General features: G+C 49.1%; 1 protein-coding gene and 2 pseudogenes across 1 annotated transcript; 1 reads left to right on the forward strand and 2 right to left on the reverse strand.

Moving 5' to 3' along the window:
* Window positions 1-11,970: 11,970 nt before the first annotated feature.
* Window positions 11,971-51,197, reverse strand: LOC147108636 (opsin-5-like; annotated as a pseudogene).
* A 2,418-nt stretch (window positions 51,198-53,615) lies between these two features.
* On the reverse strand, window positions 53,616-55,286 carry LOC147108637 (uncharacterized). The gene is made up of 2 exons (XM_086006048.1): window positions 55,017-55,286; window positions 53,616-54,857 (listed from the first exon to the last, which is right to left on the reverse strand). The coding sequence occupies exons 1-2, from the start codon at window positions 55,243-55,245 to the stop codon at window positions 53,869-53,871; spliced, it is 1,218 nt and encodes a 405-aa protein (XP_085862174.1). The 5' UTR covers window positions 55,246-55,286; the 3' UTR covers window positions 53,616-53,868.
* A 6,828-nt stretch (window positions 55,287-62,114) lies between these two features.
* Window positions 62,115-65,923, forward strand: LOC147108638 (uncharacterized; annotated as a pseudogene).
* Window positions 65,924-72,089: the final 6,166 nt, after the last annotated feature.

Raw genomic sequence — 72,089 nt, forward strand, 5'->3', positions numbered from 1 at the left:
AGAGAATGTGGAGGGGTCAAGAGAAGTGGTAGTGAGGTAGAGCTGGGTGTCGTCAGCGTACATGTGGAACCTGATGTGTTTTCGGATGATGTCATCACGGGGCAGCATGTAGATGAGAAATAGAAGGGGGGGGCCAAGGATAGATTGTTGGAGGACACCATGGGTAATGGTGCAGAAGCAGGAGAGGGAAGAGAAGCCATTGCAGATGATTCTCTGGCTACGACTGGATGGATAAGAATGGAACCAGATGAGTACACACCCAATCAGCTAGATGATGGAGAAGAGGTGTTGGAAGAGGATGGTGTGATCAACCATGTCAAAGGCTGCAGACAGGTCGAGAAGGATGATACGGGCTAGTTTACCACGGTCACAGTCACATAGGATATCATTTGTGAATTTGATAAGAGCCGTTTCGGTACTGTGGCAGAGGGAAAACTGATTGGAGGGAATCAAACATGGAGTTCTGGGAAAGATGGGCATGGATTTGGGAGGTGACAGCATGTTCAAGGACTTGGGAGAGGAAAGGGAGGTTGGAGACGTAGCAGAAGGGTCAAGGTTTTTTTTTATTTGAGGAGAAAGCTGATGACAGCAGATTTGAAGGGGAGACAGTACCCGAGGAGAGAGAACCATTAACAATATCAGCTAATATGGGGGCCAGGAAGGGAAGTTGGATGGTCAGTAGTTTAATGGGAATAGGGTTGTGGGAGCAGGAGGTGGGTCTCATGGACAAGATGAGCTCAAAGAGGGCATGATTCTACACTATAACAGCAGTACGATTCTACACTATAACAGCTCTACGATTCGACACTATAAGAGCAGTATGTTTCCACTTTCTAACAGCACCCCGGACAACAAGTTCACTCTGGTATCACATGGCCAAGTTTGATGTTATTGTAATCTCCCTCCTTTTCAATTAGGCCATTAAAGATGCAAAAAAATAAAGAGTTTAATAATGAGAAAATAGCATATTAAAAAGTTTTAAAAAATGAAAGCTAATGTGAAAAAGTCTGCATGGAATATAATGAAGCCAATATCCCATAGTTTTCAGTGCCCTATGGCAATATCAGATTGTTATTTCCATAGCAAGCACAGTCCAAAGTAAATCAAACAGGCTTACGGGCTTGATGATTCCTCTAACAAACAACCACAACCATTCAACAAATCAAGTCAAATGGGGATAAAAAATAAAAGAGAAGTTGAGATGCTTGTTCTTGCATTCTACAACAGTGTTTGCAGGACAATAATGTATTCTTTAGTCCATCAAACTCTTCTTAGGCAGTCCCTCGGAACCGAGGATGACTTGCTTCCACATTAAAAATGAGTTCGCAGGTGACTGATGAGTCCAATGCGGGACTTACAGTCTCTGTCACAGGTGGGGCAGACGGTGGTTGAAGGGGTGGGTGGGGTGCTTGGGTTGACGTGCGCTCCTTGCGCTACCTGCGTCCATCAAACCTTCAGTACTGACTGGCAGAAACAGATCTCTCACAATTAATTGTCCTGTTCAAAACACAAGATTAGCTGCTTTTATATTGAGCCAGGCTCCTGATTCATGGGTCATATACAGCTGATGGCAAATCCATGCCAGATGTATTAAGATCAGTTACCAGAAGAACCCAGCAAAATAAGAGGTCTTCCTATCTGGTGATCAGTGCAAACCCGGCAAGTTTATTTTGGTGTTGCTGCCTGCTGCTCATGGCCCACCTGTTAGGAGTTGGGTCACTAGCACAGTACTTAACCCAGCAGAAAGCAGCTATTGATTAACGATGAAGGGGTCATGCATTGATCTGGGAACTTGACAATCTTCAGGAAGATTGTTTTCTAGGCATTATGGAGCACCTGCGTATTGAGTTGATAGACACTCATTTGGTCTCATCAGATTGACTGAGAGCACCTGTAGCCATTTGGGTGCAGTCAACTGCACACACCATTATGGGAAAGCCTACAATGGTATCATTTTTTTGCTGCGTGGTCAACTGTTTCTCTGAACTCTAAGAGAAATAATTGAACCTGCCAGAATTCTGGTATAGTACACCCATCAATTTCTAAATGTAAGTCACCACGGTAGCCTAACCAACGCCACTGTAATCGCTTCCTGGTGCCTGAAAGACCCAGGAGCCAAAACATTAATCACTGCTGTCATATTAATCACTGCTAGCACATTAATCCCTACTGTCACTTTACTCCCTACAGCACTGGCAGCACCAGGGAGTTCTGTATTCCTCGACTGCTATTTGTTTAAGATTTCAGCTTATACACTGCGATGCTTAAGAATCATCTTTATCATAGTAATAATAATGCTAGCGATGTTGGCTTTATTGCTCTAATATTACAATACATAATAAGCACTTGAACCCTAATTAAGTTATTAAATGTTATTTCTGCTCTGCCTGCAATTTCTTTATTCCTCTGCTTACTTCCATATATTATTTCTTATTCTGTTTTAATCCTTATATTATTTATCTATATTTTTATTAATTTTACAATATTTTTGCATTTTTTGTTTTATAAACTTTGTTCAGTGACAGTACTGACATCATACAGGAAACTTTGGTTTATCTGGAGGTTATATGTCCGGAATACTCGATCTAACGGCAAAAATCAGGAGCCGTTTTCTATATGTTTTTTTAGTTCTCGTTGCTTTTTTTCTTCCCAGTCAAGCACTGCAAGGTCTGTAGCTATAGCAACAGCTTCAGCTACAGACGCTTGCAGCTGCAGCCGACTGTTTTGAAGCTGTTGCTAAGCAACAGGGTTTGTTGAGTCACACGGAGCTTCTCAGTTCCTATGTTTAAACATTAACTCTGGTATGTCCGGCACTTTTGATGTTACGGCACCAGCTCGGTCCCGTCAGTGCCGGATATCAGAAAGTTTCCTGTACATTTTAAAACTGGGGCCTACATTAATAAAATTTGGTCTCTATTTAGCTAAAATCTATTTCCAAAGACCGTTGTTTCAGCCAATTGACAGCCAGTTATGGAAGTATGACGTGGTTATGTCATTGGAGCAACCAGGTCAAATTTCTGACACCTACTCGCTCAGCAGAGACCTGGCGGGTGGGCAGTTAAAATCGCTCTGGTTCTTAACTGTCTGAAAGCCAACATGATCGCAAATTCTGCAATTTTAACCTGCTCTCCTGAGTAGGCAGCAAGGACACGCGCCCAGAGCCAACAGGGTCCTCCTTCAAGGAAAACCCAAAGATGTTTTATAAATATATTAAGAGTAAGAGGATAACCAAAGAAAGGGTAGGGCCTGTTCGAGATCATGAGGGTAATCTGTGTGTGGAGGCGGGAGACGTCGGTAGGGTCCTTAATGAATACTTTGGGCTCGATTTTAACGCAGCCGACAGGCGGGCCTTTAGGCGTGCGGGGGGTTAAAATCGCAAAACCTGGGAGTTGGGACCCCCCCGCCTGGTTCCCGCCTCCATGCTATTTTAACCTAGGTGTGTCTGATTGACCCGAATTAGTCCCATCTGCAACGGCGGGACTGGTCTTTAGGGCCCTTAAACAGCACTCATTGGCCTTTATAATCCCATTTTAACAGGCCCTTGCCTGTTTAACCCTTTTCCCACGTAAAACGCACCTGGTGGGGATCATGCCTGTGAAACCTGGCGTGAACACTATTGGCTTGCTGACTATCAGCTGCAGGTCCAACATTAAAGAGGATATTTGATCAGTCATCATTTGCAGGTGGCAGGACTTTGTTGTCTCAGGTCTGGGGCAACTTTTACCAGGCCTAACCACACCTGTGGAAGGTTGGAGCCTCACACACTTCTCCAGTGTGACCTCCTGCGAGACCCCTTTCGCCACCCTCACTCAGCGCTTCCTCAACTGAGGCACCTACCAGAAGCATGAGAGGCCTTTTTTTCCTTCCCCTCTTGGCATTAGAGGACCTCCAGCCCCATTTGCGAAATGACACACGTCACAACTGCAGAAGTTGCCACCAGAATTTTTATGAAAAACACACAACTGATGGCATTTTCACAAAATACACAGCATTTCACCTAAGTGACTACCCTTGTGACTATTTGTGCTTTATTTTCCTCTTACGCGTGCTCCTACGTAGTGGTTCCTCTGTGGCTTCAGCAGATGTGGAGGCCCCTTGCTCACTTTCCTGCTGCTCCAGTCTCAACACCTTTGGCAGGCGTCCTCTGGGATGGCGAGCCTGTGAGGGCTCGCCAGCAGTCTGCTGCTCCTGCGGCTGTGCAGCGGTTGAGACCTCTATCTCCATTGGGTGTGTACTCTGGCAGGGCTCTGACCGAGGGCTCTGCAGTGACATGGAAGTGTGAGCACTTGGAGAGGAGCCCCCACTTCCTTGAGGTCTGCCACCAACCTCCCTCTCATGGGTCAGGTCCCCCTTAGTGCCTGCAAGTGGCGTGAGAGCAGCTTGCTGCACATCAGGGGGGTCATGGGGACCCATACCTACAATGGCAGTCCTACTCAGAAGGACTTCCATGAAGGTCTGGTTTCTCTGTTCAATAGATGCCCATCGCTCAAGAAATGTCATTCTATTCTGAACACTCACCATGTTTTCCATACCCTGGCGACTAACCTCCTCCATGGCCGTAGCCCTCCTCTCCTCTACCATAGCCAGCCTTACCACGGAGGCAGCAATCATTTCCACGTAGGTAGCCATCCTTTCCGTGTTGGTGCGTTCATACGCCAATGACTCCACAAAGGCTCTGCTCATGTTCACTATGGACTCCTCCATTCGCTCCACACTCGCAGCGACCCTAGAGACAAAACCTGCCAGAGACTCCTGCATCTGTGCATGGAGTTCCATCACCTCTGATCTTACGGATGGACCCAGAGGCAGAGGGTCGACATGCAGCTGAGCTGAGCTGGCAGAGTCCTGCACCCTCCGACGAGGACTCTCCATTGCTGTCCCTGTCTCCACAATCTGCTGATGCTCACTTGTGAGCTGTGATACACCAGCTGACAACTCTACTCTATGTTCCGAAGGTCCCACCGAGGTGTGAGTGTCTGCGCTTATTTCTGCTGACGCTGCGCCCTCAGAGGTTGCAGATTCCTCTGAGGAGTCCGGCTGCTCAGGCTCTTCCTCCTGCACAGTGGGGACGGGGGCTCTCGATGGTCCTGTGGGGGAGTCAAGGAAAAAGTTAGAGATGTGATGCCAAGGTTACATGCACATTGCATTTTGCAGATGATCATAAGTCCATATGATATAGTTTCAGAATCATTATCAGCGACTCATGCAATGCCAATGAGAGAGATGGAAAACTATTCTGTCACCAGCTTGCGGGGATGCTCCTGCCTGTCCTTCCCCAACGTCCACATCTCAGTCAGCCCCGGCAATCTCCAGGATGCCTTCCTCCCAGGGGGTGAGCTGGGCTAATGAGGGCGGCCCTCCTCCTGTCCTGGCTCGCTCTCTCCTGTTGTGAGCTCTCTTTTCCTGCAATGAGGGAGAAAAGTGGAGGTTGAGTGAGAATGAAGGAGTGAGTGCAGAGATTGCATAGCATAGATACTTAGAAGGAGACAAAGATGGAGTGAGGTTGCAATACCAAGGGCCCTCCCTGTGTGTTATCAGTTGTGTTCAAAGCATCAGAGTGAGAGGGAGTGTGAGGGCTGCATGGTGGCATAGTTCTGTGAATGTGAGCATAGAGAGAGAGGGAATGGGTAAGGGTGCATGGATGTGAGTGTCTAGTGGGATGTGCAGGAAGAGATTGCTAAAGCTGAGTGCTGGTGAGGAAAGGCAATGGGGATCAGATTGAGGGTGATGGAAACATCATACAGTACTTACTTTTCCAGTGCGAAGAAGGTCATGGAATCTTTTCCTGCACTGCAACCACGTTCTTCGTGTTAGCCCCAAGCAGTTGACTTGACCTGCCACCTGTAGCCACACAGCCTTGGTCTGGCTGGGAGGCCTCTTCCTCCCTGAAGAAGGGAAGAGGACCTCCCTGTGGGCCCTAGCACCATCCAGTAATGCCTGCAGTGAAGCCTCATCAAATTTGGGCGCAGATCTGGCCCTCCCGCTGGCCGTTCCTCCTGCAGGCTCCTGTGCCATCTTAATGTTGAAGGTTGGAAGCCTGCAGAGGAAGCAAGGCTTGCTGTTGACCTTAAAAGCAGCAGCAATTATGACGTCATATTCTGTGACTTTCTGACTGGAAATACTCAATTGCCAAGGCTTCCCACATGCTGGAAATCAATTGGCCAATTGCGTTAAATTTGCATCAATCTCAGACCCATTTACAATTGTGTCGGAATCACTGAATTCGGGGAAACCGCCAATTCCCTGCGCCTGAACGAAAATCGACCTCTGTGTCTTTGACTATGACTAAATCATATCCCTTTCTTTAGTCTTCCAGGGCCTTTGCGTGCACAGCAAGTGTCGCTGGACATGAATGAGGATGATTCCTCAGAAGACCTCATTCCTTCTGAGGGTGCATCATCACAGGACCTACAGCCATACACCAGCGCAAATACTCTGCTTAGGCAGTTAGTTGGGTTTTAACCTGGTGATTCGCAACTCACAAGTGACCACGAGCAGACACTGGTGGCAGGGACAGCTGTGGAGAGATCACGACGGAAGGCACAATCCTCTCCTAGCTCTGCTCAGCTGGACACAGCTACTGAACCCCGGGGGCTATCATTGAGAGGAAGAATGCTAGACGTGCACCAGCAACTTAGCCAGGTACTGACAGACATGACACGCACACTCTCCACAATAGTCCAATTCGATTGCTACAGGTTTGGTGGAGCAGTAAATTGTGAGAATGTCTGCCATGGAGCGAGTGGCCGCCTCCATGGAGCTTCAAGCACGGCTCTTAAATGAGCCCACGCAGGCTATGACCACGGTCATGAAAGACTTTGGATGCCAACATGTCAGCCGCCTTAAACAGGATGAAAGATACCTTATCCATGGCCTTACAACATGTCACTGATCTTCACCAATCTGGTCTACAGCAGAGTGGTAGGAGTGATGTGGCACTGTCCCGTGAGATGAATGATGGCGAAAGGGGACATGAAAGTGGGAACTCCACTCAAAGCGCTCCCACTTCTCACCTGTTGCCCCCCCTCCCTCCAGCCACTAGACGACATGCTGCATTATCTCCTGATGGCCGAGTCTGCCCCTGCACAACTGCAGGTGGAAAAGTCTTTGGCAGGGCCTTCAGTGGCTATGAAACCTAGAGGACATAGGCCAAAAGCATCTCAGCAGTCAGGGCAGGAATCTAAGCAGCCTGCTTCTACCTCTGCAGAAGCCACATGGAATGCATTACCTAGCAGCGGTAGGAAGCATAAGATAAAGCTATTGTAATTCACCAAGGGTATGCACATGGGTGTTATACAAAATGCTATGTTGTTAAGTTTCCTTTTCTTATAAGGAGACATAAAATCTATAGCTTAGCACCACTTCCGCATCTTACCGATTATTACTTCCCGAATGTCAACTCGCCCTTTCACTTGTTTCGTGATGAATGTCAATACATGACAGGACCCACTGGGCAGATGTGTAATGCTGGATGTGTGATTGAAAGACTGTTTAAAAAGGGAAGCAGGTAGGGTAGTGCTGGTGGTGGGAGCAGACTGCAAAATTTCATTTGCGATGTTTTCCTGGGTGTGTCAATGCTAGCTGAACCTTTATGCTATTAGTGCATCCCTGGCAGCAATGTACGTGGTTGGTCTGGTGATGGGTGCCCCATCTTCATATTCCTCCTCCTCCTCTATGTTTTCTTCATCTGAAGATGAATGATGAGCTCCTTCATCGACCTCCACCTGCAATTCTCTCTGCCGTACAATGTATGTATCTGGACACCCTTGCTGGCGAATACTGAAGGGCGCCTCCAGGCTTATCTAGGCACCTGAAGCGCATCTTCAACATTTTGATGGTTTGCTCTATGACACACCTGGTGGTCATGTGGCTCTCGTAGTGCTCCTGCACCTCATTGGTGGGGTTTCTCACAGTTATTATGAGCCAATTTTGAAGGGGATATCCCTTGACTCCTAAGAGCCAGGCCTTACGTCTGCTTCCGGGAACGAAAAGGTCTGGGATGTTGGAGTGTCGCAGTATGAATGCATTATGACAGCTCCCAGGGAATCTGGCATACATCTGCATGAACCTCTTCTTGTGGTTGCAAACCAGTTGCGCATTGATGGAAGAATATCCCTTGCGGTTTATAAAAACTCCTGGTTGCTGTGATGGTCCTCAGATTGTGTGTACAATGGATGGCTCCCTGTACCTGTAGGAATCCAGCCATTACATAAGGTCATCACAGGGGGAAGTAACTCCCAGTCCTGGCAAATAATCCATCCATCACCTGCCTTATATATTTATATATGCAGCTGACTGCGAGATACTCGATATGTCTCCGAGGATGCCCTGGAAGGAACCAGAGGTAAAAAAAATTGAGGGCGGTGGTGACCTTCACAGCCCCTGGTAATACATGGCCGCCAGGTCCAGCAAGTGGCAGGTCTTCTTCTAGGAAGCTGCAGATGTCTGCCACCACCTGACGTGACAACCTCAGCCTGTGGAAGCAGCAACACCAACAACAACTTGTATTTATATAGCACCTTTAACGTAGTAAAACGTCCCAAGGTGCTTCACAGGAGTGTTACGAAACAAAAAAATTGACACCGAGCCATATAAGGAGCAATTAGGGCAGATGAACAAAAGCTTGGTCAAAGAGGTAGGTTTTAAGGAGTGTCTTAAAGGAGGAAAGAGAGGTAGCGAGGTGGATAGTTTTAGGCAGGGAATTCCAGAGCTTAGGACCCAGGCAACAGAAGACACAGCCACCAATGGTTGAGTGATTATAATCAGGGATGCTCAAGAGGCCAGAATTAGAGGAGCGTGTGGAGGTCAGGGGAGGGGGTGTTGGGAAGGGGGGTTGTGGGGCTGGAGGAGATTGCAGAGATAGGGAGGTGCGAGGCCATGGAGGGATTTGAAAACAAGGATGAGAATTTTAAAATCGAGGCGTTACTTAACCGGGAGCCAAAGTAGGTCAGCGAGCACTGGGGTGATGAGTGAATGGGACTTAGTGCGAGTTAGGACACGGGCAGCTGAGCTTTGGCTGACCTCAAGTTTATGTAGGGTAGAACATGGGAGGCCAGCCAGGAGTGCATTGGAATAGTCAAGTCTAGAGGTAACGAAGGCATGGATAAGGGTTTCAGCAGCGGATGAGCTGAGGCAGGGGCGGAGACGGGCAATATTACGGAGGTGGAAATAGGCGGTCTTAGTTATGGTGCGGATGTGTGGTCGGAATCTCATTTCAGGGTCAAGGTTGCGAATAGTGTGGTGCAGCCTCAGACTGATGTTAGGGAGAGGGATGGAGTCGGCAGCTAGGGAATGGAGTTTGTGGAGGGACCGAAGACAATGGCTTTGGTCTTCCCAATATTAAGTTGGAGGAAATTTCTGCTCATCCAGTAATGGATGTCGGACAAGCAGTCTGGCAATTTAGAGACAGTGGAGGGGTCGAGAGAAGTGGTGGTGAGGTAGAGCTGGGTGTCATCAGCATGCAAGTGAAAGCTGACGCTGTGTTTTCAGATGATGCCGCTGAGAGGCATCATATAGATGAGAAAGAGGAGGGGCCGAGGATAGATTCTTGGGGGTCACCAGAGATAACGATGCGGCAGTGGGAAGAGAAGCCATTGCAGGTGATTCTCTGGCTACGATTTGATAGATAAGAATTGAACCAGGCGAGTGCAGTCCCACCCAGCTGGATGACGGTGGAGAGGCGTTGGAGGAGAATGGAGTGGTCAACTGTGTCAAGGCCTGCAGACAGGTCAAGCAGGACAAGGAGGGATAGTTTACATTTGCCACAGCCACATACGATGTCATTTGTGACTTTGATGAGAGCCGTTTTGGTACTGTGGCAAGGGCGGAAACATGATTGGAGGGATTCAAACATGGAGTTTCGGGAAAGATGGGCATGGATTTGGGAGGCAGCAACACATTCAAGCACTTTGGAGAGGAAAGTAAGGTTGGAGATGGGGCGGAAGTTTGCAAGGGTGAGGGATCAAGGGTTTGTTTTTTAAGAGAGGTGATGACGGCAGATTTGAAGGAGAGGGGGATAGTACCTGAGGAGAAAGAACCGTTAACAATATCAGCTAAGATGGGAGCCAGAAAAGGAAGTTGGGTGGTCAGCAGTTTAGTGGGAATAGGGTCAAGGAAGCAGGAAGTGGATCTCATGGACAAGATGAATGCGGAGTGGACATGAGGGGAGATCAGAGAGAAACTGGAGAAAGATGTGAGTTCAGGGCTAGGGCAGGGGGGAACCTTAGAGGAAGTTCGGCCCGGTGGGCTAGGAGAAGGAGGGGAAGTGGCAGAGTCAGCTGATCGGATGGTCTCAATCTTAGAGACAAAGAAGTCTATGAGCTCCTCGCACTTGTTGGAGGTGAGGGTGGAAGAGACAGGGGAGAAGGGTTTAAGAAAATGGTTAACAGTAGAGAAACGAAGCTGGGGTTTATCTTTGCTTCCAGGGTGATCCAGGAATATTGAGCAGTATTGGCAGATGAGAGCAGGACCCGATAATACTTTCTGTGGTCCAGCCAGATCTGGCGGTGAATGGCTAAACCATATTCGTTCAAGTCTGCGTCTCTTGGACTTGAGGGAGTGAAGATGAGGGCCGGAACAGGGGGAATGGCCAGGGTGAGAGAGAGAGTAATGGTTTTAATAGGGACTAGGGCATCAAAGGTGGTGGTGAGGGTGTGGTTTAGCTGCAGAAATGTCGTGGTGAATGCAGGGCCAAAGGCTGAACAGTTGGGATTTCATAAGTGCAGTTGTGAGTTGGGAGAGAGTTTCTTCCAGGGGCAGACATAGAAGGAAGTAGGGTTGTGAGGGGGAGGAAAAGGAGATGTGGGTGGAGAGTGATACAAGGAAGTGGTCAGAGATGGCCTTATCTGAGATTGGTCTTCCGAGAGGTCAAGGAAACTGAGCATGTGTCTGTAAACCCTGTGACGTGGGTAGTGCCTCCTGAAACCTCGGTCCCTCTCCTGTGCACCTCTCTCCCGTGGACCTCTCTCCCGAGTGCCTCTCTCCCGGCCTCCCGTGCGCCTCTCTCCATTGGGCCTCTCTCCCGTGGGCCTCCCACCCGTGCGCCTCCCTCCCGAGCACCTCCCTCCCGTGGGCCTCCCTCCCGTGGGCCTCCCTTCCGTGAGCCTCCCTCCCGTGTGCCTCCCTTCCGAGCACCTCTCTCCCGTGGGCCTCCCGTGTGCCTCCCTCCCGTGCACTTCCCTCCCGAGCACCTCCCTCCCATGCGCCTCCCTCCCGTGCGCCTCCCTCCCGCCTCCCTCCCATGCGCCTCCCTCCCGTGTGCCTCCCTCCCGTGGGCCTCCCTCCCATGGGCCTCCCGAGCGCCTCCCTCCCGTGGGCCTCTCTCCCGAGCGCCTCCCTCCCGAGCGCCTGCCTCCCGTGGGCCTCCCTCCCGAGCGCCTCCCTCCCGTGTGCATCCCTCCCATGCGCCTCCCTCCCGAGCACCTCCTTCCCGTGGGCCTGCCTCCCGTGGGCCTGCCTCCCGAGCGCCTCCCTCCCGAGCGCCTCCCTCCCGCGCGCCTCCCTCCCGTGCGCCTGCATCCCATGGGCCTCCCTCCCGTGGGCCTCCCTCCCGTGGGCCTCCCTCTCGTGTGCCTCCCTCCCCTGCACCTGCCTCCCGAGCGCCTCCCTCCCGTGGGCCTCCCTCCCGTGCACCTCCCTCCCGTGCACCTCCCTCCCCTGCACCCGCCTCCCGTGCGCCTGCCTCCCGTGCGCCTGCCTCCCGTGTCTGTGTTGATCCTACCACAGCACGTTGTCACTGTCATGGATGGTGATGCTCTTCCTCTTCTGATGTGCTGTCAAACACTTCCAGTGCGCCTTGGAGCCGGGTTGCAGTCATGATCTAAAAATAACTTATTTTAACTATCCACCCGCCCCCAGCCCATTCATTCTTGGGGGCTAAAATTGCCCCCAATGTTCGTGGAATGTTTCATCATATTGTTAAATACATGGGGTGAAACTATGCTGTATGATATTAACATATAAATACAATAGCGCATTCATGAACCCTGTTTATTTCAGATGGTTAACATTTTTGAACAGAGAAATTTCATGTGATGTGTTAATACATTACTGTATAAACTTATTCCAAATATACAGAACTAAAAATTGCAAACTTTCTAACTTAACAATTTATACCATCATTTAATTTTCAAAAATACATTATACATCTTCACCTGAATGGTCTATTTTGTCACCCTAAGTGGATCTGCACAATGCTTTCAGTGTTCAAGGTGATACAAGATAGAAGGAAATGTTATATCATTATACTAAATACTAGTGAGCTTGGTGGGCAGTGTGTCTATTGCAACCTCAATACTGTCAGTTGGAGATGTCATGCTTCCAGTTAGCATCACAAGTGCAGTTCTTTTCATGGGTCCATGTGCTGTACTGTTACCACTTGAAATATCAGTACTGGCTTTGGATGTGGATCCTCCCGAACTCTGAGATTTTGGATAGTTACTGAAATTTTCAAATGTATCTGGGCATGTGTTGCAGGCATCATCCATATCCACTAATCCATTTGGAGTTTTGGTAGAATCCAATGTGATCTGATCACAAACTGATTTTAAAGTAAGGTCTGGTCCACTGCTGCAGGGTCCACGCTGCCGCCTGCACAGATTGAGCAAATGTGCCATGTCTTTGCTTAGAAACTTTCAAAAGTTTGGTTTGAACAGCAGATGGATGATAGGGTTATATAATGTGGATGATTTTGTAAACATAGCTGACAGAGCAAACGCTAGTGATGGAACCATGTCAGCGTTCCCAAATGCTGCCCACATTGCTGAAATCGCATACGGCGTCCATGCTACTAAAAATCCAATGCACACAGCAACACTCAACTGTGGAATAATGAAAAGAGAATGGTCACATTATTTTAGTTCACAGTAGTAATGATTGCAACAGAAATGAAGCATTTTTGTCTAAAATTTAGCATGCTGTCGGCTTCTTTAACTCAGTCACAGTACCCAACCAGCTTCGTTCATGGACATTTTATCCCAACTTAACTCGGCACAATCGTTACAGAATTTTGTCAATTTATAAAAAATGAACAGGCAGTCATTTAAATCTGACTGGTTCTGGTAACCTTTTCGAAGGCATTTATCAACCCGCCTTGTTCGAATCAGAGAGTCTGTCTTAAGCCTTCAAGGAGAGATAGTCAAGCCAGATAGCTTCCTTAGATGGTGAGAAAAAGCAAGAAGCTGCTACGTTACAATATTTCTTGTATCATCGTGCTCATCTACAAGAATAGTCTGAAACATGGTGAGGGTGGTTTTCGCCTTTAATGCCCGAGCATTAAGGATCACCTATGTGAAGCATAGAAAGAAAAATCTGGCAGGAAATAGAACTCACCTGATTTTTCTTCCCTTGAACTTAGTGGAAGGGAAAGCCAGGAGTTCTGTAGGGGGCGTGCAATTTTCCCTGCCAGATTTTCCTTTCTGCACTCTGCACAGATGATGCTTAACCCCCCCGGGCATTAAAGATGAAAATCTACCCCATGAAATAGCGCCAAAAATATCTTCCATGAAGAAGAGTAGGAAAACCCAAAAATTGTAACAGTGATAATATCTGAATTCATATTTTATATGGAGGGTGAATACCAGGCCAATTGTGGCTCAATAGAAGAGCTTTGAGTACATTCTGGTCACAAATGGAACATGCCCTAAAACTCTTTCAATGAATCTATAAACACAAGAATTGTGGCTTTGTTTAGCATTCATTGCATTTCTAATTTAATATTTTTAGATATGGCAGTAAATTGTTTTTGACACATTGATACTTAAATCCTCCTTTTTGAACATGCTTGCTGCAGTGATGTTGGGATGAAGATACTACACTACCAACTTAAGTCTACTAACTTTAAACAAAGTAAAAATGTTAACAGAGAGGATTCTTCTCCTTTGTCTTTACAGAGGAAGAAGAGTATAGGCAGCACTCCAAAAACAGCAGCACTCCAAAAACAGCAGCAGAGACAGCCAATTCTCAGCACCAGTTTAGTGTTGAAACAAAGGGCTGGATTTTCATTCAGCAGGCGGGAAAGAGGCGGGACTACAACATTCGGGTTTTAGTCCCGCCTCCATCGACGACGGGCCAATCCACGCGATTTTCCCTTGATTGACCTTGTTGAGCCCGCCCAGCGGGCTCAGCAGGCCAATTAAGGGCCACCCGGCAACAGGTGACATCATACAGATGAAATATCAGTGTTTCACAGCTGTTTGAAGCTGTCAAACACTGACAGTCTGTGTTCTAACCTGAGTCCTTCTACACAGACTCAGTTAGAACTCTCACCGGCACTAAAAGCTGAAGGCTGTCACTTTTGACAGATCGCGGCCATTCTGCTTTCAGTGCCGGCTGAGTGATGGACTCCCGACGCCTACAGGAAGAAAGGCTGTAGAGGTAAGTACAGGTAATTTAAACTTCTTTACACACTTCATGTTAAGTCTGTGTGTTCTAGTTATTGTTACTAAGAATCACTGCACACAGACCACAAGAGTAAATTCAACAGGTCTTTACTAGTCGGAGGTCAGGCTGAACTGCCCAATAAATCATTACACAGCACTTATATACCGGTGTGGTCACCACCGGTATTACAGTATACAGCAGCCAAGATAAAGTAGTGCATCTCTTAAAATAGTTCTCTTAAAGGTGGAACGGTTACATACGCCACAATCCTCCCTTTTTAGCTTAACAGTATATATTCCCCATTAAACATAACATAATAACATATATACACAACTTCATGTAAAAACAGTTCACAGATTCAGTCTCTGAGGAGGCCTCCTGATCTGAGACGGATAACGCCTTTCAGGGGTCTCTGGTTCTCGTTGCTGGGGTGACTCATCTAGTTGATCCCCTATGGATAGGGCATCATCATCAGGTATATTCACTTCTGAGGTAGATGCTTCAGGTTCACTAACTTCCTCCACGGTTGTCTCTGTCGTAACCATGGGCTCGACCCTTGTTCTCGATCCCACCAGTTGGTCAGCATGACGTCGCATTACATTTTCACCAACATCTACCGTGTACATCAGGGGTCCTTGTCTGGCCCGAATTGTTCCAGATTGCCATTTCTCGTTTTTATAGTCCCTGGCTAACACCGGTTGTCCTATTTCAAAACTCCGAGTGGGCTTGTTATTGATATGCTGGAACTGTTTGTTTTCGACTTCCCTCCGCACATTTGGTTTTAACAAGTCCAACCTGGACCGCAACCTCCTGTTATAGATCATCATGGCAGGACTTTGGTTTGTTGTTGCATGGGTGGCGTTTCGATATGCCAGTAGGAAATTGTCCACCTTGTGTTGCAGTGGAATCTGATCTTCGCTCATGGCCTTTATTGCCTTTTTGAACGTCTGTACAAACCTCTCGGCCAGCCCATTCGTAGCTGGATGATATGGGGCAGAGGTATAATGTTTCACCCCATTCTTCTTCAGGAATTTCTGGAATTCCTCTGACACGAACTGTGGTCTGTTGCCTGAACATATTTGCTCTGGCAATCCATTTCTTGCAAATATCGTTCTTAGCACCGCGATCGTCTTCTCCGAGGTAGTGGTAGTCATTTTAATCACTTCTGGCCATTTAGAATGTGCGTCCACCGCAATTAAAAACATGGAGTCCATGAATGGACCAGCAAAGTCAATATGTACACGTTGCCATGGGGTTGAAGGCCATTCCCATGGATGCAGCGGTGCAATTGGAGGTGCATTTTGGACTTTTTGGCACCCTGAGCAGCTTTTCGTCAGATCCTCTATCTGTTGGTCGATACCCGGCCACCACACATAAGCCCTAGCAAGGCTTTTCATCTTGACTCCCCCCAGATGACCTTCATGTAGTTCTTTTAGAACTCTCTCTCTTAACTTAGGAGGGATAATCACCCTTGTTCCATACATCAATGTTCCCTGACAGATGGACAGCTGTTCTCGTCTTGCTGAGAATGCCGGTAACAGTGGATCACCATGGGCTGGCCATCCCTTTACTGTCAATTCGTAGACCCGGGACAGTGTCGGGTCATTCCTAGTCTCCCTTTCAATATTTGCATTGGTGACAGGTAAACATTCGATGATGGTCGAGTGAAATAACTCCACCGGGTCAACCGTCGGTGCCTCCTCCTCAGTAGGTAGTGGCAGGCGCGACAGCCCATCAGCATTACCATGCTGCTTTGTACCTTTGAATTCTATCTGATATTGATGTGCCCCTAGGAAAAGGGACCATCTCTGGAGCCTCTGTGCTGTCATCACCGAAACACCCTTCTTAGGGTTAAAAATGGATACCAACGGCTGGTGGTCTGTCAGCAGTGTAAACTTCTGGCCCTGCAGGTAATGATTAAACTTCTTTACTCCCCACACAAGGCTGAGAGCCTCCCTATCTATCTGAGCATAGTTGCGCTCAGCGGAGGTCAATGATCTGGATGCAAATGCGACTGGCCTTTCCAAGCCATTTGACAACTTGTGTGAGAGTACTGCTCCAATACCATAAGGAGAAGCATCACAAGCTAAACGAATAGGTAGCGTTGGGTTGAAGTGAGCCAACACTTCCTCTGAGGTGATCAATGCCTTGCTTTTGCGAAAGGCCTTCTTACAGTCCTCGCTCCACTTCCATGGTACTTCTTTCTGCAAAAGAGCGTTCAGCGGGTGCAGCACCGTGGATAGATTTGGCAGAAACTTATGGTAATAGTTAATCAACCCTAGGAACAACCTCAACTGGGATACATTTTCCGGAGCGGGAGCCTTCACAACAGCTTCGATCTTGTCAGGTGACTTGTGCAGCCCCTCCTGGTCAATGACATGACCACAGTACGAGATCCGTTTCTGAAAGAACTCACATTTCTGGCGATTAACTCGAAGTCCATATTCCTTCAATCTGGTGAGCACCAGTTTCAAATTTGCAAGGTGTTCCTCATCGTCATCTCCTGTAATCAGGATATCGTCCAAGTAACATTGAGTGCTTGGAATTCCCTGTAATACCTGCTCCATGGCCCTCTGCCAAATTGCTGGAGCCGAAGCCACTCCAAAAACCAGTCTATTATATCGATACAAGCCTCTGTGCGTGTTGATTGTGAGATACTGGCGCGACTCTTCCTCAACTTCCATCTGTAAGTACGCTTGCGCCAGGTCTATCTTGGTGAAGTGTTTCCCGCCAGACAATGAAGCAAAGATATCCTCAATCCGCGGAAGCGGATATTGCACCGTGTGAAGCACCGGATTAACCGTGATCTTGAAGTCTCCACAGATGCGGACCTTCCCCGGTTCCCCGGCTTGTTACTCGATGAACACTTCATGACGGGAACAATGGGCGTGGCCCACTCACTCCAGTCCACCTTAGACAGTACTCCTGAACGTACTAGCCCTTCCAGCTCAGCTTCCACAGCAGGTCGTATCGCATAAGGTACCGGTCTGGCTTTGAAAAATTTTGGGTTTGCATGTTCTGCAATCTTGATTTTTGCCGTAATTCCTCTCAGTGTTCCCAGTCCCTGTTGGAACACCTCTTTAACCTCATCCAATATTCTGGACAATCGTTCAGGTTTGACATCTTTTTTTCCGGAATCTACCGTTATTGCTTTTAGGGAGTGCCAGTCCATATTTATTTTCCTGATCCACTCCCGTCCCAGAAGTGGTGGACCTCCCTCAGGTAGTACATATAAGTCCATTCCTTGGTGTTCTTTGCCCTTGTGTACCACCTTGACTTTTATCTTTCCGATGGGGTATACTCTTTGCCCCATGTATGTCTGCAATACTATCTCCGTATCCCGTAGGGGAATATGTGTGAATAACCTTTTGTAATCTTGCTTATTCATGACCGTCAATGCCAATCCGGTGTCCAATTCCATCTTCACTTGGACTCCTGCTATCTGAAGTGTGACCCAGATAGTTTGTAGGTCAGCTTCCTTACTCACATTGTGAATTCTCAGACTACCCAGTTCCTTGCTGTTGGAGTCTGAATCCAAATTCTGTTCATCCAAACTCTTCTCAGCCACCTTATGTACCTTTCTGCACTTTTCCTGCGGTGACTTTTTGTTGCTGGTCTTCTTTCCTGACCGGCATACTTTAGCTATGTGACCAAGCTTGCCACATTTTCTACATTCCTGATTTTTAAACCAGCATTGGTTCTGATCATGTGTTGTCTTTCCACAACGATAACATTTCACTGTACCCAAAGCCATTTGATCTACGCTGAGTACCGCTGCCTTCAGCTGCATTTCCGCAGTGCTTCTCGCTGCGGCTTCGTGCGATGCTGCAATAGTGACAGCCTTATCAAGTGTAAGATCATTCTCTTCAAGCAGCCGCTTTTGTGTTCCTTCTTTCGACAATCCACACACGAATTTGTCTTTCAGTGCCTCTGTCAGTCTTTCCCCAAACTGACAGTATTTCGCTAGCTTACGCAGTTCAATTAAATACTCCGCATTGCTTTCCTCTTTCAGTTGCGTTCTCACATAAAATTTAAATCGTTCCGCTAACATCAGCGGTGTAGGGTTCAAATGATTTCTCAGGACAGCAACAATATTAGCGAAAGCCTGATCCGCCGGTTTAGCTGGTGATAGAAGATGCTTCAATAGCCCGTATGTCTTCGCACCCATTGAGTTTAGTAAGGTTAGTGCTTTATCTTCATCTGATATTTTATTTGCCTTACAATAAATCTCTATGCGTTCTACATACGTGGCCCAATCTTCAACATCGGGATCGAAATCGTTGATGTTACCACGCTTAGGCATCCTCGCAATCTTCTTGAGAAACAAAAATAAATTTTTCTTTAATTTTTTTTCAAAATGGCGGTTTCCTGCGCTCGTCTTCTTCCCCCGCCTACGAAAATGGCGGCTTCCCGTGTTTGCCTTTCTCCCCCGCTGGTTGTAATGGCGATTGCCGTATTGCTGCGTTCGCCCTCCCCAGCAGTTCTCAAATCGTGCCTCCCAGCCCCTCTTTCCCCCGGCTGCGGCTGAGTTCTCCGCGGTTTTTTTAAAATAAATTTTATCCCGCGCCTCGCGGCCTCGGTAGCTGCCCGGCCTTTTTCCCCGGTCGCGGTCGAGCTCTCTCTCGACGCTGTTGCGTCTCCCAGCCCGCTTGCAGCCCGGTCTTTTACACCGGCTGCGTTTGCATTCACCGCGGCTCCCGTGCCTTACGCTGCCCCAGTCTCAGCGCCTCTGGCCCCGACTTCTGTCCGGCTCTTTTCCCCGGCCGTGGTCGAGTTCTCCGCCCTTATATCCTCCGTTTTTCCCTCCCCTACTTCACAGCCAACGTGGCCGACTTGCTGCTCGTCGCTGATCGGCTTACCCACCACCGTGATAGAAGGGATGATCACTGCCTGTTGCTGATGGAAGGCTTCGTGTCAGGATTCTTCCTTGCTCTTCAGACCCGAGTCTTTTCTCAGCAGGATGATGAGGGCGGATGCCTCTTCTCGACGCCCGTTAAACTGCCTTGGATATATCTCTGCCGCAGGGTAAGATCGTCATCGTCGCCACTGTTAAGTCTGTGTGTTCTAGTTATTGTTAATAAGAATCACTGCACACAGACCACAAGAGTAAATTCAACAGGTCTTTACTAGTCGGAGGTCAGGCTGAACTGCCCAATAAATCATTACACAGCACTTATATACCGGTGTGGTCACCACCGGTATTACAGTATACAGCAGCCAAGATAAAGTAGTGCATCTCTTAAAATAGTTCTCTTAAAGGTGGAACGGTTACATGCACCACACTTCAGACTTCAGACACACCAAACACACTTACCTTTGCGCTCATGCACCCATCACTCACCTGAACACCGACATCGCGACCCCTCCAAGACCTTCAACCCGACGGCCCGCCTGCTCTAACCTGGCGTGGTTTGGAGCCATCGGGAAACCCACACGACACCCCTCAAAATAGGGATTAGGCTAAAAACTGCCTGTTAACAGGCAGTTAATTGGCACTAATCCCTTCCCGCCTCGGGTCGGCGGATCGCAGTGCGGGGTGGGTACCCACCTCCATTGAAACTTACGTGGAGGCAGGTTTTGGGCGGGATGGTGTCGGGACCCCCGAAATCGGGATTTTTGCCCCCCGCACGCCTAAATGCCCGCCTCACGGCACACTGAAAATCTAGCCCAAAGCTTCACACTCTCATTTCCTTGTCATGGAAATGTTACAAATTTTGGATCTGCACTAGATATTCTTATGGGTTCAGCATCTTCGGTCTCTCCCATGAGTATATCCTGTGTCCCTTATAATGAAAATCTGAAGCAAAAACAAGAGCAGAATGAAGAAGACAAGGGCCTTAACATTGTGATGTCGAAGGTGTGGTGGGGCAAGACTTCCATCCACCAGTTTGCTCTAGCACTGACCCCATCCCAAATCCCTGGGACAGGTTCATTGGTATAAAGGGAGTGGGCACCCATGCCATTATGTGCCCTACAGGGAGAGGCAAGGCATTTTGGGGAGACACCTTGCCACTTCAGGAGAAGGCAGAGCATCCTGGCTGAAGATCCTGATATTTTTTTAAACTGAGCAAATCGACATTTGCTGATTCTGAATGGCAATTGATTGCTTTTTGATTCCAGAAACCAGTAATGTGGGATCCATTTCCATCTGTATGTAATGCAAGAAAGGGAACTTTGCCTGCAGTATGAACATGCACTTTCCATTGGGGTGAAAGGGGATGGAGTCGATGGGATTTCTGGTGGGTGATGGCAAATAGAAGAAGCAACCCCTGAGCTCCCATCAGAATTCTACAAAAGGACAAAAAAGAGCAGATTCTGAGCGCAACCAGGTCCTGCCCCAAATTCCTCCCCCGTACGTCAACCTAACGTTGACTTTATGTCACTAGAGGCTGGGAGGGGGGGAATTTGGTTGCTTTGCGCCTCCCGTTAGCAAAATTCAGCGGGATGTTAGCGGCGGCAGTAACTGTTAGCGCCCCGCGGCGCTGCGCCGCCGGTGATGTTGTCATCGCAGTGCACAGCGCCCCGCTTACACCCCCGCCGCTATCTTCGGTATCGCCCCCTGACTTACCACCGGATGCTATGTCTGACGGGGCCAGGGTGGTCTACCTGCCGCCGGGGCGGCGCTAATCAAAGCCAAGGTGCCGGGCAGCCATTTTTGTTACTGGCCGCCTGCCAGCACCTGGCCCCGTTGTCGTCCCCGGCCTCCTCAGCAGCCCCCCCGCCCCAGAGTGCTGGCTGCGCTCTGTGAGCCCGCCACTTCTCTTGAGTACCGGGCTCTTTTGCCGGCACGCCGATCCCTGGAGGCCCAGCTGGGCCCCAGGTCGCGCTGTGCAAGGCCCCTCCCCTTTAAGAAGGGGAGGAAGGCCTACAGTACCGTGGTGCAACGTGCCGCAGCGCATGGTGTTGTGGCACGTAGCGCCACGATATTCCCTCACAGCGCCCCAAGAGGGAGGCGGGGCACTTCCAGTAGTGCCCCACTTCCCTCTTGGGGTGCTACCAATGAATTTTGGCCACGGGGGGTGCTACTTTTAGCGCCCCAGCGAAGTTAGCGCCCCAAGGGGGCACAACTCAATTTTTCCCCGAGGGGTTTCTGTAATGTGTGTACCTTTAAGGGGGAGAACTACTTTTTACAGCTCCTGTAGTACCGGCAGTGACCACACTTGTATATAAACCCTGAGTAGTGATCTGCACAGTCAGTTGCAGTTTGAACCCTCATTCAGTAAACACCTGTTGATCGTTCCCTGCAGTCTGTTGTCTGATTATTGAAGGACACAACATTAAGATACACGGATATAACATTGGCGACGATGCAGATTCGAACCTACCTGCAACTCTGCATCACCTCCCAGGGATTCACTCCTGGAGAACAGTGGAAGGAGGTCGAGTCCAGAAGCACGGGCGTCGACCACGGGCAACCGCCCAGTCATCCAGCGGAGATTTGAGCATCGCAGGGGAGGCTGTCGAGAGCCAGGCTTGGCTTTCCAGTCACGGTGGTCCAGCGAAATGGGCTGGCAAGAGGTACTGCGCAGACCCTTCCCGGACAGCTGCGGCTAGAGCCGACCGAGCGGCACAGAAAAAGACCGAGCAGCGTCGACGGGGGAGAGAGAGAGAGGGCAGAGCGCACAGGGCGCAGCCGGTATTCAGGACTGAGCGGCGTCAACGGGGAGGGAGACGAGAGAGAGCAGAGCGCAGCCGGTGTTCAAGGGCCGAGCAGCGTCAACGGGGGAGAGAGGCGCGCAGGAAAACGCGAGGCGCTGCCATTGCCATGAGGACCGCAGAGAGCGGCATTGGCAGCAGCGCAGGAGCAGCGCATGAAACCCACAGGGCATTGCCATTTGCCACGAGGACCGCCGAGAGCGGCGTTGGCAGCAGCGTGGGAGACGCCATTTTAAGCCGCAGCGGGGAAGAAAGGAAAGCGCGGGAGACGCCATTTTAAGTCGCAGCGGGGAAGAAAGGAAAGCGCGGGAGACGCCATTTTAAGCCACACCCAAAAATGCCGAAGAGTGGCAGTATCACAGCGTTCGACAATGAAGTCGAAGATTGGACAACATATGTCGAACGCATAGAAGTATATTGCAAGGCGAATGAAGAGCCAGATGACAAGAAAGCGCTGGTATTGTTGAATTCAATGGGTGCAAAAACGTATGGCTTACTACGAAACCTAGTAACCCCAGAGAAGCCAGTAGAAAAGGATTTTGAAAACATAGTGTCAATCCTACAGGACCACTTAAACCCCACACCGCTGCTGATAGCAGAAAGATTTAAGTTTCACAAAAGGAACCAGCATAAAGATGAAGGTAATGCTGAGTATTTAACGGAACTGCGCAAGCTATCGAAACACTGCCAGTTTGGAACGGGACTAGCAGATACTTTAAGGGACAAGTTTGTGTGTGGGCTTCAAAGTGAAGGAACCCAGAAACGGCTTCTATCAGAAAAGGATCTTACGCTGGACAAGGCTTTCAGCATTGCAGTATCACACGAAGCAGCAGCAGCACGGGGCGCTGCAGAGATACAACGGAGACCACAAGAATATGGCACAAATGAAATGTCATATGGAACAGTGAAGTGCTATCGCTGCGGCAGAACAACACACGACCATAATGATTGCTGATTCAAGGACAAAGTGTGCAGACAGTGTGGAAAAGTAGGACACATAGCAAGAGTCTGCAGGTCGGGAAAGAAAACCAGCAGCAAGAAATCTCCACAGGAGAAGTACAAGAAGGTACATAAGGTGACGGAGAGTAGTTCAGACGAACAGAAGAGTGATACAGACTCCGGAAGCAAGGAGGTGGGTTGTCTGAAACTACATAATGTGATCAAAACGGAGGATCACCAAACTATCTGGGTCACGCTCAAGATAGCAGGAGTCCAAGTGAAAATAGAATTGGACACAGGATCAGCCCTAACAGTCATAAACCGAAGGGACTACAAGCGGCTATTCTCACATATACCCTTGAGAGATACAAAGATTGTCTTGAAGACGTACACGGGGCAAAAAGTCTACCCCAAAGGAAAAATAAGGGAGAACGTTATATATAACGGCAAGGAAACACCAAAAATGGACCTATATGTATTGCCAGATGGAGGACCACCACTACTAGGACGTGAATGGATCCGGAAGATACAGCTAGATTGGCATTCCATACAAGCACTGACTGTAGATGCCAAAAAGGATGACGACATCACACCTGGACGACTGTCAAAAATGCTAACTGATGCACAAGAAGTGTTCCAGCAGGGACTCGGAACACTAAAAGGCATAACGGCAACGATCAAAATAGAGGAAAATGCAAGCCCAAAGTTTTTTAAGGCCAGACCGGTACCTTATGCGATCCGCTGATCCATCAAAGCAGAGCTGGAAGGTTTGGAACGTTCAGGAGTACTGTCCAAAGTGGACTGGAGTGAGAGGGCTACACCCATCATTCCTGTAATGAAGAGGTCGTTGAGTAATACGCCTGGGGAACCAAAGAAGGTTCGCATCTGTGGGGACTTTAAGGTGACAGTGAACCCAGTCCTTCACACTGTACAATATCTGCTTCCGCGGATTGAAGATATTTTTGCCTCGCTATCTGGAGGGAAACGCTTCACTAAGATTGATCTGGCCCAGGCGTACCTGCAAATGGAGGTAGAAGAAGCTTCGAAACAGTACCTCACGATCAACACTCATAAAGGTCTCTACCAATACAACCGGCTGGTGTTTGGGGTAGCATCTGCTCCGGCTATTTGGCAAAGGGCAATGGAACAAGTCCTGCAAGGGATCCCAAGGACCCAGTGTTATTTGGACGACATCCTGGTCATGGGCGAAAATGACAGTGATCACCTCGCCAACCTGGAGCAGGTGCTCACTAGATTGAAGGAATATGGGCTCCGAGCTAATCGCCACAAATGCGAGTTTTTCCAGAGGCAGATCTCGTATTGTGGCCACGTTATTGATAAAGAGGGGTTACATAAGTCCCCTGAAAAGATTGAGGCAGTAATCAACGCTCCAGCACCGGAAAATGTGTCACAACTGAGGTCGTTCCTCGGGCTGGTGAACTACTACCATAAGTTATTGCCGAATTTGTCTACAGTACTACACCCACTGAACACCCTACTGCAAACGGGGGTACCATGGAAGTGGAATGACGAATGTAAACGAGCTTTCCAGAAGAGCAAAGCATTGATCACATCAAAAGAGGTGTTGGCTCATTTCAACCCAGCACTACCAATTCGGTTGGCGTGTGATGCATCACCCTATGGCATTGGAGCGGTGCTGTCGCACAAATTCCCGGACGGCTCGGAGAGGCCAGTAGCCTTTGCGTCTCGGTCACTAACCTCAGCCGAGCGTAACTACGCCCAGATTGACAGGGAGGCCCTCAGCCTAGTGTGGGGAGTGAAAAAGTTCAATCACTATCTGCACGGGCAGAAGTTCACCTTGCTGACTGACCACCAACCACTTGTCTCCATCTTTAATCCAAAGAAGGGCGTTCCGGTGATGTCTGCGCAACGGCTACAAAGATGGTCCCTTTTTCTAGGGGCGCACCAATATGAAATCGAGTATAAGGGCACGAAACAGCATGGAAACGCTGATGGGCTATCACGCCTGCCACTGACTACTGCGGAGGAAGCACCAGCAGTGGATCCTGTCAAAATATTTCATTCGACTATAATTGAATGCTTGCCAGTAACTAACGCTGGTATAGAGGAGACCCGAAATGACCCGACACTGTCTCGGGTATATGATTTGACGGTGAATGGATGGCCAGCACATGGCGACTCACTGTTGCCAGCATTCTCATCCAGAAGAGAACAGCTGTCAGTCTGCCAGGGGACCTTGATGTGTGGATCCCGAGTGGTAATTCCACCTAAGTTAAGGGAGAGAGTGCTCAATGAGCTTCACGAAGGTGATCTGGGAGGGGTGAAAATGAAAAGCCTTGCTAGGGCTTATGTGTGGTGGCCGGGGATCGATCAGCAAATCGAGGACCTGACAAAGAGCTGCTCAGGATGCCAGAAGGTCCAAAATGCACCACCACATGCCCCTCTACACCCATGGGAGTGGCCCTCATCTCCATGGCAACGGGTGCATATTGATTTTGCTGGTCCATTCATGGACTCAATGTTTTTAATAGCCGTGGATGCGCACTCGAAATGGCCTGAGGTGATCAAAATGTCCTCCACCACCACGGAGAAAACTATTGCAGTCCTACAGAGCATTTTTGCCAGGAATGGCTTGCCAGAGCAGATTTGCTCTGATAACGGACCACAGTTTGTGTCCGAAGAGTTTCGAAGATTTATGAAACGGAATGGGGTAAGGCATTACACATCCGCCCCGTATCATCCAGCCACAAATGGATTGGCTGAGAAGTTCGTACAAACCTTTAAAAAAGCAGTAAGGGCCATGTGCGATGACGACATTCCACTGCAGCATAAGGTGGACAATTTCCTGTTAGCCTACAGAAATGCGACACATGCAGTCACCAACCAGGCCCCGGCCATGATGTTCTTTAACCGAAGGTTGAGATCTCGTCTGGATTTGCTCAGACCAAATGTACGAAGAGATGTTGAGAGTAAGCAATTCCAGCACATCAACGAGAAGCCGACAAGGAGCTTCAATGTAGGGCAACCAGTCTTGGCCCGCGACTACCGAACAGAGAAATGGCAACCAGGGACAATATGCACACGGCAGGGGCCACTAATGTACACAGTGGATGTTGGGGAGAACATTGTGAGACGCCATGCAGACCAGATCCTAGAGTCACAGGAACGAGTCAACCCCATGTCTCGGCCATACGTACCTGGTGAGGAACCAGACGTACAGGTCGCATCTACCTCAGAAACAATAGCATTGGAAGCTGATGAATCAACTGATGACAGGGTGTTAGAATCGTCTCCGCACCAAAAGCGAGACACTCGGGAAAGGCATTATCCAGAAAGAATCAGGAAGCCTGCCCAAAGACTGAATTTATAAATTGACTATTTTCAGTTAATGTTGCATGTTAAAAGTGTTAATTGTAATTAGTTTGATATTTAATTGTTAAATGAGTGTTATGGTACTGTTAATCTAAAAGGGGAGGAATTGTAATGTATGTACCTTTAAGGGGGAGAACTACTTTTTACAGCTCCTGTATACTGTAGTACCAGCAGTGACCACACCTGTATAAACCCTGAGGAGGGATCTGTAAAGTTAGTTCTAGAGTAACCCTCATTCAGTAAACACCTGTTGATCGTTCCCTGCAGTCTGTTGTCTGATTATTGAAGGACACAACATTAAGATACACGGATATAACAGTTTCTAGCCAATTTGTTCTTTTACGACATATGAAGAAGAGTAACACACCCAAAATGTTATAACCTGTCTTTTCTCATTACAGATGCTGATTAACCTGCTATGTGTTTACTTTTATATTTGTTCCCATTTTATTATCAGAATATTCTGTTTTCTGTACAGCCATACTATATAAAAGCTGGGAATCCGTTAAAGGCCACCATGGGCCCCGATTTTAACATGTCCTTGCTGCCTGCTCAGGAAAGCAGGTTAAAATTGCAGATGTTGCAATCATGGTGGCTTTCATAAGAACATAAGAAATAGGAGCAGGAGTAGGCCAATCGGCCCCTCGAGCCTGCTCCGCCATTCAATAAGATCATGGCTGATCTGATCCTAACCGCCAATCTACTATCACAGAACCATCTCCTGCATCTAACAGAGTTAGACACACGAAATAGGAGCAGGATCAGGCTACACGGCCCCTGGGCCCGCTCCGCTACCCACAGGGCCATGTCCGATCCGAACCTAGACTCATGTCCAAATTCCTGCCCGCTCCCCGTAACCCTTAATTCCCCTTACTTCTAGGAAACTGTCTATTTCTGTTTTAAATTTATGTAATGATGTAGCTTCTACAGCTTTTTGGGGCAGCATATTCCATGGATCTACCACCCTCTGAGTGAAGTAGTTCCTCTTCATCTCAGTTTTGAAAGAGCAGCCCCTTATTCTAAGACTATGCCCCCTAGTTCTAGTTTCACCCATCATCGGGAACATCCTCCCCGCATCCACCCGATCCAACCCCTTCACAATCTTATATGTTTCAATAAGATCGCCTTTCATTCTTCTGAACTCCAATGAGTAGAGTCCCAATCTACTCAACCTCTCCTCATATGTCCATCCCCTCATCCCCGGGATTAACCGAGTGAACCTTCTTTGTACTGACTCGAGAGCAAGTATGTCTTTTCTTAAGTATGGACACCAAAACTGTACGCAGTATTCCAGGTGCGGTCTCACCAATACCTTGTACAACTGAAGCAATACCTCCCTATTTTTATATTCTATCCCCCTAGCAATGAAAGCCAACATTCCATTGGCCTTCTTAATCACTTGCTGCACCTGCATACTAACCTTTTGAGTTTCGTGCACCAGGACCCCCAGATCCCTTTGTACTTTAATACTTTCCAGTTTCTTGCCATTAAGATAATAACTTGCTCTACGATTTTTCCTGCCAAAGTGCATAACCTCACACTTTCCAGTATTGTATTCCATCTGCCAAATCTCTGCCCACTTACTTAGCCTGTCTATGTCCCCTTGCAGGTTTTTTATGTCCTCCTCACTCACTACTTTCCCTCCCATCTTAGTATCATCTGCAAACTTTGATATGTTACACTCGGTCCCCTCCTCCAAATCGTTAATATAGATTGTAAAGAGTTGGGGACCCAGCACTGACCCCTGCGGAACACCACTAGTTACTGATTGCCAGTCTGAGAATGAACCATTTATCCCAACTCTCTGCCTTCTGTTAGATAGCCAATCCTCTATCCATGCCAGAATATTACCCCCAATCCCGTGATTTTTTATCTTAAGCGATAACCTTTTGTGTGGCACCTTGTCAAATGCCTTTTGGAAGTCTAAATACACTACGTCCACTGGTTCCCCTTTATCCACCCTATATGTTACTTCCTCAAAGAACTCCAGCAAATTTGTCAAACATGACTTCCCCTTCATAAAACCATGCTGACTTTGTCCTATTAAATTATTATCCAAATGTCCGGTTACTGTCTCCTTAATAATGAACTCCAAAATTTTACCTACCACAGATGTTAGGCTAACCGGTCTATAGTTTCCAGCCTTCTGTCTACTGCCCTTTTTAAATAAGGGTGTTACATTAGCAGTTTTCCAGTCTGCCGGGACCTTTGCTGAATCCAGGGAGTTTTGGAAAATTATTATTAATGCATCCACAATCCCTACCGCCACTTCCCTCAAGACCCTAGGATGTAAGCCATCAGGTCCAGGTGATTTATCCGCCTTGAGTCCCATTATTTTACCGAGTACCACTTCCTTAGTGATTTTGATCGTGTTTAGCTCCCCCCCCCCTATAGCCCCCTGTTTGTCCAGTGTTGGGATATTCTTAGTGTCTTCTACTGTAAAGACTGATAAAAAATATTCATTCAATGTTTTTGCCATCTCCATATTTCCCACCATTAATTCCCCGGTCTCATCCTCTAAGGGACCAACATTTACTTTAGCCACCCTTTTTCTTTTTATATAACTATAAAAACTCTTACTATCTGTTTTTATATTTTTTGCTAATTTACTTTCATAATCTATCTTCCCTTTCTTAATCAATCTTTTTGTTATTTTTTGCTGTCTTTTAAAGTTTCCCCAATCCTCTATCCTCCCACTAGATTTGGCTACCTTATATGCCCTTGTTTTTAGTCGAATACTATCCTTAATTTCTTTACTTAGCCACGGATGGCTGTCTTTTCTTTTACACCCTTTTCTTCTCAGTGGAATATATTTTTTTTGGAAGTTGTAAAATAACTCCTTAAATGTACACCACTGATCATGTATCGTCTTACCCTTTAATCTATTTTCCCAATCCACTCTACTCAATTCCGCTCTCCTTTATTCAAGCTTAGCACGCTTGTTTGAGATCCAACCTTCTCACCCTCTAATTGAATATGGAATTCAACCATGTTATGGTCACTCATTCCAAGGGGATCCTTTACTAGGACATTTTTAATTAATCCTGTCTCGTTACACAGGACCAGATCTAAGGTTGCTTGCCCCCTGGTCGGTTCAGTTACATACTGCTCAAGAAACCCATCCCTAATACACTCAATGAACTCATCCTCAAGGCAGCCCTGCCCAATTTGATTTGTCCAATTAATATGATAGTTAAAATCCCCCATAATTATAGATGTTCCCTTATTACAAGCCTCAACTATTCCCTGATTGATACTCCGTCCAACAGAGTTGCAACTGTTCGGAGGCCTATAGACTACGCCCACTAGTGTTTTTTTCCCCTTATTATTCCTTATCTTCACCCAAACTGTTTCATTATCCTGATCTTTTGACCCAATATCATTTCTCTGTATTACAGTGATTCCTTCCTTTATTAACATAGCCACCCCACCTCCCCTTCCTTCCTGCCTGTCATTCCTGATCGTTAAATAACCTGGTATGTTTAATTCCCAGGCATTGTCACCCTGCAGCCATGTTTCTGTAATGGCCACAAGATCATACCCATATGTAGTTATTTGTGCCATTAATTCGTCTATTTTGTTACGAATGCTACATGCATTCAGATAGAGAACTTTCAAATATGTTTTGTGACACTTAGTTCCTGCTTTTGCCCTTTTTATTACTTTACCTTTTACTCCATACCTTCTGCCCCTTCCTGACACGCTCTGGTTTTTAATTTCCCCACTGCTACCTAAGTCTATGACCTTCTCTGTTGTCATTTTTATTATTTGCTCTCTAGGAACCTCCCCCCCACTAGTTAGTTTAAAGCCCTCTCTACAGCCCTAGTTATATGATCCGCCAGGACTCTAGTCCCAGCACTGGCCAAGTGAAGCCCATCCCAACGGAACAGCTCCCTCCTGCCCCAGTACTGGTGCCAGTGTCCCAGGAAGGTAAGGGCCAGGGCAATTTTAACTGCCCACCTACCAGGTTTCTGCTGAGCGAGTAGGATTATAATCACTCTCCCCCGCATGTGTCTTCATAGTTTCACAGCCAGTGCAGTTCATCTTAGTCTGGTTGATTGCACAGTTAAGTGCTTGAAACGCAACAAGAAGCCTGTGAGCTTGAGCTCCAGGGAGTTTGTTACACAATGTGCTTATGTCAGTTGGGTGTTTTTATCAGTTTTATCTGTTGCCTGCAAGGTTGTCAAATAGAAGATAGAGCAAAGGCAAAGAATTCTGTCTGGCAAAGAAGGAACTGACATCCTCCAACTTACCCTGTGTAAATTAAGCCTCCAGCTGGATGACATGCAGCAGCACAAGTGCGTGTTCATGACCCAGATGTCTTTCTGCCAGGTTGGGGGAGGATATGTGATGGCAAGCAATTAATAACAGGGAAAAAAAGTGAGGGCATAGAAATTAATAAATGGTGCTCCCTTTTCAGCCAACAGGAGGCATGCTTGCTGCCAACGGGATTAGCAATGCCACTTTTCTTTCTACCCTTAGATAAAGGGAGGAATTTTTTGGGGGGTCAGTGGGCGCATTTGGTGGCTGGTCGGGTGGGAAAAATGTTTTTTTTGACAGCGAGTAAGGAACCCGCTGTCAACCCGCCTCCACGCTAGTCTCCCAGATGTTAGGCCAGTCATCACTGAACAGACCCAATACCAAATGGCAGGGGAGGCAATTTAAATCATTAAGAGCTTGTTAACAGGCACTTAAAAACTATTTTAAGCTCACCTTTAGATTTTAAGGGGTCGATTTTAACTGAGCCGTGAGGCGGGCTTTGAGGCGTGCGGGGGGTTAAAATCACTAAAACTGGCGGGCGGGACCCCCTCCCCCCTGCCTGGTTCCCGACCCCAAGCCATTTTAACCCAGGCGTGTCTGATGGTCCCGAATCAGTCCCGCCTCCAACAGGCGGGACTAGTCCTTAAGGCCCTTAATCAGCAATAATTGGCCTTTATAATGCCATTTTAACAGGCCCTTCCATTTTTAACCCTTTTCCCACGTAAAACACGCCTGGTGGGGATCACGCCTGTGAAACCTGGCGTGAGCACTATTGGCTTGCTGACTATCAGCTGCAGGTCAACCATTAAAGAGGAGATTTGATCAGTCATCATTTGCAGGTGGCAGGACTTTGTTGTTTCAGGCCTGGGGCAACATTTACCAGGCTTAACCACAGGTTGGAGCCTCACACACATCTCCAGTGTGAACTCCTGGGAATCCCCTCTCGCCACCCTCACTCAGCGCTTCCTCAGCGGAGGCATATGCCAGAAGCATAGGAGCCATTTTTCTCCTTCCCTTCTTGGCATTAGAGGAGCTCGAGCACCAGGCGCAGCAGCAGCAGCACCAGGAACAGTAGCATCAGCAACAGGAGCAACAGGCTGCTGGTCACCCACCTGAGGCAGCACAGGCCAGAAGGGGCCAGCACATGGAAGCCCCGTCGGCACAGGAGATACCCCCCAAACAGGGTCTACAGACACAGGGTGAGCTACCTCAACATAACTGAGCAGTAGTGCCAAAGGCGGCTCCGACTTTCGCGACAGGTAGTGACTGACATCTGCGCAATGATACAGCAAGACCTGCTGCCCAGAGGACCAGGTGGAAACTCCTTAACAGTGGCCATCAAAGTCACCACCGCACTCAACTTTTTTGCCTCAGGCTCATTCCAGGAATCATCAGCAGACATCAGCGGCATCTCCCAGTCGGCCACACACACTTGCATCACGCAGGTAACCGATGCCCTCTTTGCCCTCGCGCACAATCACATCCATTTCACCAGGGATCGCGCAACTGTGACGGCGCGAGCGGTTGGATTAACTAATCTGGCAGACTTTCCAAGGGTGCAGGGCGTCATTGACTGCACACATGTGGCCCTTAGGGCACCCCATCGCATTCCAGGTATTTTTGTCAACTGCAAGGGCTTCCACTCCCTTAACGTTCAGCTGGTGTGTGACCACAAGAAGGAGATTTTGCATGTTTGTGCCAAGTACCCTGGCAGTTGCTATGACTCCTTCATGCTGCACCAGTCTAGTGTGCCTCTGCTATTCAGGCCGCCAGACCAACTTCACGGATGGCTACTTGGAGACAAGGGCTATCCCCTGAGGACTTGGCGAATGATGCCGTTCAAGAGGCCAGCCAATGAAGCAGAGGAGCGCAACAACTCCAGCCACATTTCCACCAGATCCATAATCGAGCAAACCATCGGCTTGCTGAAGATGTGCTTCAGATGCCTGGATAGATCAGGTGGAGCCCTACAGTACTCAGCAGCCAGGGTCTCCAAAATCATCGTGGTTTGCTGTGCACTCCACAGCATGGCACAGCATCGTGGCTTGCAGATGATGATGATGATGATGGTGGAGGTGGAGGTGGAGGAGGAGGAGATCGAGGAGGAGGAGATCGAGGAGGTGATCAAGGAGGAGGAGGTGATCGAGGAGGAGGAGATCGAGGAGGAGGAGATCGAGGAGGAGGAGGAGATCGAGGAGGAGGAGGAGGAGGTGATTGAGGAGGAGAAGGAGATCGAGGAGGAGGAGATTGAGGAGGTGATCGAGGAGGAGGAGATCGAGGAGGTGATCGAGGAGGAGGGGATCGAGGAGGAGGAGATCGAGGAGGAGGGGATCGAGGAGGAGGAGATCGAGGAGGAGGAGGAGGAGGTGATTGAGGAGGAGAAGGAGATCGAGGAGGAGGAGGAGATGATCGAGGAGGAGGAGGAGGAGGTGATCGAGGAGGAGGAAGAGGAGGAGATGATAGAGGAGGAGGAGGGGGAGGAGGAGATGATAGAGAAGGAGGAGGGGGAGGAGGAGGAGGAAGAGATGATCGAGGAGGAGGAGGAGGAGGAGGAGATGATTGAGGAGGACGAGGAGATGATTGAGGAGGACGAGGAGGAGATGATTGAGGAGGACGAGGAGGAGGAGATGATCGAGAAGGAGATGATCGAGGAGGAGGAGGGGGGAGGAGATGATCGAGGAGGAGGAGGGGGGAGGAGACGATAGAGGAGGAGGAGGGGGAAGAGGAGGAGGAAGAGATGATCGAGGAGGAGATCATCATCATCCTGCAGAGGCCCAGCGGCAGCATTACGCGAGAACATTACTGCCCAGGATGCAAGCAACGCACTCATCCTGGCCAGATTTGCTTAGCCTAGTAAATCAAACTCTTTTGCCTCACAGCTTCTTACCTCAGCATCGACAATGGCCAAACCCTGCGGATTCCTAGCTATTTGACCAGCATCCTGACAACTGCATGTAATCCTAAGCCCTCAATGTGAAAGCCCCATTCGCGAAATGACACGCACCAGAACTGCAACAGTTGCCATCAGAATTTTTATGCACAAGAACCAACTGATGGCATTTTTATAATATACACATTTCACCCAAGTGACTACCCTTGTGACTACTTGTGCTTTATTTTCCTCTTACGTGTGCTCCTATGTAATGGTTCCCCTGTGGCTTCAGCAGATGTGGTGGCCCCTTGCTCACTTTCCTGCTGCTCCTGTCTCGACACCTTTGGCAGGTATCCTCTGGGGTGGCGAGCCTGTGAGGGCTCGTCAGCAGTCTGCTGCTCCTGCGGCTGTGCAGGGGTTGAGACGTCTATCTCACTTGGGTGTGGACTCTGGCGGGGCTCTGACCGAGGGCTCTGCAGTGGCATGGAAGTGTGAGCACTTGGAGAGGAACCCCCACTTCCTTGAGGCCTGCCACCAACCTCCCTCTCATGGGTCAGGCCCCCCTCCGCGCCTGCAAGCGGCTTGAGAGCACCTTGCTGCACATCAGGGGGGCCATGGGGACCCGTTTCTGCAATGGCAGTCCTACTCAGAAGGACTTCCATGAAGGTCTGGTTTCTCTGTTCAGTAGATGCCCATCGCTCCTCAAGAGATGTCATTCTATTCTGAACACTCACCATGGTTTTTCCCCACCCGCCCCCTCCCCTTTACTTATCGCCCCGCAAGCCTCCTGCCACTCCATTCCTGTCCCCTGAATCGGTCGCTGTCATCACCCGGGGCAGATTCAGGGGGCGTGGTCCAATTTGGCAGATGGGGCGAAAACGTGGTGCTGCGCATGGTGATGACATCATCATAGTCTGCGCAGCGGAGCGGGGCACTACTGGTTACCGCCACCGCTAAACTCCCGGGCGAAAAGTCGTCCCCAGAGGTGTTAACGGGAGGCGCTAAGGTACCCAATTTCTAGCCCAACAGGTCCTGAAAGAACCTAAATGATAAATGTATCATGTCAATCTGTCTCATCCCATTATATATTTTAAAAAGACTTGCATTTATATAGGGCCTTTCTCGACATCAGGATGTCCCAAAGCGCTTTACAGCCAATGGAGTACTTTTGAAGTGTTTTCACTGTTGTAATTAACTAGTTACATGAGGCTATCCTCAATTTGCCAATAAGTAGTAATAGAAAAATACCATTATAACCAATGGGAAGTTCGAAAAATGATTTACGTATCATCTGGTTATCCTTCGTGAAAGTATGAATTTTTTTAGTTTCTGAGAATGAAGCTGTTTTGGTTCAAGTTTTGTAGTGTAAATATAGATTTCTCAATATTAGCAAACAAATCAGCACTAATGTGTATCAGTCAGGCCTAGAAATTCAGTAGCGTGCGCCAGCCATTAGCGCCTTAGGAGGAGTAGATCTCGAGCGCTAGGCGCTTAGCGCCCGGGCGCAGCGCGATCTGCGCCTCGCCCCAACTTCAGTAGACATTTAGCGCCGGCGCAAAGTCTTTGCGCGCGCCCTGCTGCGCGCGCAGATTATGACGTAATTTCCTCGTGCAACGCCCTTTGTGCGCCCCAAACCGGAACTTCAGTCGCGCCGGCCCATTGTGCGCCGGGCGGCCCTAACGACTGTGGAGTGGAACGGTACACAGCCGAAGCGGGCCGCGGGGAGCGCAAATTAAAGGGCACTTACCCTGCACTAAAAAGGGCTGCCATTTTGCAGCAATCACTCTTGTGCAACGGATTTTTTGAAAAAAACCAAGGAAGGGAGCTTACTGCTTTGGGCCAACACTAGGACAGGTATTTTTGGCTTCAGGCCAGAGCTTGGCAATTCGCCTTCACTGATATCTCATTGTTTGCCAGCATATTATGGGGGCTGCATGGGGTGCCAATGCTGAGTTTCAGGATTATGTCGGAAGGGCTCGCAGACGCTGGGTTAGAGGGGCAGCCCTGGCTAGACGCAGAGGGGGCAACAGGCGTCGGCAACGTGGGCCTTACCCACTCAGGCAATACCGCCAGCAGGTCTCGTATCTCAACATGACTGGCGCGCAATGTGTTAGGAGGCTGCGATTCAGAAGGGAGGTGGTTGCAGAGATCTGCCATCTGCTTCACAGAGATCTGCGTCCACAGCTGAGTTGCAGGACGTCTCTGTCGGTGGAAGTGAAGGTGACGGTGGCTCTGAACTTCTATGCCACCGGCTCCTTCCAATCAGCTGCTGGGGACATTGCTAACATATCCCAGTTCGCCGTCCATTGCTGCATCCACCAGGTCACCAATGCCCTTTTCAGAAGGAGACGCCAATTCATCTCCTTCCCCATGACCCCGGAGAGGCAGCAGCAGCGTGCAGTGGGATTTGCAAGAATCGCGGACTTCCCCATGGTGCAGGGCGCCATTGACTGCACGCATGTGGCTTTGCGGGCACCTCTGGACCATCCCGAGCATTACCGCAACCGGAAGGGCTACCATTCCCTCAACGTACAGCTGGTGTGTAACCACAGGCAGCGCATCCTAGCTGTCAATGCCCGCTTTCCAGGCAGCAGCCACGATGCCTTTATCCTGCGACAGACTACTGTGGCTGATATCTTCCAGGCACAGCCTCACCCAAGAGTATGGCTTATCGGGGACAAAGGCTATCCTTTGTGTACCTGGCTCATGACCCTGCTCCGCGCGCCCAGGACCCCTGCTGAAGAGGCATACAACGAGAGCCATCAAGCGACTAGGAACATCATAGAACAAACAATTGGCGTCCTCAAGCAACGGTTCCGCTGCCTGGATCGTTCCGGCGGATCTCTGCAGTATTCGCCGGAGCGAGTCTCCCAGTTCGTGGTCGTTTGCTGCATGCTGCACAACCTGGCTATCCGCAGGACTCAGGCACTGCCACCTCACGCTGGAGCACCACCTCAGGAGGAGGAGCAGGAGGAGCATGAGGAGGAGGAGGAGGAGGAGGAGTACCAGGCCAGGAGGGAGGCACAAGGTCCAAGGGCCGCCCGTCGGCGGCTTATTGAACGTCACTTCTAGGCCCCCTGTCAGGGCATGGCTTGTGCCAATGAAAGAACATGAATGCAGCCGCTCCGCAAGCCCTCAGCCGCTTAAGGCAACAAACACTTCAAAGATCAAACGTGGACAATATGAATAAATAAAATGCTTTATTGAACAAACTCAGGGCCCTTCCCACATGAAACCCAAAAACAGACAAGACCCCCCAAAAAAGTCAAACACATGACTCACTCCCACAACCTGGGGAGGAATAACAAAACATTTGAACAAAAATGGCCTTCATCCTCGGCCTTAACAGAACAACCATCCCCAGAAACAAAACAACCATCCCAATATAAACAAACATTTGTCCACACCCTCTACTTTGTGGCCCGCGAGGGCGATTCCTTGTTCAGCCTTTGGCGGCCCCTGGCCGCCCTGCTGCTCCTCCTCAAACCGTGGCCAGTGGCTGCTGCAAGGCTGGGGGAAGGCTCCTGAGGGGCACATGTCGTCACGGCAGATGCCCTTGGGGATCGGCCTAGACGAGGTCTGGGCCTCGAGGGGCCAGCTGGTGAATGCTGCAGCTATGGCTGGCCAGCATCAGTCGGACCAGCATCTCGTGGCAGCTCCACTGGGGGAGTGACAGTGGCGGCTGGAGGAACGGGGGCAAGCTGGCGTATGGCAGGCCGCCGCTGGTCAAGTGACACACTGGCACTCGCCCGGGCCCACATTGCAGCATGCGCTGCCATGTGCCGAACGACAGGCCGCTGTGCTGCTACAGCGCGGCGGGTGTCCTGGCGATGCCTGGCTGACGCAGCGAGTGTGGCAGCAGTGAGTGCCCGTGCTGCCCTGGTCTGTGACCGCATCAGACCAGCCAGTGACTGCACGGCACCACTGATCAGCTGCCCACTCGCTGCCTGTGCTGCCGCGAATTCGGCACGACTCGCGTCCTGTGCTGCCCCGAATAGCTCCAAACTCCTGGCCTGTGAGGCCCCGAACTCGGCCACACTATGAGCCAGGGACTCGATGGCCTCAGGCATCTATGCCACAACCCCCATGAGCTCGGTGTGCCGGTGCTCCGAGTCCACGGACATTTGATCGAGGAGGCGCAGCTCCTCGGAGTTGACCGTCGGCGGACTGGAGGCCGGACTCTCCCTCTGGGGAGAAGGCCGCCGAGCTGGCCGACCCTTCCCGCGTTGCTGGATGCTACTGGGCCCAGCAACTACACCCCTCTGGGAAGAAGGCTGCTGAGCAACCGCACACCCCCTGCGTTGCTGCACGCCACTGGTCCCAGGAGCGACACTCCCCTCCGACACTTCCCCCACGCTCTCCTCCAGGGAAGACGTGTCCCCTACATTGGCATCCCCTGGCGCGGGTGAGGGTTCCCCTGATGGGCCGCCTTCCTCTTCCTCTTCCTCCTCCTCCTCCTCTTCCGAGGGGCTGTCAGTGGCAGCTTCAGGGACCTCCTCCTCACCATCTGAAAGCAGGAAGGGACAAGAGTAGCTTTAGATTGAGGAGAGGGCGTCAGCGAGGGAGGCATGAGTGGTGGCATTCAGCGCATTGGTCGGACAGTGGCAAAGGATGTAGATCTGATGCGCAAGTGGGACGAGAGAGGTCCAAAAGGTGATGTCCTTACCATTGGTGCCCAGAACAGGGTCGGCATCTCCACTGGCAACGGGGCCAATCACCCGGGCTCCCATGAGGCGACCCACGCGCTCTTCCAGGTCAGTGAGCTGCTGGATCTGGGGACCGCCTCCCCCGGTCTCAGTACGGCTCTTCTGATTGTGGGCCAGCTTGGCCTGCAAGAGAAAGGACAGCCTCTAAGTACAGTGTGTAGTCCTCATCTGGTGTGCACTGCCTCCCATGGTCGAATAGCTTGGCCAGTGTGTAGCCCTCATCTGGTGTGCACTGCCTCCCATGGTCGAATAGCTTGGCCAGTGTGGAGCCCTGATCTGGTGTGCACTGCCTCCCATGGTCGAATAGCTTGGCCAGTGTGGAGCCCTGATCTGGTGTGCACTGCCTCCCATGGTCGAATAGCTTGGCCAGTGTGTCAAGTGCAGAATGTGCAATTGATGTTCATGCCAGTCCCATAGCTGCTGGATGAAGGCTGGCCATTAGGGCTTTCAGGTCCCTTTGCCCATAATGTGAGGTGCACATGCAAGGATGAGGAGGACACTGGAAAGGCTACTCACCCTGACAATCCTCGTGAGGTCATTGAACTTTTTTCTGCATTGGATAGAGTTCCTGGGGACCTCGCTGTTGGCTGTCACCCCGATGGCGACCTCCCTCCAGGCTTTCCTGTAGACGCTGGTCACAGGCTTCTTCCCACTGTCCGGGAACAGGTGTTTGCGTCTCCTCTCCAAAGCCCCAACCAGCAGCTTCAAATCATGGCCAGAGAAGCGCTGCGCTCGTTCACGGGCCTTCTGCATCTTTCCCGGCGCTATTTCTGTTCAGCAGCAGTGTTTAGGCCTAGCTGGAGGGCTGCAGTGTCCAGGGCGTGGCAGCAGACGAACTCGACCCTTCCCCCTTTAAGAGCTGGCCGGCGCCAGGGTGTCTGCTGTCAATCAAGAAATGACCGCACCTGCGCTGCGCCCGGCCTCGGCGGTTTAGCTCAGCACCGCCGGCTTTGCGCCTAAAGATAGTTGTGTAACGCCAGTTTTAGCGCTCGAGCAAACTCTTAGGGCGAAGCTACTGAATATCGGCGAAGTGGCCTCGACTTTGCGCCGGGCGCAAACTTTAGCGGCCGCCCGACTTTTCCGCCCCAAAAGTGGCTATACTGAATTTCTAGGCCTCAATGTCTTGATTTATGTCAAGCTTGTACAAAATGGAAAATGCTGGTCTTGGAGTATCTTCAGACAGCAAACAAAAATATTACACCAAGGACATCAATAGCATATCCGCTAGTTAATTTTTAAACTGTAATTTACTTTTTGATATTTCCAGACATACCTTTACAATTAAATTGTGAGCACTGCTTGAGTTTGTTTGTGGGGACACGTGCTGTTGCAGCGCTCTTCTTGATCCTTTTACAGTTAACAGGATGAGAGTGTACGACGTAGTGATTATAACACAGGGAAAGGTGTAGCAAAACACAAGGGCCTAGAAATTCAGTTGGTTGCGCCAGCCGTTAGCGCCTTCGGAGGAGTAGGTTCCGGGCGCTAGGCGGCTAGCGCCCGGGCGAAGCGTGAACTGCGCCTCGCCCCAACTTCACTAGAGATTTAGCGGCGGCGCAAAGTCTTTGCGCGCGCTCAGCTGCACGCGCAGATCATGACGTCATTTCCTCGTGCAACGCCCTTTGTGCGCCCCCAACCTGAACTTCAGTCGCGCCGCCCCATTGTGCACCTGGCGCCCCTAGCGACTGTTAAGTGGAACAGTGCTCAGCCGATGCGGGGCGCGGGGGGTGCAAATTAAAGGGCACTCATCCTGCAATATAAAAGGCTGCCATTTTGCAGCACACCTTCTTGCGAAACGGATCTTTGGAGAGAGACCAAGGTAGATAGCTTTCTGCTTTGGCCCAACACTCGGACAGGTACTTCTGGCTTCAGGCCACAGCTTTCAAAAAGTTTTTGCCTTCATTGACATCTCATTGTTTGCCAGCATATTATGGGGGCTGCAATGGGTGTAACCGCTGGCTTTCTCAATTACATCCAAAGGGCTCAGAGACGCCATGAGAGACTGGCAGCCCTGGCTAGATGGAGAGGGGGCAACAGGCGTTGGCAAAGGAGGCCTTACCCACCCAGGGTATACCGCCAGCAGTTCTCCTATCTCAACATGTCTGAGGAGCAGTGTGTTCGGAGGCTGCGATTCAGAAGGGACGTGGTCACAGAGATCTGCAGCCACAGCTGAGGTGCAGGACGTCTCTGTCGGTGGCAGTGAAGGTGACGGTGGCTCTCAACTTTTATGCCACCGGCTCCTTCCAATCCGCTACTGGCGACATTGCCAACATCTCCCAGTTCGCCGTGCATTGCTGCATCCGCCAGGTGACCAATGCCCTTTTCAAAAGGAGACGTCAGTTCATCTCCTTCTCCATGGCCCTTGACAAGCAGCAACAGCGTGCAATGGGCTTTGCAGCATTCGCGAGCTTCCCCATGGTGCAGGGCGCCATTGACTGTACGCATGTGGCTTTGCGGGCACCTCTGGAGAATGCCGAGGATTACCGCAACCGGAAGGGCTACCATTCGCTGAACGTACAGCTGGTGTGTGACCACAGGCAGCTCATCCTAGCTGTCAATGCCCGCTTTCCAGGCAGCAGCCACGATGCCTTCATCCTCCGACAGACTTCTGTGGCAGACATGTTCCAGGCCCAGCCTCACCCACGAGGATGGCTTATCGGGGACAAAGGCTATCCTTTGTGTACCTGGCTGATGACCCCGCTCCGTGCGCCCAGCAGCCCTGCTGAAGAGCGATACAACGAGAGCCATCAATCGACCAGGAACATCATTGAACAAACAATCGGCGTCCTGAAGCAACGGTTCCGCTGTCTCGATCGTTCCGGGGGAGCACTGCAGTATTCGCCGGAGCAAGTCTCCCATTTCGTCGTCGTTTGCTGCATGCTGCACAACCTGGCTATCCGCAGGACTCAGCCACTGCCACCACACATTGGAGGACCACCTGAGGAGGAGGAGGAGCAGGAGGAGGAGGAGGAGGACCAGCACAGGAGGGAGGCACAAAGTGCAAGGGCCACCCGTCGCCGGCTTATTGAACGGTTCTAGGCCCCCTCTCAGGGACTGGCTTGTGCCAATGTCAGCAGATGAATGTAGCCGCTCCACAAGCCCTCAGCCGAGCAGGCCAACCAGGACTTAACCAAAAAACCATGCACACTGCAATTTAACAACAAAAATTTATTGAAAACCTCTGCCCTTCCCACATTACATGCTCATGTGGAGAAGCCCCCTCCAAAAACACAAAACTACCAGTCTCGGCCTTACAAAAAGAAAGAAAGACACCAGTCTCGGCCTTACACAAATAAAGATAGACACGAGTGCAGCACGGTGGCATAGTGGTTAGCACTGTTGCCTCACAGCGCCAGAGACCCGGGTTCGAATCCGGCCTCGGGCGACTGTCTGTGTGGAGTTTGCACATTCTCCCCGTGTTTGCGTGGGTTTCCTCCGGGTGCTCCGGTTTCCTCCCACAGTCCAAAGATGTGCGGGTTAGGTTGATTGGCTATCATAAATTGACCCTTAGTGTTAGGGGGATTAAATACGTGGGGTTACGGGGATAGGGTGGGATATGTGTTGGTGTAGGGGTTACGGGGATCGGGTGGGATATGTGTCGGTGCAGGCTTGATGGGCCGAAATGGCCTCTATCTGCACTGTGGCGTTTCTGTGATTCTGTGAGTCTCGGCCTTACACAAAAACAGATAGACACCAGTCTCGGCCTTACACCCAAACAACTGCACAAGTGTCGGCCTTCCAACAAGCACCAGGCATTTGTGCATACTGTGGTAAACCACTGTTCTACCTGTCTGTGTCTGTATGTGTATTCCAATAGGTACAGGTCTGGACATGCCTCGGCTGACTCCTCCCACTATTCCAGGTATATAAGTGACTACCTCCCAGTCCCTTAGTATTCTGGACGGGTCGACCACTTGAGACAAGACCTTCATTCTTTAGTTAATAAAAGCCTGATTGTTACTCGCTCAACCTCAGTCTTTTGAGTAATTGATGGCGCATCACATACCTCTACTTTTTGCCCTGTGAGGGCGATGCCTTGCGCATCCTTGCCTGGCCCCTGCCCGCCCTGCTGCTCCTCCTCAATGGGAGCCCAGTGGCTGCAGCAAGGCTGGGGGAAGGCTGCTGAGGGGCAGATGGCGAGACGGCAGATGCCCTTGGGGGTCGGCCTGCACCAGCTCTGGCCTTGGAGGGGCCGGCTGCTGACTGCTCCAACTCTGGCTGGGCGGCAGCAGTCCGTCCAGCAGCTCGTGGCAGCTGCAATGGCGGAGTGGCAGTGTCGGCTGCAGGAATGGTGGCAACCTGGCAGATCACAGGTGCTCGCTGGTCGCCTGACACATTGGCACTCGCACGGGCCAGCAGTGCAGCATGCGCAGCAACCAGCTGAAGGACAGATTGCTGGGCTGCTGCTGCGCGGCGAGTGGCCTGGCGAGGCCTGGCTGATCCAGCGAGGGTGGCAGCAGTTAGTGCCCGTGTGGCCCTGGTCTGTGTCCGCAATACACCAGCCAGTGAATGGACGGCACGACTGAGCACTTGGCTAGAAGCCGACTGTACTGCCGTGAAGTCCTGCAGACTCGTGGCCTGTGCTGCCGCGATGTCCTGCAGACTCCTGGCCTGTGCTGCATTGATGTCCTGCGCACTCCTGGCCTGTGCTGCATTGAATTGTTCCAGACTCCTGGCCTGTGCTGCACTGAATTGTTGCAGACTCCTGGCCTGTGCTGACCCGAATTCCTGCACACTCCTTGCCAGTGACTCTATGGAGTCAGGCATCCTTGCCACTGCAGCCATGAGCTCAGTGTGCCTGCGCTCAGCCTGGATGGCCATTTCCTCTAGGAGGCGCACCTCCTCTGCGATGACCGTCGCAGGACTGGAGGCCGCACTCACCCTCTGGGGAGAAGTCCGCCGAGCTTCCCCACCCCTCCCGCGTTGCTGCAGGCCGCTGGGCCCCGGAGCTTCACTCTCCTCCGACCCTTCCCCCCCGGCTCCCCTCCAGGGAAGACGTGTCCCCTACATCGGCATGGGCTGGCGCGGCTGAGGGTGGCACTGATGGGCCGGCTTCCTCTTCCTCGTCTTCCGAAGGGCTGACAGTGGCAGCTTGAGGGCCCGCCTCCTCACCTGGCGATTCACCATCTGAAAGCAGGAAGGCACAAGAGTAGCTTGTACAGGTGAAGCTGAAGTGGTCAGGCCTAGGTTGAGGGCTGCAGTGTGCAGGGCGTGGCAGGCAAACAAATCGACCCTCCCCCTTTAAGAGCTGACCGGCGCCAGAGTGTCTGCCGCCAATCAAAAACTCGCCGCACCTGCGCTGCACCCGGCCTCGGTGGTATCACTTAGCACCGCCGGCTTAGCGCCTAAAGATAGTCGTGCATCGCCTGTTTTAGCGCAGCAGCAGCCTCTTGGGGCGATGTGACTGAATATCGGCGAAGGGGGCACGACTTTGCGCCGGGCGCAAACTTTAGCGGCCGCCCGACTTTACCGCCCCAAAAGTGGCTATATTGAATTTCTAGGGCAAAGAGTACAATAATGTAGGACATTGCATTGGAATCTGTATTTGTTGCTTTCCAATCTATGCAGCAAGCGGTCCCATAAGGCTCCAGTCCGTAATGACCCTGTAGTGTATGTACCCGTCTACCCTTAAGGAAATTATTGTATGTAACCGTTCACCTTTAAGGGAACTACTTTAAGTGTGGCACTACTTGTTTGGCTTCTGTATACTGTAATACCGACAGTGACCACACCAGTATATAAGTGTTGTGACAGGATAACTGGGGCAGATTCGCCCGGACCTTCGAATAGTAAAGACCTGTTTGTTGTTATTTCTGAAGTCTGTGTATTTATTAACTGCACAACCCACAGACTTTACAGTGGCGACGAGTCCGATCGTACCCTGCGGCAAGATTACCAAAGCAAGAAGAGCGTCGAAGAGAGGCAACCGCCCTCGTCGTGCTGCTGGAAGAAAACACGAGGCTGCAGCAGGAGAAAGGTGGAAGACTTTAGCAACAAAAGCTTCCGTCTGCAACAGGCACTGACTACCCTTCTACCACGGTACAGAGTGAGCCGATCAGCAGGGAACAAGGCGGCCGAAGAGACTGTGAGTAGGGGAAGGTGTAGAGAATATCCGGAGGATAAGGGCAGAGCACTCGACCTCGGTCGAGGGGGAGCTGAGCCGGTCAAAAGTCAGGTCCAACGGCGTCGGGTGACAGCCGGACCGCGATCGGCGGGAAAAATCCGGGCAGCGACCGCAGCCACGAAGCGCTGAGCCTGCGAGTAGGCGCGGGAAGAGTAACCCAGCCGCAGCCGGGGAGGGAAACACCGGTCTGCGAGAGGGCTGGGGAGGCGAACGGGAACCGTGCGGGTGAGAGCCGGGTGCGGAGAGTGAGACTGCGAGGAGCCAGTCCAGCGGCTGAGCTGTTCTCCACCAACGGGGTACTCAGAGCCGGCAAAACCGAACGTGCGGGAGTGGGAGAGAGACACAGCCGAAAACGGGGTGAGAGACTGCGCGAGAGCCAGTCCAGCGGCTGAACTGTCCTCCGTTAACGGGGTGTACCCAGCGCCGGTAGAGCCGTGCGGGCGGGCGGGAGAAGACAGAGCCGAGTAGGGGGAGCTGTGCGAGAGCCAGCCCAGCGGCTGAACCTGTCCGCTGCGGGGAAAGCGTACCCCTTCCACCAGGAAGAAACGCGGGAAGCCGCCATTAGGCGGAGGAGCCGACAGAAGCGGGAAACCGCCATTGAAGTGGGCGGGGAGAGAAAGGAAGAGCGGGAAACCGCCAAATTCGCGGGAAAAGCCGCCATCTTAGAAAAAAAAAAATACATAAGAATTTAAAGAAATATTTGTGTTGTACCCAAAGAAAGGAAGATGCCTAAGCGTGGGGACAGCAACGATTTTAACTCCGAAATAGAAGACTGGCCCACGTACGTGGAACGTATTGAGATACATTGTAAGGCTAACAAAATAGCTAAGGAGGAAAAAGCTGTAACCTTACTTAACATGATGGGTGCGAAAACATTCGGGTTGTTGAAACATCTTCTCTCTCCAGCTAAACCGGCGGATCAGACTTTCGAGGATATAGTAGCGGTGCTGAAGGATCACTTGAACCCCACACCGTTGAAGCTGGCTGAACGATTCAGATTCTATGCGAGAACGCAGAAGAAAGACGAAAGCAACGCGGAATACTTGGTCGAACTGCGGAGGCTAGCGAAACACTGCCAGTTCGGAGGGAATCTGACAGAGGCACTGCGAGACAAGTTCGTATGTGGATTGTCCAAAGAAGGGACGCAAAAGCGACTACTGGAAGAGAACAACCTCACACTTGACAGGGCTGTCCTTATAGCCGCATCATACGAAGCCGCAGCAAAAGGAACGGCGGTAATGCAGCGGAAGGCGGTGGCACTAGGGGTTGACCACATCACCTCGAGGACTACGAAATGCTATCGTTGTGGGAAGACAACACACGACCAGAAGCGTTGCTGGGGTAAAAACCAAGAATGCCGGAAATGTGGCAAGATCGGGCACATAGCTAAAGTGTGCCGGTCAGGAACGACGTACAACAATAACGAGTCCTCACAAAAATGGTACAGAAAGGTACAAGAGGCGACTAGGAAGAGTCTGAAGGAACAGAAGTCAGACTCACACTCCAAACACAAAGGACTGGACAGTCTGAGAATCCACAACGTGAGCAATGAAGCCGACCGACAAACTATTTGGATAATGTTACAGATTGAGAAGGTCCAAGTAAAAATGGAAGTAGACACCGGATCGGTGTTGACTGTCATGAATAAGCATGACTATAAAAAGTTTTTCAAGCATATTCCACTACGGAATACGGATCTAGTGCTGCAGACATACACGGGGCACAAAGTATTCCCCATCGGAAAACTAGAGGTTAAGGTGAGATACCAGGATAAAGTTCACCACCGGTTAGATCTGTATGTGTTGCCTGAGGGAGGTCCACCACTTCTGGGACGAGAGTGGATCCGAAAAATAAAGATGGACTGGCATGCACTAAACACCATGACGGTGGAGTCCGAAAAAGATGATGTCAAACCTGAACGGTTGTCCAGAATATTAGACGAAGCTAAAGAGGTATTCCAGCAAGGACTGGGAACGCTGCGAGGTATTAAAGCAAAGGTCAAGATTGCAGAACATGCAAGCCCAAAGTTTTTTAAGGCCAGATCGGTACCGTACGCAATACGACCAGCAGTAGAGGCAGAACTAGAAGAACTTGAACGATCAGGGGTTCTGTCAAAAGTAGACTGGAGTGAGTGGGCCACGCCCATTGTTCCCGTCATGAAATCCTCACCAAGTAATAAGCCAGGGGGACCGGGGAAGGTCCGTATCTGCGGAGATTTCAAGATCACAGTGAATCCGGTGCTTCACACGGTACAATACCCGCTTCCGCGGGTTGAAGATATTTTTGCTTCATTGGCTGGAGGGAAGCACTTCACGAAGATAGACTTGGCTCAGGCATATTTACAGATGGAGGTTGAGGAAGAGTCACGCCAATACCTCACCATCAACACTCACAGAGGCTTGTATCGCTATAATAGACTGGTCTTTGGAGTAGCTTCGGCGCCAGCAATTTGGCAGAGGGCCATGGAACAGGTGTTACAAGGAATTCCAAGCACGCAGTGCTACTTAGATGATATTCTAATCACGGGAAAAGATGAGGAAGAACACCTCACGAATTTGAAACTGGTACTCACCAGGTTGAAGGAGTATGGCCTTCGGGTTAATCGCAAGAAGTGTGAGCTCTTCCAAAAACGGATCTCATACTGCGGTCATGTCATTGACCGAGGGACTACATAAGTCACCGGAAAAGATAGAAGCGGTCGTGAAGGCCCCCGCTCCAGGAAACGTGTCACAGCTAAGGTCATTCTTGGGGTTGATTAATTATTATCACAAGTTTCTGCCAAATTTATCTACGGTGCTGCATCCGCTAAATGAGCTGTTGCGGAAAGAAACACCATGGAGGTGGAGTGAAGAATGCAAAAAGGCTTTTCGCAGGAGCAAGGAGTTGATTACCTCTGAAGAAGTGTTGGCTCATTTCAACCCAGCATTACCCCTTCGGCTAGCTTGTGATGCTTCCCCGTACGGAATTGGGGCAGTACTTTCGCACAGACTACCAAATGGCTCGGAAAGGCCGGTGGCATTCGCGTCCCGATCATTGACACCAGCGGAACGAAATTACGCCCAGATAGATAGGGAGGCCCTCAGTCTTGTGTGGGGCGTGAAGAAATTCAACCATTACCTGCAGTGTAAGAGGTTCACATTGCTGACGGACCACCAGCCGTTGGTGTCCATATTCAACCCAAACAAGGCCGTTTCTACCATGACGGCACAAAGGTTACAAAGATGGTCAGTTTTACTTGGGGCACACCAGTATGATATTGAATACAAACGGTCCAAACAGCATGGAAACGCTGATGGGCTATCACGCTTGCCATTGCCGATGGTAGAAGAAGCGAGGACAGTGGACCCAGTAGAGTTGTTCCACTCATCAATAGTGGAGTGTCTGCCGATAACAAACTCAATGATTGAGAATGAGACAAGGAATGACCCGACTCTTTCACGAGTCTATGATTTAACGGTGGAGGGATGGCCAGCACAGTGCGAACCAACACTGCAAGCATTCTCACAGAGGAAAGAACAACTGTCAGTGTGTCGAGGAACCCTGATGTGTGGGTCTAGAGTGGTGATTCCACCCAAACTCCAAAAGAAGGTACTCAAGGAGCTGCACGAAGGACACCTGGGTGGCGTAAAGATGAAGAATCTAGCAAGGGCGTTTGTGTGGTGGCCAGGCATCGATGGGGACATAGAGGAGATCACGAAGAATTGCCTAGGATGTCAGAGGGTTCAGAATGCGCCACCACAGGCTCCTCTGCACCCATGGGAGTGGCCCTCATCTCCCTGGCAAAGAGTACACATCGACTTTGCTGGTCCATTTATGGACTCGATGTTCCTAATAGCGGTAGATGCCCACTCCAAGTGGCCAGAAGTAATTAAGATGACCACCACCACGACGGAAAAAACCATCACGGTGTTAAGGACTACGTTTGCTCGGAATGGCCTGCCAGAACAGATCTGTTCTGACAATGGACCGCAATTTGTATCTGAGGAATTTAAGAAATTCTTAAAGAGCAATGGAGTTAAACATTACACGTCAGCCCCATACCATCCCGCCTCCAATGGATTGGCTGAAAGGTTTGTCCAGACCTTCAAGAAGGCCGTAAAGGCCATGAGTAATGAAGACATAAGTTTACAGCATAAGGTGGATAGTTTTTTGTTGGCATACCGAAATGCAACCCATGCGGTCACAAATCAAACTCCCGCGATGATGTTTTGTAATAGACGCCTACGATGTCGGCTGGATTTACTCAAACCAAACGTCAGAAGGGACGTAGAGAACCGGCAATTCCAGGGCATGAACGAAAGGGCCACTAGATCCTTCCAGACCGGTCAACGAGTTTTGGCCCGGGACTATCGTACTGAGAAATGGCAGCCTGGAACGATTGGAAAAAGGCTAGGCCCGTTGATGTACACTGTGGACATTGGAGACAATATAATAAGGCGCCATGTTGACCAGATCATAGGGTCCGCCACAAATGGGCCCCCGACTTCACCACCTTACCCGGATAAGGTTGAGACTGAGTTACCCAGAACACCTACGTCCGATCTGGTAGTTCTGGAGTCAGAGGAACCTGACACTGTGCTTCGAGCCGATTCAACTTTACCAGAAACACCTACTAGCCCGCTTGGAATGACGACACCACTGCGGCGTTACCCGGACAGAATCCGGAAACCTCCCGAAAGACTGAACCTATGAACTGTCTTAAATAAATCTGTATATATATATGTGATAATGTATGTCCACTATGGACTCAGTATGTTGAAAGCTAAAAAGGGAGGATTGTAGTGTATGTACCCGTCTACCCTTAAGGAAATTATTGTATGTAACCGTTCACCTTTAAGGGAACTACTTTAAGTGTGGCACTACTTGTTTGGCTTCTGTATACTGTAATACCGACAGTGACCGCACCAGTTTATAAGTGTTGTGACAGGATAACTGGGGCAGATTCGCCCGGACCTTCGAATAGTAAAGACCTGTTTGTTGTTATTTCTGAAGTCTGTGTATTTATTAACTGCACAACCCACAGACTTTACAGACCCCAATTTGCCAGAGGAGAAATGGCAAATATAAAAGCATATGCCCAAGCAAAGGCGATCAGGAGACATGTATGCATTGATGTAAATCTGTTGCCTGTTATAGAATAAAAAATTAGAATCAAAACAGAAGTACATGATGCACAAGAACACTATAGAGCATGGAATGGTCCATCAAAACCCATTCCTTTCACAGACCCCATACAATTTATCCAATTATGGACTGTACGCCACCTATTTAAATTCCTGACTGAATAAATTACATAAATATTCCATCATCCCCAAAAAAGCTAAATTTCAGAATATTTATCATTACCAAACATCAACCTTGGCACCATTCTTCCCCCACAACCAGCACATTGGGGCTGATTTTCAGTTTGCGTGGACATTGGGTGATGGGTACTGGTCAGGCTACATTAACATGTCTTTGACAAGGTGGCCATATGTTTGGAGCGAGGGCTGGCAGGCGATAGCTCAGAGGATTGGGGGCAGCAGGCAGGATCATACAAAATTGTTAGCTTTTCCATGTTTGGAGCAGCCTCTAGCATTCCCTTTTAAGAATTGCTGGTTAGGTCACTCTAAGCACAGTTCTACTGGGCAGAGCTTGTGCAGTAGAAACCCCCAAATTGCATCGGGGTCCTATGTACAATGATGAGGCACCTGTCTATACAAAGGACCCCAGCAAAATCCCTCTCCTCCTGCACCCACAAAGGAAAGTTTTAAACTTACTTGGAAAGGCCTCTTCGGTCTTCATGACTAGTTGTAGCTGTTCGGGAGGCCGCTGTGGACACCCCACTCTCTTCCAAGTTAAGATGGCGTCAGGGTCCACCATAACAGGACCCTAATTTGCATAAATGTATGAGGCTCCCACCTGACTTGGGTGGGCGCCTCAGATGCCTGAAAAATCAGGTATTTTTAAATCGGAATGGAGCAGGAACGGAGTGAGTATTTCACCCATTCCATTTTAACTACTCGCCTGCCCGGGCGGGGGAAGTTAAAAAATTCCCCTTGTATAACCTGAGAAGGGGAAATTGGAAATTGGAGCAGGCCATTCAGCCCCTCAAGCCTGTTCCACCAAAGAAATGTGGATGCATTTAAGGGGAAGCTAGATAAGCACATGAGGGAGAAAGGAATAGAAGGATATGCTGAAAGGGTTAGATGAAGTAGAGCGGAAGGAGGCTCGTGGGGAGTATAAACACCAGCATAGACACGTTGGGCTGAATGGCCATTTTCTGTGCTGTAAATTCTATCTAATTCTATGTAGATGAAGCAGTCTTGGATTGATGTATTATTGCAAATATTCCCTGAATTGCATTTGAAATTCGACATGTATTGTAAAATTGTTCAACTACTACAACATAAGATTTTAGAACCTACCATAAGCAGGGTAACAGACCTTCATACAGCAGACAATGCTCAACACTGTCAGATTAGTAAGGCTGCAGATACCAAACAACACACCACAGAAAGCATAATAGATGCACCACCCTTGACTAAACAACCATCTGGAAGAGAGATCACTCTGTTAGTCATCTTGTAAGAGTATGTAGACAAAAAGTTAAATTAGGTCTACTATATCCTGGATAAAGTTGGACTGGACTTACTTAAATGCTTCACACTGCTGAGATATATATGCAATTTTTTTAATCTGATAAGGTTGTCCAATTTCCTTCTCGCATCTGTTTTTCTAATCTCAAAATGGAGATGCTTTGGGCTGCTTTCACAATATGTCATAAAATTTGAACTTAACCTGACGACTGATCCTTAAGCATATGAAGCCCTGAAGCATATGTTTGTACAAGAATAAATTATTTGTAATTCAGAGCCAAAGTATGTTCATGCAGTTTTCCTGCTCTTGCATCTTACCTGCTGTCAAACATTTCTGTAATCTAATGCTACTCAGTATTTTTCCTTGCCTCCATTTCATTGTCACTTACTTTGATGTATGAGGAGAGAGTGGGTCAGTTAGGCTTATATTTCCTAGAGTTTAGAAGAATGAGAGGGGATCTCATTGAAACTTATAAAATTCTAACAGGACTAGACAGACAAGATGCAGGAAGGATGTTCCCGGTGGCAGGGGAGTCCAGAACCAGGGGTCACAGTCTAAGGATAAGGGGTAAGCCATTTAGGACTGAGATGAGGTGGAATTTCTTTACCCAGAGTGGTGAACCTGTGGAATTCTCTACCACAGAAGGCAGTTGAGGCCAATTCATTAAATATATTCAAGAAGGAGTTAGATATATTTCTTAAGGCTAAAAGGATCAAGGGATATGGGGAGAAAGCAGGGACAGGGTACTGAATTTGGATGATCAGCCATGATCTCATTAAATTGCGGAACAGGCTCGAGGGGCCGAATGGCCTACTCCTGCTCCTATCTTCTATGTATCTAGGTATGTATTTTCTACATCTATACTTCACTTTAATAAGTTTAGTTGTAGCTCAATTCTCAACTCCCTTTCACATCTTATATACAGATTTTTTATTTTTTCCCCTACAAATAGCCACACATGGAGTGTTTCAAAAAAGTCACAGGGGGAGAAATTCGGTTGCTAGTGCCAGCGATTAGCACCTAAAGAGGTCGAGAATTGGGGCGTTACCCAAATTTCGGGCGGGCGCAGTGAACCCAGCGCCTCTCGCCATATTGAGTGGTATTTTAGCGCTGGCGTTAAGTCTTAGCGCCCGCGCCCGGGCAGATCATGACATCATTTCAGTGTGCAACGCCTTCTTGGCGCCCCAGACTGAAAATTCAGTGGCGCCCCCCTCTGTTCCGCCCGGCATTAATAAGGACAGCTTCCAGGAACGTTCCCCAGTGGCTCTCGGGCTTAGGGGGGCGCTATTTAAAGGGCACTGCACTGGTATAAAAGCGGCAGCCATTTTGGGAGCACAACTTATTTGTGATTTACACAGATTGGAACAGTTGAACTCTGAGCCATTTCACTACTGACCCAGTGCTGCCAGAGGACCTTCAGCCTTCATATCATCACCCTGCTGCTGGTGATCGCTTACACCCTTTTTAATTTCTGCTGGCCTATTATTATGGGGGCTGCTTTGGAGGGGAACGTCCTGCTGCTCGACCATCTTGAAAGGGCATAGGGCTGGAGGGAGAGAGGGCCAGGAATGGCCAGACGGAGGAGGGCCAACAGACGTCGCCACACCAGACCTTACGCTGCCAGGGTATTCAAGCAGCAGTTCTCTTACCTCAACATGTCAGAGGAGCAGTGTGTTAGGAGGCTGCGATTCTGAAAGGAGGTGGTGACTGAGCTGTGCCACCTGCTTCAGGAAGATCTGCAGCCGCAGATAAGGTGCAGGACCTCTCTGTCGGTGGCTGTGAAGATAACAGTGGCATTGAATTTCTATGCGACCGGCTCCTTCCAGTCAGCAACTGGGGACATTGCCAACATATCCCAGTTTGCGGTGCATAGCTGCATCCAGCAGGTTACAGATGCCCTGTTTAAAAGGCGGCGTCAGTACATCTCCTTCAATGTGACACCGGAGAAGCAGCAGGAGCGCGCAGAGGGCTTCGCGGCAATAGCGGACTTCCCCATGGTGCAGGGCGCCATTGACTGCACGCACGTGGCTTTGCGGGCGCCTGTACAGAATCCTGAGGTGTTCCGCAACCGCAAGGGGTTCCACTCCTTGAATGTGCAGCTGGTCTGTGACCACCGACAGCTGATCCTGGCGGTCAATGCACAGTTCCCAGGCAGCAGCCACGACGCTTTCATCCTGCGCCAGACTTCAGTCACTGACCTTTTCGAGGCCCCGGCTCACCCAGAAGGCTGGCTTCTCGGCGACAAGGGCTATCCACTGTGCCCATGGCTGATGACCCCGCTCCGTACGCCCAGCACCCCTGCAGAAGAGCACTACAACATCAGCCATCAGGCGACGAGGAACATTGTGGAGCACACAATCGGCGTGCTCAAGCAGCAGTTCCGCTGTTTGGACCATTCGGGAGGAGCCTTGCCGTACTCACCAGAGAGAGTCTCCCACTTCATTGTTGTCTGCTGCATGCTCCATAATCTCGCCACCCTGTGCACCCAGCCAATGCCAGCAGACATTGAAGGACCAGCAGAGGAGGAGCAGGAGCAGGAGCAGGAGGAGGAGGACCAAGACGGGAGGGTCCGAGAAAGTGGAAGGGCCGTCCGTCTGAGGCTGATAAGGAGTCGGTTCTAGGCCCCTCTCACGGACTGCTTGGTGCCATTGGAAGACCACAAATGGAACCATTCAGAGAACCCAAAGCCTATGAAGGCCACAATGATTGTAAATAGCAGACATGGCCAATGACATTAAAATTCTTTGTTTATTTTGAAAATTGTGCTTCCTTCCAACATGACAAAGCAATGGCAACTGAAAGCTTAACTAACAAACTAACACATAAGTGACTCGCACACCCGGGAGACTATCCAAAACATGAGTAACATTCAGAACACGTGCCTCGCACACCCAGGAGACTATCCAAAACATGACTAATATTCAGACCACCATCCACGGCCTTGATTTCTAGAAATAGGAGGTTTCTGCAGCTCCTTCTACTCTTTCCCCTTTGATGGAGATCTACTTCTCTTGCGAGAAAGGCCCCTTCCCTCCCTGCAGCTCCTCCGTAATGGGACCCCAGTGGCTGCATGAAGGCTGGGGGACACCTGCTGACTGTCCGAACGCAGGACGGCCCGGACGGACTCTGGGCTTGGAGGGGCCAGATGCTGACTGCTCCAATTGGGCATGGGTGGAAGCAGTCTGTCCTGCAGGTAATGGCAGCTGCAGTGGAGACGTGCCAGCGTTGGCATCAGGAATGCTGACATCCTGAGAGTGGACACCAGCTCCGTGGTCGGCCGACACACTGGCACTCTGACGGGGCAGCACCGCAGCATGCGGACCCATCGGCTGGTCCACAGATTGCTGGCCTGATGTGGTGCTGCAAGGGCCCCGGGTAATCCTGCCTGAACCATGGAGGGTGGCAGCAGTCAGTGCTTGTGTGGCCTCAATCTGCCTCTGCATGAGGCCAGCGAGGGACTGCGTGGCAGGTGCCAGTGCATCGGTGAAGCCCTGGACAGTCCTTTCCAGTGATGTCGCGACGCCCTGGGCACTCCTTTCCAGGGCTGCCCCGAAGTCCTGCACAATCCTTTCCTGTGCTGCCCCGAACTCTTCCACACTCCTTGCCAGTGTCTCGACAGCTTCAGGCATCCTTCCAACTGCAGCCATCAGTTCAGTGTGCCTGAGTGGAGCCTGGGCGCTCATTTCGGCAAGGGAATGCACCTCTTCTGCACTCTGTGCAGCAGTCATCGTGGCCTGACGCGCCCTCCGGGGAGATGGCTCCCGAACTTCCCTCCCCCCCTTGCGCTGCTGGAGGCCGCTGGTTCCTGCAACTGGTTCCTCCTCAGATCCATCCCCCCCGCTCCCTTCCAGGGAAGCACTATCCCCAGTCTGCAGATGGGCTGGCTCGCCTGAGGGTGGGACGGATGATCCGGCTTCCTCCTGGTCGTTGCCTCCGGAGTCAGTGTCCCTGGCAGCTAGATGGCCCGGCTCCCGAGCTGGTGATGCAGCATCTGAAAGCAGGGAGGTTGAAGAGTGGATTTAGCGAAAGGCCAGGGTGGTAGCAAGGGATGCAAGAGTGCTGCAATGCTCTGACATGGGTCCAGGCTGAAAAAGCATGCTGGTGGGGGGAACAAGTGGAAGGAGAGAGTTCAAAAAGGTGATGACCTTACCATCGCTGTGCACAATGGGGTCGGCAGCCCCAGTGGTGACAGGACCTATCATCCGGCCTCCAGCAATCTGGTGGACTCTTTCCTCCAGGTCCGTCAGTTCCTGCAGCGGAGGAGGGCCCCCGCCAGTACGATTCTGTTCCCTCCGGTTCCTGGCCAGCTTACCCTGCAGGAGAAAGGACGGGAAGTTCTGAAACATGCTGCCCTGAGTTGTCATCTCATGCCCCCCCATGGTGGATCAGCCCTTACAGTATGCCCTGAATTGAATGTACGTGTGCGTTCCCAGAAAGGGCCATGGGTCCTGGCTGACAGATGGCCATTGGGGCATCGCGCACCCTCTGGCCATAAAGGATGGTGCAGATGGAGGGATGAAGAAGATTGCCAGCAAGCCACTCACCCTAATGACCCGAGTGAGATCGTTGAACTTCTTCCTGCATTGCACAGGAGTCCTGGGTGCCATGCTGCTGGAGTTGACTCTTTGACAAACGTCCCTCCAAGCTCTGCGGTACTCGTTCTGAGGAGGCCTCTTGCCATTGTCAGGGTACAGCACTGCTCACCGGCGCTCCACTGCGTCAACCAAAACATCCAATGCCCTTTGGGAAAAGCGCTCCGTTCTCTGCCTCACCCTCTCCATCTTGTCAAAGTTTGCAACGCCTCAGTTTGCACAGCGCCGAAATTGAGGCCTACAGGGCGATGAGTCTGGCTGCTGAACCTAAATGACCCGCTCCTTTAAGAGCTGGCTGGCGCCTGCATGTCTCGTGGTCATCGATTATTGACAGCACCTGCGCTGCGCCCGTCCGCCCAGGTATTGAGTAGCGCCGGCAGGTTAGCGCCTTAGGAGTCCCGTGCAGCGCCTGATTTAACGCCGCAATCACCCTCAGGGGCGCAGCAACACAATATTGCTGGAGGTGGTGATAAGTTGCGCATCGCCAATTCTAGCGCCCCGAGTGGGGCTATACCCAATTTCTCCCCCAGAGTGTTTGTGGAAAATGTGGAAAAAATAATTTTTCATCCAATAATAACTTTGTGACTTTGTCCCTATAGTACAATTTTGCAATGCTCTGTTCTTTCCTATCCCTTGTAAATGAGCTATAGGATGTTTGAAAAATGGTATAAAAACATTTACCAGAATGGTACAGTGGCAATTATTACACAATAATAAAAAAATCATAAAGGCCCTGAAATTGCGGTCGGTGGTGTAGCTAAGGAGTATGCCGCCGACCTCCGAATGAAACCCGCACTTACCTGGTGCGAAGCCCCGAGCAAAAAGTTGCTTTCAAACGCTGCAGAGTTGTGCGCAGAGTAGTGGCCCACGGATCCCAGGGGCGCACCGTCGTGCGTAAGCGTACCTGGGATCACGTGGGGTGGTGCCACTAGCCAATCAGGAAACATAGAAAGCTCCATTTGACTAATATGCTTTAGAGGAAGACATAGGTCAATTGGAATGCTGCCTACAGCAGGGTTAAGCATAGCAACTTGACAGCCTCACTATAAATACTGGCTGGCCTTCGTTAGAACACAAAACCCTGTCACCTCAGAATTGTGACGACCAAACCCTTTTGTCAATAGAAGTAGATCGATAGACTTTTTAAAACTGGCAATATAGTTTTTTGGTTGATAATTCAATTTTGAAATGAGAAGATTGACTCTGCAAGATTAAAAAAAGGATTAAAACGATCTCAAAACCAGGGAGAGTTCAAAAGCAGCGGGAGCAGAGCGAGAGCGCCAAAACCCGGGAGAGTTCAAAAGCAGCAGGAGCAGAGCGAGAGTGCCCAAACCCAGGAGAGTTCAAAAGCAGCAGGAGCAGAGCGAGAGCGCCAAAACCCGGGAGAGTTCAAAAGCAGCGGGAGCAGAGCGAGAGCGCCCAAACCCGGGAGAGTTTAAAAGCAGCAGGAGCAGAGCGAGAGTGCCCAAACCCAGGAGAGTTTAAAAACAGCAGGAGCAGAGCGAGAGTGCCCAAACCCAGGAGAGTTTAAAAACAGCAGGAGCAGAGCGAGAGTGCCCAAACCCAGGAGAGTTCAAAAGCAGCGGGAGCAGAGCGAGAGTGCCCAAACCCAGGAGAGTTTAAAAGCAGCAGGAGCAGAGCGAGAGTGCCCAAACCCAGGAGAGTTTAAAAACAGCAGGAGCAGAGCGAGAGTGCCCAAACCCAGGAGAGTTTAAAAACAGCAGGAGCAGAGCGAGAGTGCCCAAACCCAGGAGAGTTCAAAAGCAGCGGGAGCAGAGCGAGAGTGCCCAAACCCAGGAGAGTTTAAAAACAGCAGGAGCAGAGCGAGAGTGCCCAAACCCAGGAGAGTTCAAAAGCAGCGGGAGCAGAGCGAGAGTGCCCAAACCCGGGAGAGTTCAAAAGCAGTGGGAGCAAAGCGAGAGCGCCAACACCCGGGAGAGTTTAAAAGCAGCGGGAGCAGAGCGAGAGCTCCAAAACCCGGGAGAGTTCAAAAGCAGCGGGAGCAGAGCGAGAGCTCCAAAGCCCGGGAGAGTTTAAAAGCAGCGGGAGCAGAGCGAGAGCTCCAAACCCGTGACATCACCAGAAAGCAGGTAAGTGATTGGTTGGTGAGTATTTCTCGCTTTTTTTCCAAACTTGAGCATCTAAATTTAAGTGCCTTGGTGTAGATTATAACGTATAAGTGCTCCAAATTTTAAAACTAATTAATTAACTGAGATGGGCATGTTGTTGCATGTGGGAACTCGTGGACACCATTGAGGTCCAGGGCGACCACATCTGCAGCAAATGTTGGCTGCTCGAGGAACTTTGGCTCAGAGTTGATGAGCTGGAGTCCGAGCTTCAGACACTGCGTCACATTAGGGAGGGGGAACGTTACCTGGGCACTAAGTTCCAGGAGGCAGACACACCCACTAGAATAATTACTTCCAATTTGGTCCATGGTCAGGGACAGGAGGGTGTGACTACAAGCAAGGCAGGTATTGGGATCAGGAGGTAGTGGTGGAGGAGCCTCAGCCCTTGGCCTTGTCCAACAGGTACGAGATTCTTGCTCCCTGTGTGGACGAGGCCAGGGATTGCAGGGAGGATGAGCAATCTAACCACAGCACCATGGTACAGGGAGCCATTCAAGTTGGGGGAGCAAAAAGAAATGTTGTAGTGATTAGGGACAGTATAGTGAGGGGGATAGATATTGTTCCCTGCAGCCGAGAGCGTGAGTCCCGAAGGCTGTGTTACCTGCCTGGTGCCAGGGTTAAGGACATCTCCTCTGGGCTGGAGAGAAACTTGGAGTGGGAGGGGGAAGATCCAGTTGTCATGGTCCACGTAGGTACCAATGACATAGGTAGGACAAAGAAAGAGGTTCTGCTGAGAGAGTATGAGCAGCTAGGGGCTAAATTAAAAAGCAGAACCACAAAGGTAATAATCTCTGGATTACTACCTGAGCCACGAGTGAATTTGCATAGGGTAAGTAAGATCAGAGAAATGAACGAGTGGCTCAATGACTGGTGTGGGAGAAATGGGTTTCGATTTGTGGGGCACTGGCACCAGTACTGGGATAAGAGGGAGCTGTTCCATTTGGATGGGCTTCACTTGAACCATGCTGGGGCTAGAGTCCTGGCAAATCAAATAACTAGGGCTGTAGAGAGGGTTTTAAACTAAATAGTTGGGGGGAGGATCCAGGTGAGCGGGAAAATAAAAAGTAAATGAGAAATGAGAAAGCAATAGCACAGACTAGAGATGGGGGAAATAATAACCAGAGTGTGACAGGAAGGGACAGAGGGGGAGAAATTCAGTGGAGCCGCAAAGGAGGCGCCAAGCTCGCCTGGGCGCTGGAATTAGCGCAGCGATCGGAGCAGTTGCGACCGCCGGAAATTCAGCTTGAACGCCCTAAGAGGGACACGGGGCGCGGCTCGAGGCGCTCCGCGTCCCTCTTAGGGCGCTGAAACTGAATATCGCAGCGCAATGTGCCGCAGCGCCACACGCTGCGGCATGGCGCGCTGCGGTACTGCAGGCCTTCCTCCCATTCTTAAGGGGGAGGGGCCTGCACCAGCGCGAGCGGAGATCGTGAGTGCCGGCAAAAGAGCCTGGCACCGAGGAGAAGTGCCGGGCTCTCGGAAAACAGCCGGCACTGCCGCGGGGGGAGATCAGGTGGCCGGGGACGGAGGTGCTGACAGGCGGCCGCTGAAAAAACGGCCGCCCCGCACCTCCACCTTAATTTGCGCCACTGCCGCCACAGGTAGGCCCCGTGAACCGGGCGCGATTTGCGAATGGCACTACAGAGGCGGGCGCTACCGAATATCGAGATCGGGAAGGTAGCGGGGCGCTGTGCACACCGATGACGTCATCGGTGGCGGCGCAGCGCAACAGGCTAACGCCGCCATTAGCGCCCCAGCTAAATATCGCGGGAGGCATGGCCAGTGGCGCTAAAGCCACTGAGTACCCTCTTTTGGCACTAACTGGTGGCGCAGCCCATCGAATTTGTAGGCCAGAATGTTTAAAAATCAGAGTGTAACAGAAAAAAAGGCTAAAACAAGGAAAAATGGTAAAAAGACAAAGTTAAAAGCTCTATATCTGAATGCACGCAGCATTCATAACAAGATAAATGAGTTGACGGCACAAATAGATACAAATGGATATGATCTGATCACCATTACAGAGACATGGTTGCAAAGCGACCAGGGCTAGGAACTGAATATTCCAGGGTATATGATAATTCGGAAGTATAGAAAGAAAGGAAAGGGAGGTGGGGTGGCTTTGTTGGTGAAAGATGGGATCAGTGCAGTGGTAAGAAGTGATATTGGCTCAGAAGATCAAGATGTAGAATCGATTTGGGTGGAGATAAAAAATAATAAGGGGGAAAAGTCTCTAGTGGGTGTAGAATACATGCCCCTGAATGGTAGCAATGCTGTTGGACAGGGTATAAATCAACAATTAATGGAGGCCTGTAAAAAAGGTACAGTAATAATCATGGGTGATTTTAATCTCTATATTGATTGGACAAATCAAATTGGCCATGGTAGCCTGGAGGAGTTCATAGAGTGCATCCGGGATGTTTTCCTCGAACAGTATGTAATGGAACCAACCAGGGAGCAGGCTATCTTGGATCTGTTACTATGTAATGAGACAGAATTAATAAATGATCTCATAGTAAAGGATCCTCTAGGAAAGAGTGATCATAGCATGGATGAATTTCAAATTCAGTTGGAGGGTGAGAAAGTTGTATCCCAAACCAGTGTCTTGATCTTAAACAAAGGCAATTATAATGGCATGAGGGCAGAACTGGCTAAAGTGGACTGGAAAAACAAATTAAAGGGTAAGAAAGTTGAAATGCAGTGGCAGACATTTAAGGAGATATTTCATAACTCTCAACAAAAATATATTCCAGTGAGAAAGAAAGATTTTAAGAGAAGGGAGCACCATCTGTGGCTAACTAAGGAAGTAAAGGATGGTATCAAATTGAAAACGAAGGCTTACAATGTTGCCAAGATTGGTGGGAGACTAGAGGATTGGGAACTTTTTTTAAACCAGCAAAGGATGACTAAAAAAATAATAGAGAGAGAAGATGAATTATGAGAGTAAGCTGACAAGAAACATTAAAACAGATAGTAAGAGCTTCTACAGGTATATAAAAAGGAAGAGGGTAGCTAAAGTAAACATTGATCCCTTAGAGGATGAGACTGGGGAATTAATAATGGGGAATGGGGAAATGGCAGAGACTCTGATCAAATATTTTGCGTCTGTCTTCACTGTAGAAGACACTAACAACATCCCAATAATGGATAATCAAGGGGCCACAGGGAGTGGGGAACTAAAGACAATCACTATCACTAAGGATATAGTACTTGGTAAAATAATGGGACTAAAAGACGACAAGTCCCCTGGACCAAATGGCATGCATCCCAGGGTCTTAAAAGAAGTGGCTGCAGAGATGGTGGATGCATTGGTTGCAATATACCAAAATTCCATTAACTCTGGAGAGGTCCCAGTGGATTGGAAAACCGCTAATGTAACGCCCCTATTTAAGAAAGGAGGGAGACGGAAAGCAGGAAACTATAGACCAGTTAGCCTAACATCTGTCGTTGGGAAAATGCTGGAGTCCTTCATTAATGAAGCAGTAGCAGGGCATTTAGAAAAACATACTGCAGTCAAACAGAGTCAGCATGGTTTTAGGAAAGGGAAATCATGTTTAACCAATTTGCTGGAGTTCTTTGAGGATGTAACACGTAGGGTGGACAAGGGTGAGCCAGTGGATGTGGTGTATTTGGATTTCCAGAAGACATTCGATAAGGTGCCTCTGCTGGTGGATAGTTCTGCTTTCTGGAGAATCTCCGCCTGCAGAAAACTCTTAGAATTCTTACGCCTGGTAAAAGCAGGTGTAAGGCCTGCTTTTACCAGGATAAGAGCTGAAAAAAGTAAAAATAATTTTTCTTTTCACTCATTTATCATTTAAAAATACTTTAAAAAAAGGTAAGTTTATTTTTAGCCCTGTAAAAAACTTTAATTATTTTTTTCAAAAAATTAAATTTTTGTTTAAAGTATTTCATTTATTGTAATTTCATCTCATTTTAAAAATGTGATTTTTTTTTTAACTTTTATTTAATGTTTTAAAGTGTTTTTGGGGTGATCTCCATTCATATATTTGACAGCTCTACCTGTCAAGTGTAAGAAGGGAGATTACCTTCTTTGATTGGCTCCCCATGGCCCACGTGATCACAGGGATGCTTGCGAACCACATGCGCCCCTGGGATATGAAGGCCCTGTGCACTTGGAGTTGGAGAGGCCCAGCATCGGAACTATACGCACCTCGGGAGCCCTCAGGTAAGTGCTTGGATTTTTTCCAGATTGGCGGCCTCCGCACGCGGGAAGCCTCTGATTGGAAAATACGGCCAAATATTATTTAAATATTTCTTTGTCACTTATATAACTTTTATTATATTGTTGTATAGTAAAGATTCAACACCCACTATGTTAGATTAAACTTTAAATTTAATGTGGCCAGGGTCCCTTTAAGGATCTCGACTTAAAATGCGTTGTGGATGACGTCACCAGATACGCTCCATCTAATTGGGCCGGGTAACGCGCTGGGTGGGCTTAATAGGCCCCATTAAGGTAAGTTCATTTTGCACAGCGGGATGGAACCAGCAGCGGGATCAGGACCCACCATGGACACCGGCCACACTGGACCCACCAAAGTAAGGAAAATTCCGGCCAAAGTGTGGGCATAATAGGAGGAGAGAGTCACCCTGGGGAAAAGCTGTAATTTACTCACAGACCTCCCTTAAAATGTCCATTTGAAGCAGGCACTTAATGATTACAATGCTGTTCAGATGCTCCAGCTGCATCAAGGGGTTTTGCTTTAAATAGAATAAATTCTGATAGTTTAATGAGCCTTGCACACAGTCAGTTAGCTTAAAGTGCTTGCGTTATTTTGGCTTGTTAAATCAGGGGCTGAATAGGCTTCAGTGGACTTCCACCTGGAGTTGCTCTCACTCACCCGAGTACCAGCCTTATTGACAGCTTTATTTTGACCTTTTGTTAATAGCGTGCTGAAAATCTTGGCAAAATACGAGTTCCAAAGGCAGCATGACTGTATGAAAGGAGAACAAATAAAGCTGAAACCTGCTGAGAGACTCTGTTTGTGTTTTGGAGTCACTCATTTCCACTGCATTTAATACGTTAGTCCTTATTTTGTGGATGTTGTTGTTTTCGTATCTTCACACTCTTCCCATGGAGAATAGTGTTGAAGTAGTGGAAGGATTCATAAGCTGATTAACAGTCTGACAGGCCACAATGTGAATGTTCCTTCCATGGCTGTAACCATCTTTATATTAGGTGGTTTGTCCTATATGGCGGAAGGGTTTTATGGGCTCCCACAACCCTTACGATGAGAGGGGTTTACCCACATCCACCAGATACGCGTATCCCTGCTGGATGTTGCTGGAGCTGAGCTTTGGTTTCCACTTGCCGTGACTGTCTGGAGTGAGGGTTTGAACACTGCACCTTTTGAGCCAGAGGCGGGAATGTTACCACCAAGCCAAAGGCTCACTCCATGTTACGATTGCCACTTCAGTAAAAACCCTATTAGTCAGTCACACCGCTGCATAAGCTATTCTATATGGGGGACATAAAACTGCATGAAGTTGCAAATGGACTAAATTTACCAATATCTGCACTGTGGGTTGGGCAACTATAGTGTGGAGTTTATGAATTTGCACTCCCGATACAGAGCTTCACACTCTGAGAACACATGCCGAGAATTGGGCATGGAGGGCAGCAGGCCCCACAGAATTTTCTGTCCAATCCTGCAGGGCCTGCTGATCCCCAGGCCCGAATTCCCTGATGTCTGTTGTCAGCATTTGAAATTACCCACTCGGATTGCTAATCTATTAATTCTAGCCCGATAAATCTCCAAAAAAGCACAAAATATAACATTTCACAGATCCTGTTTTCTACTCTTGTGCCACCAGTGCGGATTGACTGTGCTGTTAGATGGGAAATTTGAACACTGCACAAAAGAACCTATTTTCTCCAAAGGTATATTACGGAACAAGTTAAAAATCAATATTTCATTGCTCTGCCAGGTCGCCGATGCTTTGCACTCATGTGGTTTGGGCATTGGTACAGCATTGTGTACCTGTCTTGTTTTGCACACTTTGTACAAAAATAATAACTTGCAGGACAACGGAGTATTACAGTTTAACTCTTTTATTAAGCATTAGGTCTGATCTTACTCATAGCAGCACAGTGGGGAAAAGCATGGCGTTAGGACCCCTAGCCTGGGTCTTCAAAACAATAGTAGTCCTTACAGATGCCTGCAGGCCAATGACAACTCAGCATGTGATCACATGTGAACATAATAGGTATTCCTTACAGATGCCTGCGGGCCAATGATAATTCAATATGGAAATGTTACAGTGTACCAATTAGAGAGAACAAACAGGAAAAATAAAGTGATTTGTTCAGTGGATAGAAACAATAAAATCACTTTTGCGCTGTATTTGCTTTTTTCCCCATTTGCTGCTTATATAGTAAGCATAGCATTAACTATGGGATAAAGTCTCAAAATGTCTTGTGCCTTGTGGAGGGAAGTGACACAGGCATGGAGTGCCAACTCTCTCAGGCCCAGAACTGCAGTTCAGTGCTACAAGTTTAGTCTGCAACTGACCCAGCCATCCTTACAAAGCCTTTGGAGGCTGCTGACAAAAAGGGAGGTCGATGTTTTGTTACATATTGAATGTGCATCCAGGAGAAGCAGGAGATCTCCTCATGGTTCCACAGCAATACTGTGAGATGTTGCTGGGCTACGCTCACTAACCCCACTCCCGTTCACCTCCCCCCACCCTACTCCCATTCACCTCCATATTAGAGCCAGACAAATTTTCTAGGGCACCAACCAGACAGCAGCATTGGGACACCCAATTGGTGTCCACGACTCACCAATTTTATGTAGACGAGGACAATTTGGAGTGAGCCATGGGCCGATGTCTTTGGGCATGCATGCCGTCCACTTCGCATCAGTTTCCAGCACAAATCCAATTTCTTGACTGATGTCCATAAGAGGCAGGGACCAGAGGAGGCATCCTCAATATTAAGGACCTCACTTTCTACGACAAACAAACTGTGGAGTTGATTGGGATGCACTCTGCTCTAGCTGTGGGAGATGTTGAAATCAGGGACACTTGGCAACAAGTTACTCGCTACATAGTCACCATGGCACCCCTGTGAAGCAACAACAATGGGGGTGGGTATGGAGAATGAGGAAAAGGAGGAAGAAGATGATGATGATGTTGAGGAAGAGAGACAGAACTTCTTTCTCATTGACTATGAGGATGACTTAGCCAAGGAGGATGATGCTGAAGTAGGAGACGAAGTGAAGGTAAAGATCACCCACGATCACTGGATGTCATCCTGGACCACCATTCTGCCCTGTATTTGCTTGCCACAGCCCCCTCGATCTTGGCCCCTGTATCACTTGCTTTTTCACTCCCACGCACCAGTTCAGATACTTTCACTAGGCAGGAAGTATGTGATGGAAGTCAGGATGTGGCACTGGGTGACTCACAGAGCATAAGGGGGCCAGAGGGGAGTGGGTGAAGATGTACCACCTTCCGAGTGGAGAGCAAGAAGAAAGCTTCCCATGGCTTTGAAGTTGTGGAACTCAGAACTCATGGATAGTCACCTGAAAAGAAGGATGTTAAAGGAACATCACACTTATGTGCAGGCTCTGAAGTCAGCCTCTGACGATGAGTGGCAACTGACAGAAGTGACTCTCGAGTCTACAGCTCTCATTTGCTGCAGCATCAGCAAAGTTTTTTCTTTGTTGCAGACATCAATGGAGTGGGTGTCCCCTTCAGTGGAATCTATATAGCTCCCCACTTAAGAAGTGCTGAGGGACAAATCCATGCCACCTCATCCACAGAAGCACAGACTGCAGCTCTGGTGGTTGCAGGGGACCAAATAAACAGTACCCTGTGTAATGGCCTCCAGAATATAGGGACCAAGATGCAGACAGCTGTCTTTCACAGTTTTCAGGATCTGAGAGCTACCATTAGACTATGCCTCCTGCTAATCAGTGGGGATACTGATCCTGGGTCCAGTACATTGGCCACATCTGGAATAGACCTGCCTGAGGCTGACATTGTTCAGCAAAGCAGCACATGCCAAGACTCCTGCCTTCCCCCTCAGAGCACCACACCATTGGCATGCAAAAGGCAAATTCCAGGCTGTCCAGAAACAAGTTCCAGAGATACAGCCTATAGTGACTTCATGCCAGAAGCAAGCTGCCATGAAAGGAGGGCGCTCTCAGTCTCACGGGCCTTTTGCAGTACAAGAATAGCCAACCATCTCTCGCAATACTGGCCCTCAGGTTACACCTAGCAGAAGCACTAGAACAGGAGAAAGAAAGGCACATTTAGACACCCAGGGGAAGTACGGCGTCAGGAAAGAGAACTTTGGCTTGTGTTCACTTTAGAGTTTGTTGTATTAATGGAAAAATGTGCATCTATGTTATGCTATGTTATTCTTGGAGTTTAGTCACATAAAAAAATGTCATGCTGACAAATTCAATCAGGTGATTACTACTGGCATGGTCATGTAAATGCAAAGCAGTTTCATCTGTTATAATGTTCTAGGCTGGGCACTGGATTGAAGGATTATTCCTTTATTTGAAGGTGGGAATGAATAAGCTAAAACAGTGGTGACAAAAGTAGATTATATTAAACAGAAGAGAAGACTTCAGTGATCACTTGTGCTCTGATGCCTCTTGCAGCAATCACTGAGGACTCCTCTGAGAAACAATTCTGTTGATGCTCTCTTCTATGTACTTCTGCCTCCAAAGCAACTCGGGCCACTTCCTCTGGAAAGGCCACATCCAGACATTTTTGGATGATGAAGTTGTGACTATGTGGAACTTGAGCTAGAGCATACCTCATTTTATTACATGTTAATTTTTTTTTAATTCATTTTTTATGGGATGTGGGCATCGCTGGCAAGGCCAGCATTTATTGCCCATCCCTAATTGCCCTTGAACCGCTGCAGTCAATGTGGTGAAGGTAATCCCACAGTGCTGTTAGGTAGGGAGTTCCAGGATTTTGACCCAGCGACGATGAAGGAACGGCGATATACTTCTAAGTTAGGATGGTGTGTGACTTGGAGGGGAACTTGGAGGTGGTGGTGTTCCCATGCGCCTGCTGCCCTTGTCCTTCTAGGTGGAAGAGGGCGCTGGTTTGGGAAGTGCTGTCGAAGAAGCCTTGGCAAGTTGCTGCAGTGCATCTTCTAGATGGTACACACTGCAGCCACAGTGCGCCGGTGGTGGAGGGAGTGAATGTTTAAGGTTGTGGATGGGGTGCCAATCAAGCGGGCTGCTTTGTCCTGGATGGTGTCGAGCTTCTTGAGTGTTGTTGGAGCTGCACTCATCCAGGCAAGTGGAGAGTATTCCATCACACTCCTTACTTGTGCCTTGAAGATGGTGGAAAAGCTTTGGGGAGTCAGGAAGTGAGACACTCGCCACAGAATACCTAGCCTCTGACTTGCTCTTGTTGCCACAGTATTTATGTGGCTGGTCCAGTTAAGTTTCTGGTCAATGGTGACCCCCAGGATGTTGATGGTGGGGGATTCGGCGATGGTAATGCCGTTGAATGTCAAAGGGAGGCTGCGTTAGGGCTGTGGACTTGGCAGCAGATTATGGGAAGGGCCAAATCACACTAGGAAATTCGAGGGGTTAATTTTGTGGCAGAGAAGTAGCAGAAGCATCTTTCACCCCAATAGCTGACCATAAAAAGCACTTGCCCTGACTTAACAATGCAGTTACACTGAAAGCGGCAAGGAATTTCAGAGCCATATATTATGTAAAATCATCTGCTTAAATATCGGCATACTGCCAATTTGTTAAGGGGCCATAAAAATCAATTTATAAAAGATTAGTTAACTCCTCTTGTGAAAAAATATAGCTCATAGCAATTTAATTTAATAGAGGGAGCCTAAGGGACAGGAAAATAACTTCTAAAGGTGATATAGGTGTAGCCAAGTGGGAAAATGCAGTGAATATTTAAGTCCACTAGATGGCGCGGTTCATTTTCCCCTTTAGAATTTGAAAAAAGGAGAAAAGGGTTATGGGTAAGGCCATGTGATGCCAAAGGAACCTCCCCTTTCTTCACAGCCTCCATTTTCTAGATCCAGCGTGGGGGGTGTGCTCTGAGGAGAGTTGGGGTGAATATGACTTTTGAAATGAACTTAGTCTGCGTAAAGTACAACTAAAACAGCATTTAGTGCAGCCAGACATAGTTTTAAAGTGATATTGTTTCCCAAATCACTCGATATCACGGGGATGCTTGTAGATTGTCCCACCATGTGCTGGTGTTAACCTTTGTTAAAATTGTTGTTGAGTCCTTGGGGCTACGTTTCGAACGAGTTTAATACTTTCTGTTTGCTTGTAAGAGGTGACAAGTGATAACGGGACATACGAATGTATGGTATGATATGTTTTGTTTTGTATAATGATTGTTAGTTAATTAACAGCCTTCACCTGTGGTTTGCCTCATGTTCTGTTTTGCAGCAAGCCACTGCCGTATTTTGTCGACTGTGTTTTATGTATTTACAATTTCATCCTAAACCTAGACCCAAGTTAATAATACAGAATAAAAAACCCCAAAAATGAAAGTTCGTGTCCTGTGCTGCTCCATTTCGCCAGGCTACATAGGAAAGAAATTATGCTTTGTATTAGGCATGTCTTAAGTCATAGGACATTCAAAGTTGGATTTTTCAAAGATAATAAGATCATAGGCAGTCTTTTATGAGAAGCTGGGCTAGTTTAGGCCACACTTAAGAAATTGGTTCATCTGCTGGCAGCTTCAGTAGGCTTTTCAGTTGTGACAATGTCATAACTGATTAGTCTCATTATTGTAAAGACCCTATAAATAATTGCATTAGGATGCTTTTACAGTATTGCTCAGCAAGGATTTAAAAAGCTTATTGCTGACAGCACTTCAATGAACATTACCAAATGTTCTGTATGAAAATGTTACTGTAATGTTAGATGGAAGTGGCATTTCCACAGATAGTGACATAATATCAATTTATTATGAATTGAGATAGATTGTGTAATCAGACAGTCAAGAACTGAACTGCATAAAGGTTAATTGAATGGTTTTATTTACCAGTTTTATGTCATGTATCTGTTATGTTCAGGTGCAAACACATGACTTAAACTGAAGACTTAATGCAATACTAATTGACATTAATAATAGATAGCCTCCCTCCCGCATTGTTTCTGTGCGGTACATCATTCTTTGAAAATAACTGATGTAATTTGACTAAATGCTCAGGGGATAAATAATATCATACAGTTGAAAAGCCTCCTTATTCTGTATTAATTGTGGAGATACTACAGGATAGATTTTCCAATCGGGTCTCCAATTGGGTGTCAGTCAGGCTATCTATTATGTCCGTGTGTAATTGAGACATGGACTGCAGGAGTTGGTTATAACAGGTCTTTACTGAGTGGAGACAAACTGGAACTAACTATGCAAAGTTACTACACAGGCTTATATACAGGGGTGGTCACTACTGGTACTGCAGTATACAGGGGCTGCAGAATATAGCTCCTTCTGCAAAGTACATACACTACAATTCCTCCCCTTTTAGCTAAACAGTACATAACATTTGATTAATAATTAAATAACATATTTATAATTACAGTTGTCATATACATTAGCTGAAGTTAAGCAATTATAAGTTCAGTCTTTGAGGAGGCATCCTGATTCTGTCTGGATAACGCCTCTTTGGGGTATCAGGTTCTTCTGGCAGAGTTGATTCGGAATCAGCGTCGTTGTTGGGTTCGTCTGCTTCCAATATTCCCGATTCTGAGGTAGATGCAATTGGTACTTCGGTTTCATCACCAGGTGTATCGGATCGTGGTGTGGAATTGACGTTTTCCAGTGACTCTAGAATCTGGTCAGCATGGCGTCTTACAATGCTCTCTCCAACGTCCATGATATACATTAGAGGTCCTTGCCGTGTACAGATCGTTCCTGGCTGCCATTTCTCTGTGCGGTAGTCCCGGGCCAAAACTGGTTGACCTATCTTAAAACTCCTGGTCGGCCTTTCATTCATATTCTGAAACTGCCTGTTCTCCACATCTCTTCTGATGTTTGGCTTAACCAAATCCAAGCGGCATCATAGTCTTCGATTGAAGAACACCATGGCTGGAGTTTGGTTGGTAACCGCATGTGTCGCATTCCGGTAGGCAAACAAGAAGTTATCCGCCTTGTGTTGTAGGGGTATGTTTTCATTACACATTGCCTTGATAGCCTTCTTGAATGTTTGAACGAACCTCTCAGCCAATCCATTGGTGGCTGGATGATATGGGGTGGATGTGTAATGCTTAACACCATTGTTCTTTAAGAACCTCCGGAACTCTTCAGACACAAACTGTGGTCCATTGTCGGAGCAAATCTGTTCAGGCAGCCCATTTCTGGCGAATATGGTTCGTAAGACTGTGATAGTTTTTTCTGTGGTGGTTGAGGACATTTTTATTACCTCTGGCCACTTTGAATGTGCATCCACCGCAATTAAAAACATCGAGTCCATAAATGGACCAGCAAAATCAATGTGCACCCTTTGCCATGGAGATGAGGGCCACTCCCATGGATGTAGAGGGGCTTCTGGTGGGGCGTTTTGGACCTTCTGGCATCCTGTACAGCTCTTGGTCATCTCTTCGATTTCTCTATCGATTCCCGGCCACCACACAAACGCTCTGGCTAAGTTCTTCATTTTTACCCCTCCCAGATGACCCTCATGAAGCTCATTGAGCACTCTATCCTTCAATTTGGGTGGAATTACTACTCTGGATCCACACATCAAGGTTCCTCTGCACACTGACAGCTGTTCTCTTCTCGGCGAGAATGCTGGCAACAGTGGTTCGCCATGTGCTGGCCATCCCTTCACCATTAAATCATAGACCCAGGAGAGTGTCGGGTCATTTCGTGTTTCCTTTTCTATGTTTGCATTCATCACAGGTAGACATTCGACTATGGTCGAGTGGAATATCTCCACCGGATCCACTGCAGGTGCTTCTTCCACCATCGGCAACGGTAGGCGCGGCAATCCATCAGCATTCCCATGCTGTTTAGTTCCTTTGTACTCAATGTCATATTGGTGTACCCCTAGGAAAAGGGACCACCTCTGTAGCCGTTGTGCTGTCATTATTGGGACGCCCTTCTGAGGGTTGAAAATGGAGACAAGAGGTTGATGATCAGTTAGTAGAGTAAATTTCTGACCGTGCAGGTAGTGATTGAACTTCTTCACCCCCCACACCAGGCTGAGGGCCTCTCTGTCAATCTGGGCGTAGTTACGCTCGGCTGAAGTTAACGAGCGTGACGCAAAAGCTATCGGCCTCTCTGAACTATCAAGGAATTTATGTGACAGCACCGCTCCAATGCCGTAGGGAGACGCATCACACGCCAGTCTTATCGGTAGTGATGGGTTGTAGTGAGCCAATACTTCTCTTGAAGTGATTAGGTCTTTACTCTTCTGAAAGGCCCGCTTACATTCATCGCTCCATTTCCATGCTACTCCAGTTTGTAGTAGGGTGTTCAGTGGGTGCAGAATTGTGGACAAATTCGGCAAAAAGTTATGGTAGTAATTCACCAATCCGAGGAATGACCTCAGTTGCGACACATTTTCAGGCACTGGAGCCTTAACTACCGCTTCAATTTTGTCAGGGGACTTATGTAACCCCTCTTCATCAATCACGTGGCCACAATACGATATCTGTTTCTTAAAAAACTCGCACTTGGGGCGATTGGCTCGTAGCCCATGTTCTCTTAGTCTAGTGAGCACCTGCTCTAGGTTGGCAAGGTGTTCACTGTCATCGTCACCTGTCACTAGGATGTCGTCCAAGTAACACTGAGTCCCTGGAATCCCTTGCAGGACTTGTTCCATCGCTCTTTGCCATATCGCCGGAGCTGATGCTACTCCGAATACCAGTCGATTATACTGGTAAAGACCTTTGTGAGTGTTTATCGTGAGATACTTCCTAGAGGATTCTTCAACCTCCATCTGCAAATATGCTTGCGCTAGGTCAATTTTTGTAAAATGCTTCCCTCTGGATAGTGAGGCGAAAATATCTTCTATCCTCGGGAGAGGATATTGTACTGTGTGAAGGACTGGGTTCACCGTCACCTTGAAGTCCCCACAGATGCGAACCTTCCTTGGCTCCTCAGACTTATTGCTTAACGTTTTCTTCATGACAGGAATGATGGGTGTCGCCCACTCGCTCCAGTCTGCCTTAGATAACACGCCTGCATTCTCCAGATTCTCCAGCTCTGCCTCGACGGCTGGGCGAATTGCATATGGTACCGGTCTTGCTTTGAAAAACTTGGGAATTGCATTCTCTTCTATTTTTATCGAGGCGGTTACGCCTTTAAGAGTGCCCAGTTCTTGTTGAAATACCTCTTTGGCGTTAGCTAAGATTTTTTGACAATCGTCCAGGTGTGACGTCGTCATCCTTTTTACCAGCCACCGTCAGTGCCTGAATGGAGTGCCAGTCTAAACTTATCTTTCTGATCCATTCACATCCCAATAACGGTGGTCCACCATCTTGCAGTATGTACAGATACAATTTCTGTATTTCCTTGCCG

Source organism: Somniosus microcephalus, chromosome 13, assembly GCF_052327205.1.
Source record: "Somniosus microcephalus isolate GS21.2 chromosome 13, FLI_Smic_1.0, whole genome shotgun sequence".
Taxonomy (NCBI): Eukaryota; Metazoa; Chordata; class Chondrichthyes; order Squaliformes; family Somniosidae; genus Somniosus; species Somniosus microcephalus.

Coding starts and splice junctions, on each gene's coding strand:
- LOC147108637 (XM_086006048.1), bottom strand. CDS start 55,245: ATGGGGGGGCATGAGATGACAACTCAGGGCAGCATGTTTCAGAACTTC. Junction 54,858..55,016: donor CCCCATTGTGCACAGCGATG/GTAAGGTCATCA, acceptor CCCTGCTTTCAG/ATGCTGCATCACCAGCTCGG.